Below are 72,089 nucleotides of genomic sequence, written 5' to 3' on the forward strand. Positions count from 1 at the left end.
AATAAGGGCCCTGTGGAAGCCTTTGTTCTGAGAGCGCCGGTCTTCTGGTGATCCCAAGAGCCAAGAAGTGTTCCGCTGGTTCGAGAGCGTTCTCCATCCGGGCACCGGTGCTGTGGAATGCTCTTCCCCCTAAGATCCGTTCTGCAACCTCAGTGGAAATGTTTAAATCTAAGCTTAAAACACACTTCTACTCCATAGCATATGAATAACCTATACTTTTCTTGGACAATATCTCTGTATTATTTGTGATTGCAACATCCTTTGCTGTCTGGTAATCCTGAAAGGGGGATGCCACATGTGCGGTCCCTTCTCAAGGTTTCTTCATTTTCCTCATGTTGAGTTTTTTTGAGTTTTTCTTGCCCTCATGTTAGTTCCAGATCAGGGGATGGTGTAATAATACTCTGAAAAAATAGTCTGTGTAATAAACCGTGAAGCCCTTTGAGACTCTTGTGATTAAGGGCTATACAAATAAAAATGACATGACTTGACTTGACTTAAAACATTCTTGTGTTTCTGAATCAAATTTCTTTAAAAAGTCCCGAATAAAGACATGTGTTGGTGGCAAGTTAAAGGACACTGGTATCAAATGATTGTTTGATACAAGCTTTAGCTTCCGCAAGTATGAGTCCATCCAGAACCGGGTCATCGCTTGACTTTTCGGGTTGTTGGGTGGGCCCATAGCGTTTTGGAAGTGGAGGGAGACATATTTGCTCCCCAGGAAGAGCTGGAGGTCAGGCACCCTTTTCCCCCCTTTTCCTTTTTCTTTTTCATTGTATCTCTTTTTATCCTTTCCCACTTTGAGCCCCAGATAAAGTGAAAGATGCTGTATTAAGAAAAGATATATACCAGAGGGATTTTTAATACCATTGCTAATGTACTATCCACCCATTATCTGCACCACTCATCCTCAGTAGGGTCACGGGGGTGCTGAGCGCCCAGAGGAAACCTACACAAGCACGGGGAGAACATGCAAACTGTGTATAGGAAGACTGGTAGCTGGATTTGATACCATGACTTTAGAACTGTGCGACTCACCTGCCGTGCTGCCCTTGTTGATGTACTAATGGTATTGTAATGTGATATCTGTACCAATAACTACTCCAGTTTTGGTTTCAGTATTCTAAATATAAATGTAGTCAATACAATTTTGGACATTCCAACGGTATCTGTACGTGTTAGATGATACCAATCAATTAAATAAATTGGCATTAGATAAATGCAATATTAAGAAGAAAAAAACAAGGATTTTCTAATACAATTTATGATGTAGAAATTGATACAAATACCACGTGAAAATGCATTAACTTCTCAATATTTGGGTTTCAGCATCATCCTGAAAATAAATGTAGTAAATACAATTTTTGATGTAATAATGGTTTTGGTTTGTGTTAGCCGATAACGGTCAATTAGATAGATTGCCAATAAATTGCTATTAAATAAATGCAATAGTAATAAAGAATATACAATGGGTGTTTTTCGAAGGCATTGTTTATGTACTAATGATAATGTTTTTTGGTGTATGTATCAATAACAACAATACTGTATGTTTAAGTTACATTCTGAAAATAAATGTAGTAAAAATAATTTTTGATGGACTAATGGTTAGGTATGTGGGAGTCTATACCAATCAATGAAATAAATTGCCTGTAAATCATTGCAATGTCAATGAAAAATATTATTTAGGGATTGTTTTAAATAGATTTTTGATTGTATTATTGGTATCGGATTGTGCGAGCCGATGCCAATCAATGAAAAAATTATCAGTAAGTCATTACAAAAGCAGTGAAAAATATTACTTAGGGATTGTTTTAAATGCATGGGCGATACGGCAGATGAGTTGTTAGCGCGTCTGCGGCATAGATCCAGCTACCATCCTTCCTGTGTGGAGTTTGCATGTTCTCCCCATGCTTGTGTGGGTTTTCTCTGGGCACTCCAGTTTCCTCTGACATTCCAACAACATGCATGTCAGGTTAATTGACCGGTCCAAATTGTCCCTAGGTGTGAATGAGCAAGTGCGGTGTCTGTCTCTGTTTGCCCTGCAACTGGCTGGCAACCAGTTCAGGGTGTCCCTTGCCCAATGCCTGAAAATATTTGGAATGGGCTCCAGCATCCCTGCAACCCTACTGAGGATAAGTGTTGCAGATAATGGATGGATGGATGCTTGAAATACATTTTTTGTGGTACTAGTGGTATCGGTATGTGGTGAACGATACCAGTCAATTAAATAGATTGTCTGTAATTTGCTATTAAATCAAGCAATATTGAGGAAAATATTCTGAAGATATTTTTTTTCTATAATATACATTTTAAATTTACTAATGGTATGGGCAGGTGGTACTGCTATCAATAACTTCATTTCCTTTTTCATGTTTTAAAATTTAAAAGGGGGATGAAATAAACTAAAATTAAATATATATATATACACACACACACATATATATATATATATATATATATATATATATATATATATATATATATATGTATATATGTAACCGCGGTGTACGTGTCCCACCAAAGATCCACATTCACGCTGGACTGGATGATGAGGTTTTTATTATTACAGTTTCTGCAAATGGATGAGTCACAACATTAGCTTTTTCTGCTGGGTTTGATCTCTTTGATCTCTTTGTAGTACTCTGGTAAAACTGACAACAAAGCATATCAAAGAGCTTTCTTTTCACTTTACAGAAAATACATTTTAGAATATCACAATACATTTTTACATCTTTACATTTTAACAAGATACTTTTAACAAGAGATCGTATAGTGGATTTTTAACGTTTACAATGAATTCAACATGTTTTTCTTTAGTCTGAATTTTAACCAACATCATCCTTTTTTAATGTATATGAAAAAATAGGAATAAAAACAATAATGAGTATAAAAATGGGTACAATTTACCTGCAAATGGATGAGTCACAACATTAGCTTTTTCTGCTGGGTTTGATCTCTTTGATCTCTACAAGGGGAATTAATATTTAGTAAAACAGAAACAAAACGAAAATAAACCTAAACAGCTTGACAATATCAATCACATTACTATGCATGGTGAGAGATTTGTCAGCTGGGGTTATAAAGTTTAAAATTAACTTATTTTGTGGAGCACCAAAAGATATGTCTTACCTTTGTAGTACTCTGGTAAAACTGACAAAACCCCGCCTCCTGGTCACATGTTAGAAGCCAAAACCAAACCCCACCCCATACCAGCAGATGGCACTGTTGGACTCAGCATTGCAGGACATTTACCAAAAACTATACACATATTTTAGCAGGAATTTCAATAAAATAAAAGTTATTATTACCCCCGTTACATATATATATATAAAATGTGTATATATTTGCAGTACTGCAAAAATCCATCTAGATGGAGAAATTTGTGTTTGTTTTACACCGTGGAATACCCACTTAGGTCGCTGCCATGTTTGTCCGGCATCCTGCAGCTACTCTGTGCTCTGTGGCACTAGCCCTCTGTCACCCAAACAACACAGTTTCATCTATTGGTCAAATGAAACACAGTGGGGCTTTAAAGATGTTTCCCATATATAATGTGCATTAAATTAAAACTACGAAATGAGCACGTTTTGCAATTTTCAAAAGGTTATAAAATATTTAAAAAAATTATTTCATCGAACAGAAATAGGATATGTGGTGCCACAACAAAATTAACTCAATAAACATTCATGGCTGGTTACTGTTTGAAAAGCATGAAGTTGTAATTATGCATATCCTAGTTTATTTAGCATATTTCCATTTAAAAGGCGCACCGGATTATAATTTGCATTTGTAAATTTCTGGCAAAATCGAAATTGAATTATTACTATTATATAGATATAATATATAAGATAAGTTATAATAGACTTTTACTCACGTAAAAAGTCTAAATATAAACAGTAATCTGGTATTACTCTTCTAATATAGATATAAGATATAATAGTGTGTTACGCCCAAAAAGGTAAAAATGTAAACATTAATCGGGTATTACTCTTATAATAAAGATATAATATGTAACATAAGATATCATAGGGTTTCATGACTGTAAAAAGTCAAAATATTAATATTAATCAGTATTACCCTTGACAGCACGGCCACTCAGTTAGCGCGTGTGCGGCACAGTTCTGAGGTCATGAAATCGAATCATCCTGTGCGGAGTTTGCATGTTCTCCCTGTGCTTGTGTGGGTTTCTTCCGGGCACACATTCCAAAAACATGCATTTCATCTGTCCCCTGCCCACTGCCCGAAAATAGCTGGGATGGGCTCCAGCACCCCTGCAACCCTACTGAGAATAAGCGGTACAGATAATGGATGGATGGTATCACTCTTATTATATAGATGTAAGATATAAGGCGAGGCAAGTTTATTTGTATAGCACAATTCATACACAAGGCAATTCAAAGTGCTTTACAGAAATGGCAAAGAGAAAAAAACACAATAATATAGAGTTTTACGCCCAAAAAGGTTGAAATATAAATAATAATCGGGTATTACTATTATAATAGTGATATATTATATAAAATAAGCTATAATAGAGTTTTACACCCGTAAAAAGTACACATATAAATAGCAATCAAGTTGGGTTGCCATGTCCGGTGTCGACCTGGCAACCTGGCGCGGGCACATAAACGGCCCGTTCCCTCCCCACTGACCGCTTACAGATGCTGCAGTAAGTTGGACGCGCATGCGCACTGTCGCTCCTCTTTTCCTTGCAAGGTAAGTGTAGCATGGCGCGTGTTTGTGCCTCGAGGGGGGAAAAAGAAGCCAAATAACGGTCCCCAGCGCCTCCAATCACGGACGGGCAACTGGGGACCCAAGCCGAAAGTTAACCGGGCTGATTTATCGGCTCTAAATGTATTTTCCGTCGGTGTTTCAACCGAGCCGGCGGCGGTCCTCGCGTTGCACGGGGCGTCGGGCTCTAACGAAAGCTCGGCGGCTACCAGGCCTCCTTCGGCTGGCCGCTACAAGTCGCTTGTCATCCTTCAGGCTAACGGACGTACCCGGGCCTCACCAACCCATAAAGTTGCTCTCTTCCTCTGCCGAAAAATATCCGCTAAGGTCCCCTTCGAACTGTTAATCCCTTCGGAGCACTTTCCAACGGGCGCTGCCATTTTGTCATTTTATCTTTAATTGAATGAACGGTTCATGTTAGCGTATTAGCATGGCGTCACTAGCTCAAATAACGGAACTCTAGCGTACCGCGTGTTTTTGCTGATTTTATTCTAAGGTTGTTTCTGACAGGTCTTTATGCTTCGCCGGCGATAGGATCCGAGTAATTAATCCCAAAGGCTCATTAGGACCAACCATAACTACCAAAACGTCTCGGGAATGAGATAATCAGAGCGATCTATGAACATTGCAGGCCAGCTAACAAATTAGCATTGCTAATCTGATTGTTTTGCATCCTGCAACTTATAACTTTTACATAAAATTTTGTTCATGTAATCCAATCATACCATTAATTCTATATGTTCCCACGAATATATAATTCAAAATCGTTAAGTTGACCGAGCAAGCAACCTCGTTTTGACGCGTTCGCCTCGTCAGATCGTCCACGTTTCACTTGACGCGTTAAGTCTTTTTTTTTTTTTTTTTCCCTATACATTTCTCATTGTACTTTACGTCTGACTATTTTTCGTGTAAATCAAAGCTTTCTCAGTATCATTACGTCATTTCGGAGTTGGAACTATTGTGGTGTTTTCTTCCCCAGCACTGGAAAAATGTTGAATGTATGACACATATGGTCAAAGTGGAAGAATGCCAACAATAAACTGTCAGAATAAACTTTCAGGTAAACGGTATCTAATAGTAAATCGTAAGTAATTGGAATCTGTGTAATATGTATAATTGTCCTGTGAAAAATTTAAAGCAGCTCCCTCAGGTCAGTCATCATCAAATTAGTTCTTCTTTTTTTTTTTTTACTAATTTTTGCAATATGCTGCCAGTAGATGTCATGGACTATTTTCAATGCGATATATTCTGATGCACTTACAAGTCAGACAAGTCTTCAAGTTTTATCGTGTAAATGTTGCAGATCCTTTTTTATCTAATTGTAGGTTTTTAATCACATGTTTGTTTATCCTGGAGTGCCACATCTTGTGTTGTAAACGAAGTTCACTACAAAAATGACGAAACAAATACATTTTGAATAAGGTAAGGGATATATATCTAAATACAGATAACCTTTGGAAATTGGTTTAAATTCCTTTCAGTTCTGTTCATTTTTTGTTTTGTGTACAGCTTATTTCCTAAAAGAGATATTATTTGTATTTGACAGTGAGACTAAACATTTCCACTAACTCTTCCATGACTGCAATATTGAATGAAATTGCCCAACAAAGCCAAATACTCTTTGTAAATATTGAAGTAAAAGCAGTCCCTTAATGTGTAAAACTCTTAAGTTGCTTAACATAATTTTAGAATTTGAATTGTCTTTAATGGCATTGATAACAACATGGTGATTAACATTGTTTTTACATTATTAGAGGTGGCACTCCAGGATAAACACGATCCTTATTTTGACAACCATAGGGCGCACAACGAAAAAAAAAGTCTGCGTAGCTTATTCTGTATCATATTTAACATTACACTAAGCACACCCACTGCGGATGCGTTACCTCGACTAGCATAAAAGTGTCTGTATTTTAAAAAAACAACTGAACCAAAAGTTTCATCGTAAGTTTTGATTACAAAGCAAAATGTACGGATACAACAAAATTAATTTTTTTTCAAGCGCTAGCGCAAGACTGGTACTGGCATTTTTTTACCTGTAATCTATATCAAGCAAACCTGTTAAAATCTTTGTCCTCCTGGTCAGAAATGAACAGCTTCGCTAAAGCTTCATTACAAGGTTCTCTTCACTTTTATCAGTCACTTTCCAAAAGTTGGAACAAGAGCCTTCACAGACTCATTAGCCCAAGTGGCGACAATCCAATCTTTTCATTATAATCCGGAAGATGTTTCTGCGGCACAAGTCCTGCGGGTGGAAAATCGAGTGTTTTGCTTGAAACTAAAGCACCAAGATTATAACAATAACTTTCAAACAGCTAGATATGCTACAGTGGTACTTCCCAAAGATTAGGCGCATTGCGTGTGTTGTCACGTGTCCTCTGCTTGTGAGAAATTTGTCGTGTTCACACGGGAGAAGGCATTGAAGTCACAAGAGATCGCAAACAGGTCTCATTTAGTTGGAAATCTAAGCAATCTCGCAAAAACATTAGCGTCAGCCAAGGCCCAAACCTGTGACCCCCAGATTCTGGGGCGGGTGCCCAACCCTAAGGCCACGGACCTGGTCTATGTCCGCTCCTCTGCATGAGAACACGGTGCTGTCGTGCTATAAGGATGACCTCACAATTTGAAGAAAATTTGAGGCTTGTTTGGCGTGAAAATGTGGTTGTGTAAAGGAAATGGATGAAAAACATTAGGATCAAAATTTACAAGGTGGTGGTTGTAGAGTGGCTAAGTTGTATCAGAAAATGTCGCAACGACAGCAACATTTTGTAAAGTATGTAGAAATAAAGATCAGGGTTCCCGTGCGGATCCTTAGTCTTGAAGGCATTTTTATTCTAAAAGTAATATTTTAATTATTACAATGTCTTAACCATTCTTTATGTTTTAAAAAAGTGAACAAATAACATTTTTTGATATTTGAACTAAAAGTTTATTGAAAGTCATTTTTTTTCTTACGTCATGATAAAAATGCTTCATGGAGGTTCCTTGGAATTAGTAGTTATCTGCCAGTTTTGTGGTGTTTTCAGTTTTTTTGTTTGGTTACCTGGGCTTGAATTTAATTTTAAAGGGCATTATTCAAAAAAGTCTTGAATTTAACTTGCCTTAAACTTTAGAAACCATGAAGAACATGGGAATATACCTTTTTAATACACAGGCAAGATATTAGTCTGTTTGGTGAAGGTAGTGTGACATGTTGTTTTGTTTCTCGAACTCCAGCACCCCAAAAGCATTGCATCATGTCAGATCCCGAGCTCGACTTCGGGACCGTCGAGTCCGGCGCTTCGGCCACATACCCCATGCAGTGCTCGGCCCTGCGCAAGAATGGCTTTGTGGTGCTCAAGGGTCGTCCTTGCAAGATAGTGGAGATGTCCACCTCTAAGACTGGCAAGCACGGTCATGCTAAGGTGATAACCGGCCCACGATATTCCAATGTTCCTTATATTTCTATATTTGCATTGATGAAAGTTGGAGACATGTGTATTAAATGTTGTTTACACAGGTTAACCTGACAGGCATCGACATCTTCACCCAAAAGAAGTATGAAGATATGTGCCCCTCCACTCACAACATGGATGTTCCCTCCATCAAGAGGCTAGACTATCAGGTATGTCATGGAAGAGTCGGTGCGCATAAAAATCCTGGTGTTATTTGTCCAATTATAAATCCTCCCTACCAGAATAACTTCTTGGTGTGAAGAAACCTTTTAATTGAAACTCGCTTAATACAAATGAGCTCAAGTGAAGCAAACAAAAAACCCAGTATGCATCTACAGAAAATTTGACAAGGAATAAATATTCTCGTGCTAATTATTTCAACAATAACTGACTTTTTAAGTGCATTTTTGGTGGCCAGAAAAAAATAGTTGTTGAAAAATGCATCTAGACCTGACTAATGCCATATTGAATAAATCACCTATTTGTTACCTTCAACTACGATCATACCTCTATACAGAATTTTGATTTGTGTTTTGGACCAAAAACCATGCAACACATACAACTGATAATCTACTGTAAAATTCTGACTATAAGGCGCACCATTTTATTCGCCGCACCCAGAACTTTTTTAAATGGAAAAAACATTTTTTACATACATGGGCCACACCTGACTATAAGCTGCATGTGCCCAAATTATACATTATATATTTACAAAGAAAAGACTGTAGAGTTTTAATAATATACTGTACCGTAACCCCTTAATATTCTGGCAGCCTACCAGCAGGCCGTCTGACAAATGTGTGTCTGTACGATGTCCCCAGTCAATGCGTGATGCCACATGTCATTGGAAAGATAACTCTTGGGATTCAAGATCTAATAACCATTTCAAAATATACTAATCAGAAAAACGTGCTTATTCCGAAACAAGATACCCGAGAACTGTCAAGCTGAGATAACACTCCTGGCCGTCTTCAACTTTAAATGTCTGCGAAAATGGCTTTGTTACATTAAATACAACCCATAGAATCAAACAATGTAAAATATTGACTCCAAAACATGCTTGCTGACGGATAAAGGGGAATTTGCCTAAAACATTTCAGCTCCGTTGCACCTTGCGCCTTGTAATTTGTTTTGCCACGTTATTTCTGTGTACAAATAAACACTCTTAAAAAAATTTCAATTGCAACCTTTTCCATGATTAGGGTTTGTTCATGCTAGTTTAATTCTTGCGCAAAGTTACATTAAACTTCCATATTCTTAGACACACATATTCCACCTGTTTCATTCTCACCTTTACTACCCGGGCACCCCTCGCGGCCATTAAAAAATGTATACAAATTAGAAGCATCATTGCATAAGCATGCCTGCCAAGTACTACGGTTCTGCCGTAATAAGTACGGTTTTCTTGAACCCACTACGGTTTACGGTTGCGTCACAAAAAATGCGGTTTTCAGATTTAAAAAAATCGTAAATAATCGACGGGCGAGAACATTTTTTTAAGATTAATTTTAAAAAATGAACCCGCGACACCCATAGATAGGAGTCAATCTATTCTAGTCAATTTTTATCGTGCTATCATTGAATCAGTTTTAACTACGTCAATCAGTCTGGTTTGGTCGCGTCAATCAGAAAGAATTGTCAAAGATGGAATCTGCAGTGAGGACGGCAGAGGAAATAATAGGTACTGGCCTCCCGTCCCTGCAATGTATCTACATTGATCGAACTAGAAAACTGACACTAAAATTATAGACGATCCCAGTCACCCTGCTCGCAGGTAATTTTAAAACTTGCTGTCAGGTCGCTGTCTTGGCTCCATTGTGAGCAAGACTACACGTCTTAAAGAGTTTTTACCCTTCCGCTATTCGTATGTTCAACGGGAATTGATTTAGGTTATTATGTATAGTATTATTATGCCAACGGCGTTCCTCTGACCTATTCTACTCTAATCTTGTTTTTTACTCTTTACTCTTGTTTTTTTATATATTCTTTTTTTTTAAACTTGTTATTGTATAAAATATTGAAAAGAAAACTAAGAGGGTTTTCTATGACTGTTATATTAAATACATTATTAAACTTTTAAATAACTTTTGTCGTTGCTTATAGTCCAAATTTTACGGGAAATCACAAGCATTCCCAGATGCTACCACAAGAGACAGCTCACTGATAGCTCTACAGCTTTTTTTTATTTTGCCCTGTATATATCTTTAACAGTTTAAAACTGAAGCAGAAATCTATCTCCTTGGATAATTCTTTAAAGGGACAGTGTGTAATGTTTAATCCATCTTAATGGTACAAAAACTTCATTCTGTTAAAATAAAACCCATTGATTTAGCATATTGGGGAAAATACATGAGCTATCATACCAATGTTAATTTCTATTTGCATTAAAAAAACATCATAGGTCAAAAAATGTTAATTCTATTGCATAGTGGTATCCCTACCTAAGGTTGCCACCATGTTTTTCTGGCGTCTTGCATACAAAAACTAGTGCTAGAGAACACAGGATTACTCTAGGGCTTTTAAAGAAGTTTGAGAAGTGGTAATATTGAAAGTACAGCTAAAAGGCCAATGGAAAGTGATGAATAGAAATTAAGTTACAGTGTACAGTAAGTTCTTGCATATCACTAACGTGCGCTTATTCCTTCCGCACTTCTTACAGGAACTGTCATAATGAACTTAAACTTTATTTTGTTAATATATTAATGTATTAAATGTATTTACCGTTTGTGTTTTGAGTGATGAGGGAGATGTTTTTTAGGTATTTAGGATTAACTTTAATGCTTTGCTAAGGTTAATAGACTATCTTCCCCCACCCCCCACCCACCCCCCCAACCAATTGGAAAAACTTGCTCATTACACAAGCAATTTAAGCTACGAACACTATCCTGGAACAAATTATTTTATGAAGAGGTGCCACTGTATTGGACTTCAATGTGTTTCAATAACCTGAATTTACATGTGTTCTCATCCCCAGTTGGTTAACATCACCGACAACTTCATGTGCTTGATGGCTGACAACGGAGACATCAGGGAGGACCTGCGCGTCCCCGACAATGAAGTTGGCAAGGAAATAGAGTCCAAGTTTGAGGCAGGCGACGAGTTTCTGGTAAGGCCCTGAAACTATTAATCCTGTGTCCACTTTGCTACTGCTAATTCTGGCGTTTATAGGTCACAGTGATGTCTGCCATGGGGGAGGAGTGCGCCGTGGCCACCAAGGTCCTGGCCAACAAATAGGGAGAGACTGTGCAGCCCCGGCAACAGGCACCGCCCACAACCAGTCTCTTGCATTCTCATTGGTTCTGTCACCAAAGCGTCGGTCTCCGCAATCATTCTTTAGCCATGTCTTGATTTTTTTTTTTCTCCTCCACCTCACGTAACTGTCAGGAATATTTAGGGGCATGGTTTTCCCATTGCTCAAATTTTGTTGCTAACTTGTCGTCTTTTTATCAAGCGACTTGAATGAAAAAAATCAATGGCAGCAGCTTATTGCATCTGCTTAGTGTCCTGTTCATTTTTCTCACATTCCTGAATGTTTAACGCCAGGATTTTCTTCCCTACCACCTCACTCGTTCTGATTACCATCAGGAATATTAAGGGCGCGGATGGCCCCATTGCTCACCTTTTGATGCTAATGTGTCGTCTTTTTATCAAGCGACTTAGAAAGGAAAAATCTGTTGGAGCAGCTCATTGCATCAGCTTGTTAAGCTCACATTCCTGAATATTGAAATAATGGTATTCAGCTTTTTATTTACGTTTGAATTATTTTAAAGCGAGACAAGGGGCCTCTACAGATATAAATCCTGCTCCAGAATCTTGTTTCTCTCTGGCTGCGTGAGCTCCAACCCGACGGAACAAATTCCAAAACAAGGAAGCGACCCCGCCTGCCAATTTTACTTAGATAACGTTAGCGGTCTTTCTCTCCACTGCTGTGAGGCTTGCGTGCGCTCTTTCCACGACACCCTTGCCCAGCCAATCTCATGGTAAACAAATGTATCACTTAGTTTTTTTTTTTCCTTTTTAATTAAAAATCAACAGGCACAATTTAAACACGGTGTGAGCTTCAGACATGTCGGAGGCGCTTTGCAGTGAGCTTTCTGTTTGAGGAACTCAATGGAGTTGGGGAGGGTGGCGGCCGCTCAACTTATTGTTCACTCGTGGCCTTTGTCACCTGACTGGAGATGGCTGAAATAAAACATTAAAAACAAATGGTTCAACTTTGAGCGTGTCAGCCTTTGTATTTGTTTACATTGCACCTGGTGAATCACCTGTAAATGGTTTACTTCTTAAAACATTTACATTATAACGTTAATAGATGGGTACTACGATGATTAGTGTATAAAATGTGACTATTATAATTATTGATATCTGACCTATGTATATCCGTGAGATTTTGTTATATTAGGCACAAGGGGAGCTATTTGTAAAATGTAATGGGGAAGGGGTAGGGAAACTAAGCGTCTGCTTCTTATTACCCCTTTTCGAGCATGTTAGGTTAACATAATTTTTTGTTGAGTCATTGGTTTTGTTTTATATTGCTCGAAATACAATTTTTCAGTAATGGATTCTTTCCACAAGGCCAAACTACTACTACTACAATGTAGTTAAAAGCCAAAATGGGTAGGCAGCATTTTGACAGATAACCCTTTTAAGCTTTTATGTCCAAACTTGAAAACTGAACTCACTGCTAGGTGATAAAAGAATGCCAATACTGAACTATTTGAACATTTAAAGGTACAGTGTGTAATACTTGACTACTCAATATGTTGTGCAATTCGAGTGCTGAAAAGCGTAAGTATACAAGCCATACCACGATTGAAACATTTTCCCCCACTTGCCTAGGCTCTTTTGAAGAAAGACAGGAAAGAAAAATGGAGTGAGTGGGAAAACATGGGGATTTTTTTTCAAATGAAAAAGTGGGAAAATAAATGATACTCAAAATAATACTTTTTACAGAACATTTTTGTTTTAATTTTAGTGACAATACAATTGTGTGTCAAAACTATGAGGCTTTGGCAGCAAGATGTGGGCAATCAACTTCAGCTCCCATTTATTGAGAATCGTAGTTTACCAAATGCTAATTTCATGATTCAAAAATGCATGATTACTTTCTAAATTATATATTTTTGCCTATTTGAATCTCAACATCAGAGGCCGCGATATAAGCACTACCTTTAATACTACAAAAGCTGGAATGTGATCAAAAAATTACTCCTTTGTGCCATAATTTGACCAACTGTATTTTTCTGACTACATGTACGATTAACAAGTTGTACCAAAGGGAAACGTGTCACTGGTACTGTGTTTAAATAAAGCAACATTTTATGTTGTGCTTGGCAGTTATTTTAATACTCGTTTACTCTTGGTTTTTATTATTTATTGTGTAAATCGGGGATGTCAAACTCAATTGCACAAGGGGCCAAAATTCAAAACACACTTAAGGTTGCAGGCCAACCAGGATAAACATTTATTGAACACACTTAAATATTTTTGGAACATAAATATGAATTAAAAACAGACAAGAATATTAAATTTAAACCTTAAATCACTTATACAGTATTTATTATTTTGTAGTAAATAAAGATATCTTGTTAAATTATACAACTTAGAACTTAAACCACATTAAAATAACATTCAAATTCCATTTCTCCTATGTCAATGTATATATTTAAAAAAACTTAAATATCCCAAAAGGTTTTGCTCTCAATATATCTCATGTCAAAAGTAGAAATATGAAAATGCTACACAAATTATTTTGTAAAAACGTCACAACATTCTGAGAACAGGGAACCATGACGTGCTTACCTTTGCTGCAGACGGAGTAGGGCGAGATGGGAGGGAGTGCTTGCACTTTTTGCATAGCTCCACCCATCCCTCCCACTCACCCAATCAAATAACTAAGTTATCTTTTGGCGTATTTACAATTTTTCCGTGGATTCATCAAAAAGTATCTGAGCACTGATTATATAGTGAGCTTTTATAAAAAGGATTCTTTAGCGTTGTACAGCCAAAACGAGTTCTTTTTTTGTGTGACACCTTGACAAAATTGTTGTGAAAACGTGCCCAATACATTCTGAAAACTACTGCATAAAAGATCGTTATTGACCCTGCGTATTTTTGAAGATTCGCGTGCTTGTCAGCAGGGGAGGTCACTGACGCAAAGTTCGCGCTTAACCGGGTGAGTCGATCGAGGAGGTCACGGATCGACTTTGCCAGGGACTGGCTCACTCTGGCCGCCATCAAGGACGCCATCTAAACCTCCAGAAAGCTGCTGGTATGGAGGTGCAGGCAGATCCCCCCCGTGGCTGTGCTCCAAATGGCTGCAGATACCATACAATCTGCGAGCGGCGGGCCTAGGACGCCCATAAAGAAGAATCGTCTGCGCCCACCCGGAGGGGAGAACCGGAGCTACACTGTGGGGGTCCCGGTGTTGTGCCCCGGCAGCAACGGCCTGGTTGTGGAAAGTAGAAGTAAGAAGGGAGAGGACCCACACAGAGGACTGGAGGATGCTGCTTGGGAGGGTGGGATGGCAGAGCTATGCCCTTGCACAATAGTATTGCCCTTTACACGTTGGTTAACTACTGTTAAAAGATAATAACTCTGAAATTGTTTAATTGATGTTGAAAATGTCAGGAAAAAATTTTAAAACGTCATATTGTCACATATAACAAAATTGTGAATATGCTTGTTTGCTGTTGAAATTGTCGTGTTTGTTTTGCTGCTGTTGGTGTCGGGGGATTTGTTCAGACCAAAAAACAATCGACTTTGGCCTGGACGGATCTATTGACACTAACAAAGATGTTATATAACGAAATTGTGAATATGCTTGATTGCTGTTAAGATTGTCGAGAAGGGTTGTTCAAACCTCACATTGTTTGTTTGCTGCTATTAGTGTAAATACATTTGTTCAAACCAAAAAATCAAAAGTGTTCTAGTCGGAGGGTGAGTTTGTCGCGTGATTCCCTCTGTTAGGATTGAGAACTTTGGCTTGTGGCTCTGGTATCAATCTGTTTTAAGAGGTATATTGACCACTATCATATTGCCTCCTTTCTGTCTGCGATATATTGCGTTCCTATTAGCAAAGTAAAGCAGCCGAATCCTGCCATGGCCGGGCATTATGCCGGCGGGCTGTGACATAACTGCGTGCGATTCCTGTTCAAAGAGGTGGGAGCTGATTCGGAAAAAATGTCAAGGCTGGATTTTTCGAACAGGTTTGTTCAAAAGTGTCTGAAGTTTAAACCGGAGGAGATATATTATAAACTTGCCTTTTGCCAAGGGCTTTGATGTAAGTTTTGTAACGGCGGCTCTTTTGCAAGAGTTTTTGGATCGCTTTGAGGGGGTGAGGCCCCAGTTTTCTGGATTAATGGTGGAGAAGCTGACTGATAATGCTAGCAAGATAGTCATTGTCAGAATGTTTAATGAAGTGGTGAATGCAGATGACATCTGTTTTTGGTTGAGTGGATACTGCTCGATAAAAGGCCAGGCTATGAAGGTGAAGGATGAGAACGGCATTTGGAATTGTACCTGGGGGATACCCATCCAACAATGGCAAGACCCTCAGGGCTTTCAGGGACTGAAACACCCCCCGTCGATGATAGTCCTGGGGGAAAACCGTGGCTTTATCCACTATCAAGGACAACCAAAACTCTGCCGCAAATGTGGTGAGCATGGGCATCTGGCTGAGGTATGTGATTGAATTATTTGTGGAAAGTGCAGGACAATTGAACATTCTTTTGAGGAGTGTACCAATAGCAGAAAATGCAACCTCTGTGGAGAAACAAACCACCTCCATAGGAACTGCCCGAAATCGTTTGCTAACAAGTTGAAAGCTAGGAAGGCAGTTAACAAAGACAATAAAGTCGATGAAATGATTAAATGTAACAAAGACAATGAAATGAATAAAGATAACAAAGACAATGAAATGAATAAAGTTGTGGAAATACCCAATGAAAATGAACAAGAAATGCACAAAGAAAATGGACAAGACAAACCAATTGAAAATACAGATGTCCCTCCCAAAACCCCTCGGCCAAAGAATCAAATTTGAGTCAGGAAGGACCTGGAGGAGAGGCCAAAAATTCAAATTTGAATTTTCATACAATACCTGAATTTAGACAAGACTAACAAATAGAAAAGGCAAATGACTCTCCCAAAACCCATACGGCCACTGGAAAAAGGGGTAAAAATAGGACAAAATTGGGGGTGGAGAAAACACCGGAAACAAAGATAAGAGATTTAGAAGAAAGACAATTGCCGATAAAAACGCCCACAAGGGAACTGTATGAAGTTGAGCCGGAGCAAGTCGGGGAAGAAAAAAATCAGATCCTTTGTGGGCAGGAAAGTAAGAAACCATCCGATAGGTCCTCTGGCCCACCCCCTAACCCAGAAAAAAGGGGAAGACCTGGAACCACAGACAGAGAGTCAGATGATTCCAGAGTTTTCCCCAGTGGGTCTCCAAATGAGGTACGGTTCTTAAGTGGTGCTTTGTGCCCCAATCAGGAATCCAACACAGGTGACACTCTCAATGACCACCAGAGAATGGACTCGGATCCCCCGGTAGTTTGTATACTTTAACAACACTTATGAACATTACCTTCTCTACTATCAATGTGAGAAGTGTGAGATCAAAGGTTACAGCGTTTTATCGTTTTTAAAAACCATAAGAACGGATGTGTTTTTACTTCAAGAATGCTGCATCCCCTTTTTAAAAAATTATAAACAGTGGGAAGAGATCTGGCCATTCATAATGGAGTGGCTCAAATGAAAACTGTAACAATGGGGTGGCCATTTTAATAAACAACCCTCAACTCATCATAAAGGGGAGTACTGTGATCAGAGACGGACGCGCAATTTTAGCAAGACTTTCCTATATAGGGAACAATTTTAACCTCATTAACATATACAGCCATCCTGACAAACAACTCAGGTACGAACTCTTAGAAGACATCCAGTCACATATGCTAGGCCATCAACCACTAATCGTGGGAGTAGATTTTAATTGCATCCTAAGTAGAAAGGATAGAAAGGGGACCGATGAGGAGTTTAAAGTAGATAAAACATAAATTTGATCACAGGACATGTGCCGGACATTTAAACTGGAAGACTGTTTCAAATCCATACATCCAGGAGAGGAGGGCTTCACCTGGTTCAGTAGTGACAATGCCAGAGCCTCTCGAATAAACTACATATTTACAAGGAGTTTAACACTGAGTGATGCCAGATTAATTCCTGTCTTTTTTTCAGATCACTTGTTACTGTCCTGCTCTCTCTCACTTCCTGACTGTTGGGAGGGGTCTGTGGAAGTTGAACTGCTCCCTGCTAGAGGATGAGGCCTTAGCCGCACAATACAGGGAGCGGTACAAGGACTGGCAGACCCTTCAAGACTTGTATGATTCACGAGCACAATGGTGGGAGATGACAAAGAAACGAACGCAGATTTAAAAAAAAAAATGCAGGGAAAAACAAGAAACTTGATAGAGATGAAACGCACCTCGGGATGGACTTTAATAATGAAATCAGAGGGATCAAACAAGAACCAAACGATTTGGCGAAAATAAAGAGCAAAGGCATCATAATAAGAAGCAAAGAAAGAGAAATAGAAGGGGGAAAATGTACGCGCTATTTAAAAAAAAAAATTATGAGCAAAAGTGAGGGGCTTTTTAAACTCCAAAACAAAAACGGGCTACTAACAAAGGAAAGTAGTGAAATAACCAAATTCATCGAAGACTACTACAAAAAATATATGAAAGGAAAGAAACACATGAGAACGAAATGGGGCATGTATTAGATCATATCTCGAGATCAGTGCGTCAACACCCCTTTTTAGCATCGGACTTTACCCAAGACCAACTGAATGATTGTATAAAGTCTTTTAAAAAAGGCAAATCACCCGGGGAGGACGGGCTCAGCCTCGAATTTTATCGGACTTTTTGGGATATTTTAGCACCGGATCTGATTACCGTTTTTAACAAATTTTCCAGTCGAGACAACATGCCAGACAGTTTCAGAATAGGGATAGTTACTCTATTGCACAAAAAAGGAGACAAAACTGACTTAAAAAACTGGCGACCCATAACGCTTTTAAACGTGGACTGTAAAATCTTCAGCAAGCTTTTAGCAACACGAATGTCTGTAGTCTTAGGAGACTTGGTTGATCCGGACCAAACCTGTGCCATCGTGGGAAGGAAGATCAGCGACAGTTTCATGCTGTTCCGTGACACCATCTGTTATGCGAGAGACAGAAACATGCGACTAGTGGTCCTAAACCTAGACTTTGAGAAAGCCTTTGATCGAGTCTCGCACCAATACCTCTTCAGGGTACTGCAAAAATGTGGTTTTCCCCAAACTGCAAAAATGTGTTTTTTCCAAAAATACATCAAGTGGGTGGGACTGCTATATCAAGACATCTACAGCAAATTCATGATTAACGGGAATTTATCGGAAGCAGTAGAGATCAACTGCGGTGTACGTCAGGGTTGCCCTTTATCCCCCCTTCTCTATGTTCTGTGCATAAAACCTTTGGAACAAATTTTAAGAAAAGATAGATTTGTCGAAGGGATTAATATCCCAGGAAGTGGGGGACAAATTAAGTCAAGTCAAGTCAAGTCATTTTTATTTGTATAGCCCTAAATCACGAAGAGTCTCAAAGGGCTTCACAGATTGTTACACTATATTACACAAACTATTTTCAACCGACAAGAGGAGTAGGTTATTCGTATGCAATGGAGTAGAAGTGAGTTTTAAGTTTAGATTTAAACATTTCCACTGAGGTTGCAGATCAAATCTCAGGGGGAAGAGCATTCCACAGCACCGGTGCCCGGATGGAGAACGCTCTCGAACCAGCAGAAGACTTCTTTGCTCTCGGGATCATCAGAAGACCAGCACTCTCAGATCGTAGGCTTCGGACCGGGACATAGTGGCAGATCAGATCTAAAAGATAAGAGGGAGCAAGTCCATGTATGATTTTGTACAATACTAAGAGAACTTTGAAGTCACATCTTTGGCTAACTGGGAGCCAATGCAGGTTAGCCATAATCGGTGTTATGTGATCGTACTTTTTTGTCCTAGTTAAAAGCCTCGCTGCGGCATTTTGTACTAGCTGAAGAGACTTGATTCTGGACTTCGGGAGACCGGAGAGTAGTGCATTGCAGTAATCGAGACGGGAGGTAACAAATGCATGAATTATTGTTTCCGCATCAGACTGAGACAGTATTGAACGGATTTTAGCAATGTTGCGAAGATGGAAGAAGGCAGTTCTAGTAATTTGCTTTACATGCATCTCAAAGGATAGATCAGGGTCAAATATGACACCTAAATTTTTAACTGAGTCACTCTGTGTGATGTGACATTTGTCAATGTTCACAGCAGTTTTTGCGAATAAGTCCCGGCATTTAGAAGGACCAATGACTAACATTTCGGTCTTTTCAGAGTTAAGACGCAAGAAATTGAGTGACATCCACTCTTTTATCTCAGTGAGACAGGCCTCCAAATTTCCACAGTTTAGAGTGGAAGATTATTCCAACGGAAGATATAGTTGAGTGTCGTCTGCGTAGCAGTGGAAGCTGATATTGTACTTGCTAATAATATCACCTAATGGAAGCATGTAAATGTTGAAAAGTAGGGGGCCGAGCACTGAACCCTGCGGAACACCGCAGGTAACATTAAAGGGCTCAGATGTCGTTTCACCATATTTAACACAGTGCGTCCTATCTGAGAGGTAAGATTTGAACCACGAGAGGACGGCTCCTGAGAGACCAATCCATTTTTCCAACCGTTCTAGTAGGATATTGTGGCGCACTGTGTCAAAAGCAGCACTAAGATCCAGCAGCAGCAAAAGTGATGAAGCGCCAGAATCCATTGACATTAGGAGATCATTTGTTACCTTGATCAGAGCTGTCTCAGTAGAGTGGTTAGCCCTGAATCCTGATTGCATGGATTCAAAAAGGTTATTCTCCGATATGAAAGCATTCAGCTGCTGTGCCACTACTCTTTCGAGTACTTTAGAGAGGAAAGGTAGGTTTGACACAGGTCTGTAATTACTTAATATTTCTGGATCAAGGTTGGGTCGTTTCAGTGTGGGTTTAATAACGGCGGACTTAAAAGCTGCTGGAACTACACCTGAGGAGAGTGATGTATTTATAATATTTAGAACTGAAGGCCCAAGGACGCTAAAAAGACTTTTAATAAGTGAACCTGGGAGAGGGTCGAACTGGCAAGTTGTCGGTTTGGCCGCATTCACCACTTGTTTGAGATCATCAAGTGACAGTTCACTAAAACCGGCCATTTTCCCAGGGCAGCCACCCTGTCGTGCATCTGTAAATTTCAGTCCTTTAATACGTGTGGTACTAACAATATCTTTTGCAATTTCTTCCTGTATGCATTGAATCTTCTTAGTGAAGAAGACCATTAAGTCCTGAGCAGAGTGTGTCGAACTGTCTGCGATAGCCTGTTGCCTTGTAAGCGATGCTACAGTGTCAAAAAGGGCTTTGGGGTTGTTCTTTTGAGACGCAATCACCTTCGAAAGGTAGGCCGATTTTGCAGAGGCACACTAGTCAGGGTGGTATTGAACTCATTCATGAGTGAGTCAATCGAGCCATTGTATTTAGGAAAGGACGCAACTGCTCCAGGAAGGAGTTCAAAGAGCTCAGAAACTGTGCCAGTGCTTATATTGCGTCCGCTAAATCCCTCAGCTTTATTAAGTCTACATTTAGTTAGCACCTCAAATGTCACTAAATAATGATCAGAGATAACAGTAGTACACGGTAGAACCATAATGTTTGAGGTTAAAACTCCTCGAGTCAGAATCAAGTCTAGCGTGTTCCCATTTTTATGGGTTGGCAAGTCAACCAGTTGAGTAAAACCAAATGCATCAATTAGAGAACTAAACGCAATAGTAAGTGAACTGTGTGGGGAGTTCATATGAATGTTAAAGTCTCCCATAATTATAATTTTGTCTGCATAGGTTACTAGTTCAGACAAAAGTTCAGCAAATTCGTCTAAGAAAGTTGTGTATGGCCCAGGTGCACGATAGATAGTTATTACATCAATTGACAATTGAGGGGACCGCATCACAAGAGCCTCAAACGTTTTGTAATTATTAGAGGTACGTGTATTAAATTTGAGCGATTTTTCAGAGATTAGCGCAACACCACCACCTCTTTTCAGCGTGCGTGCTATATGACTACTCTCGTAGTCTGGGGGAGAGGCATAATTTAGCGCTAAGTGCTCATCCGGGCGTAACCACGTTTCACAAAGACCCATACAGTTAAGTTTATAATCACGAATAATGTTATCAACAAGTAAAGCTTTTGGAGCAAGCGATCTAATATTTAACAGACCAAATTTCAGCTTTGCTGAATCATTTGACTTAGCTGAACTCTTTGTAGTCTTTGTCGAGATCTTCAAAAGCTCCCGGCGTTGTGGCCGCTCGTGAGCGCTGAGTTTAAAGCGTCGGTTGTCCGGCGAGGAATGAATGGTGGAATTAGTTACATCCTCGCGTCCATCCTCGCGTCCATCTTGCTGCTTGGACTTCACACGCTTCACACATCTACCTGCACGGCAACCACGCTTCTGTGTCCTTTCTTTACGGCGCCGTCGGCGTCGTTTATTAAGAGGAATAGCTGTCCACAAGGATGCCGGGTCTCTTTGAAGTTCGCTCGGTATATCATGGGCGGTATAAAAAGTGCCCGAAAAATCGAAATTTAGACGCCCACCCAACCGAATAAGTTCGTCCCTACTGTAAGTGTTTTTGATATCTTATATACTGACCTCTTATCCGCTAGAAGAGCCCTTGACTTGACTGACCTGTTTGGGAGGGCGTCTGGGTCAAGGCTCAATAGAGAAAAGTCATAAGCGAAGTTTTATGGACCGTGGACAGAGACAGAAAAGGCAGGACTCCCACTGACAATGTTAAAGACAGATCAGAAAATTCTAGGGATAAAATTCAATGCGAATGGAGGAGGTGAGACCAAGCAAAGACTTGGTTTTTGGACACTAAGAAAACTGACAATAGAGGGGAAGGTCCTAATCATCAAAGCGATCATCCTCCCACTGCTTTTATCAATCAGTTTAGTTTTTATGCCGAAAAGAAACGTGCTTTTACAACTGGACCAAACCATCTTTCACTTTATCTGGGGCTCACTTGAGAAGACAGAGCTATGCCCTTGGGTTATTGTTCTATCTTCATTATTCATTATCCATTATCCGTTATCGGTCAGTTCATAATACGCTACAAAGCCTAGGAGCCGGGACACTTACTCTCAGCCAAAAGGCCAAGCTAAGGTCCTAGCCCTAAAGCCTTGCTGCGATCATTGCGAATGCACCGTTCCCGGAGGTACTGCAATACCGGGCCGATGCGTGGAGTGGACAGAGCAAGCTCTTATTCCATCTCCGGATTGCAAAAATCAAAGATCATGGCAAAGGCCAAAAGGCCAAGTTAAGGTCCTGACCTGACCTTCAGATGCTGACATATCTGGATTCTCATAATAGGCCTACGTCACATATAAACAACTCGAGTCTCAACCTGTGGTGTGGGAATTGGAGAGTCCGTGCAACTTTAAAAATGCTCGCTACAGCTGTGTTATTACCGGTTGCCTGGAAGCTCATCACCTTTTCTGTGTCTCCAATCAACGGAGGAGAAATGCACGATATTGAAGACGGCTTCAGCGCTATGTAGCACTGATCCATCTTTACAAGGTACGTCCACTCATTAAAAAAAAAAGGACCCGTTCGGTCAAATACAGTAAGTAAAACTGCAAAACACAAACTGGAACTTCATTGAGTTCTTAATAAAATAAAATATTTAAAAAAGAAACTAAATATGAATAAAATTATGACTCACAACACGTGGTAAGCCTTCTCTCCTGACTTTGATCTCTTTGATCTCCGGCAAAACTAACATAAAATGCGGCAGAAACAAAATGAAAATAAATCCAAACAGCTTGCTAACATAATTTTTGCCGTTCCATGTATTCCGTTACTCCCCAAGCCTGCACAAAATTTAGTAATTTTATTCATATTTAGTTTATTTTGTCTTTTATTAGCATAGTTGGTATTGGACTAATCAAAAAGTAATTGAAAGTAATCAGGTTAAAGTAACCCTACCCAACCCTGTTAATAACAATAATGTAAAATGGTCTTGCCGGCCGGATATGATTACACGGCAGGCAGGACGTGGCCCGCGGGCCGGGAGTTTGACAAATGTGGTGTAAATGGTTCATTAAATTTTACTACCCTAAAATGGACAACGTGATACTTACTGCCTCTTAGTGATACAAAAATACTTTCATTCAGTAAAAAAAAACATTGTGTCTTTTTGCCTAGTATACAGATAAATCATCTCATCTCATTAGCTGCACCGCTTATACTCAGAAGGGTCGCGGGGGTGCTGGAGCCCATCCCAGCAATCATCGGGCAGTGGGCAGGGGACACCCTGAACTGGTTGCCAGCCAATCAGATAAACCATACCAATGGTTATTTTTGTAAAAGATCATAGGTCGACAAATTTGTATTTCTTTTAAATAGTGGAATCCATACCTAAGGTCGCCACCATATTCTTTTGGCTCGCTGTGGCACTGGTTTTCGTTTGCGTTAGACAACAGTACCATCTAAGTGCTCAAACATTACACACTTTAATTATTTTATTTTCTCCCAAAATTTTGTTTTTCCTTGCATAGTTAGTATGTGCCTTGACATTTCATTTTAACAATTTTGTGTGTGTATGTTTGGTTGTTTGGTGGGGAAAAGGGGGACTTTTAAAAAAAATCTACATGAAATGTTTTATACAGCACTTTCTAAAACCTGCTGTGAAAACACATTTGGATTTGATAATTGATTTGTATATTCATTTGGTCAAGGCGGCACAGTGATTGAGTGGTTAGCGCGCAGCCCCACAGTGCAGAGGTCCAGGGTTGGATTCCAACTACTGCCTCCCCGTGCGGAATTTGCATGTTCTCCCCATGCCTGTGTGGGTTTCCTTTGGGCACTCCAGTTTCCTCCAACATTCCAAAAAACATGCATGTCAGGTCAATTGGCCGGTCCAAATTGTCCCTAGGGTGTGAATGAGCGCGTGAGATTTCTGTACCTGTGTGCCCTGCGACTGTCTGGCAACCAGCTCAGGGTGTCCCCTGCCCACTGAGATTGCTGGGATGGGCTCCATCCACAACCTCCCACCCCATGTGAGCGATGTGGGGATAAGCGGTACAGAAAATGGAAAGGATGCGTTTGTCAACGATTTAAAGAGCACACAGGGCACAAACGGGATTTTTTTTGTTTGAACAATTGTATTTACACTTTTAACAGCAATTAAACACATTCACAATTTCACTATATCATATTCCAACAATATGAGATTTAAAAAAAAATCATTATTTTTGGTTGGTTTGTTTTTAACTAGTAAAACAAAGAAACAAAAATCTCCGGTGATTTTTATGACGTCTCGTGTCCTCACTTCCTGATCTTCCTTTCCGGTTCTTATTTTCCAACATGGCGCCTGTAAGTCAAGTCTTCTGTCTAAATTAACTTGTTTTGCAAAATAACCACACGTAATGTCATGGATTGTGTGTATTTATGATTAAACCGTAGTCTGTGTTGTTTTGTTTAAACTTCTCATTTTTAACAATCGATATATGGTTAGCTTATGGGCGCTGTCCGGCACATGCGCGCACACACGTGGAAACTTGAAAACGTGTTGATACAGTTCACATTGTATAGTTTCAAATAATACTCAACGTTGACCACCTTACATTGACTTTTCTATCGCACGGTTTAACATTGGATTACGCAAGTGTATTGTTAAATGACACATTGTGTTCTCAAGCATAACCTGGAAGAGGGAATTGGCGAAACCAGGCTGCACAAACGACCCGCGTGGATAAGGGATCTAACCAACCAAGTTAATAAAGTTCCTCTATCTAACACAACGCCAAGACTTTAAAGCTCTAGTGTGTCATATTTGACCACTAGATGGCACTGCACTGTCCGACGTGACGGAAAACTAGTGCCACAGAGCACAGCGAAGCAGCAAGACTACAGATTAACATGGCACCGGTGCCACAGCATTCAAGAAGAAGACAAATATGGCAGCTCACTAAGTAGGGATTTCTCTTTGAAAAAAAGACAAAAATTTCCCGGAAGTGTTTTCTTTAATGAATATAAAACCTTAACATTGGTGTAATAGCTTGTTTATTTTTGCTTAGTACCCAAATCAATGCATTTTAAGTGAATGATTTTTTGGGACGAGTAGGAGACACCAAATGTTTCAGACAGTATCACACAGTAGCTTAAAATGTGGACAAAATGATGCTCCACTTTTTTGGTGCTGAAAAGTTGATTGTATGGATCCTACTTTTTTTTTTTTGCTTCGAGCTATCAGTTTTGTATTCATTCTTTGTACAACACCATATCACATATTTACCATGTGGATAGGATGTAATCATTAGAATGATGAAATATATAGATCTTTGAGATTTGTGGTGATTATGGGATGTATGTAAAATGTAAATGTGCTTCATTTACACAGCCCTTTAACACAATCCTTTCAGTGGACCACAGTGCTTTACAATAAACCCAAAATAAATAAGTAAGAACCAAACAAAAAAATAAAATGTATAAAAACAATTGAGGACAATATAATCGTATCCAGGGTTGGGTAGGGTTACTTTACCTGGCTTACTTTCAATTACTTTTGGATTACTCCAATACCAAATATGCTAATACAAGACAAAATAAACTAAATATGAATAAAATGACTAAATTTTGTGCAGGCTTGTGGAGTAACGGAATACATGGAACGGCAAAAATGATTTTGGCAAGCTGTTTGAATTTATTTTCATTTTGTTTCTGTCGCATTTTACGTTAGTTTTGCCAGAGATCAAAGAGATCAAAGTCAGGAGAGAGAACTTACCACGTGTTGTGAGTCATAATTTTATTCATATTTAGATAGATACTTTGTTCATCCCCGAAGGGAAATTCACATTTCCAGCAGCATCCCTGAGCTGAGAACAATCGAAAATAACACGGGAGCTGCTGGAGTGGCTGCCATTCGTGACGGCGCCGGAAGAAAAGATTCAATTTGAATCATGTACAAACAAACAAACAATTGAATCATGTACAAACAAACAAACAAAATATTCATGTTTCAATAAGTGGAGTGTTAATAAAATTGGGGGAAAATAATTTCTGATACTGATATAACCAGATAAAACTAATTTTAAGTTACCTGTCCAAATGAATGTTGTGCCATCTCACCTTTCCCACTCTCTCTCCTGCAGTTGACTTGCTGCTGCTCGCTCCTGAAACTAATACTTACCTCTTTGTGTATTGCCTGCATATGGCGGAAGAGGTGTCTTCAATTTGAAGTAAACTCTGTCATATTAGTCACTGAAAGCTTCAATATAGCACACCATGGCAAGGAAATCTCCGGGGACCTTTTTCCGAGTACTAAACTACATTAATCTGGCGAAGAAAATTGAGAAGCTATAGAATATTTCTTGGTTATAGATGTTAATTTGCATTGTAATTTTTTACAACTACAGAAGCTGCCGTGCGCCATAGTAGTCACCCAGCGCTCTGGTATTTGGTTTAGATACTGAAAAATGTGTCTTTTGTGACGCACATTGGATAGATATCCTAAGTTCATAACTAGTGATCGCAAGAGCAAAGAAGAGATCCGCAGGTTCGAGAGCGTTCTCTATTCGGGCCCCGGTGCTGTGGAATGCTCTTCCCCCTGAGATTCGATCTGCAACCTCAGTGGAACTGTTTAAATCTAGGCTTAAAAGACACTTCTATTTTATAGCATATGAATAACCTATATTTTATGTTGACAGATATGCATTAAAGCAAGTGAGCCGTTTGAGAGCCGGCTCTCTTTAATGAGTTGAGCCGAAAAAGCCAGTTCTCTAAAGAGAGACGGACTTCCTTTTACTACATCAAACCGCTCGCTTCTTTTGCGACGAAAAAAAACGATACCGAGATAGAGGCTACCGCGGCGAACTCGTTTGACTTGATTGATTTGCCGTTTCGTGATAGTCGGTGTATTCCGGATGGTACCCATCATTGACAAATTTGCGTTTTTCCGTACGGATTTTCTCGTACGTCGTACACGTCTTAAAATGCATAATAAACGTATTTTGTACGGCAAAACCGTACAGGTTGACAGGTATGATGCATATTAGTTTCTTTTATTAGCATATTTGGTATTGGAGTAATCCAAAAGTAATTGAAAGTAATCAAGTTAAAGTAACCCTACCAACCCTGATCGTATCTGATAAAATTTAAAAAAAGTGTTCTCGAACTATTGAGTATTTGAAGCCATCCTGAAAAGGTGCGTATACAAATAAAAATGACTTTAATTTTGTGCCTGCGGTCATTTTGTTGTTCAACCAAGATCTAAATCATACAATGACAAAGCTGCTTTCTTGATTTTGTTCATATAACTTGATAATTATGGTGACAATCCAGATCCTTCAGAAGAAGCAATGTGTTGGCAAGAAGGTCAAAAATTCTCCTGGATGGAAATTCAACCTGGACCTGACCCACCCCGTTGAGGATGGCATCCTGGACTCGTCCAACTTGGTAAATTTTAATTTTAAAATCAACAAATATTTAAATACAGTAGGCTTCCAGGATATGACAGTTGTTGATTTTGAGGTGGGGATTGCTAAGTGCGCCAAAAATAATATTGTTTAATCTTTGGTGATAGAAGCGGGTTTAGTGCCACAGTGCTACTTACGGCAACTCCTTTTCTTAAATAAATGATTGTGTTTCAAATATAATACAAGGCTAAACGGATGAAGGTTCGTTAAGAAGTGTTCTGCATAAATATTTAGTGTTTATTTGAGCTTTATGTAAAAGAAGCAAAATAATAAGATCCGGGTTTTTTTGCGTCGCTCTTGACTATTTTTAATAATAAGTAAACCGTGTAAGGGTATTCTGTACAGCCCTTTGAGTCTTCCTTTGATTTAGGGGAATTTAAACCTATAGTCTGTTCGTTGATTGGGTACGTACTGTATCAAAAAAAAGCTTGAACCGCTGTGTCATTCATGTTTATTTGTGACACCCTGAATCACAAGTCTTAAAGCGCTTTACAGACTATTAAAGACTACAGATATATTTCTAGCTTTTACCATCGTGTACCATGAATTGAACAATGTCAAATTTCTTGAAAAACTCCAAGAAAGTCTGAGAAACGGCTTTTTTTAAAGTATGCATTGCATGCTCAACTTTCCTATTTGTGCATTTCGTTTTTTGTTCTTTTCCTGTTTTTAGTTGTTCTCATTTGTGTTACCTCCGATATCTAAACAATGCTTTCCATTAACACAAAGGCACTTTGCTTGAAAAATAACATTTTAATGTAAAACCCTTAAGTTATGCAGGAACGATGCATGAACTTTGCGTGATTTTTTTGCACCACTGGTCTGAAATTTTCTATCTACCTATCTACCTTGGTCATATCCCTCAAGAGGGGTGACCGACAGCAAGACACACACATACAAAAAAAAAAAACACAATTTTTTTTTTGGGACCATGGCCAACCCAATTGCCCAAACAAGTTAGGCACCCAAGTTGGTCATGCTTTCGTCCCTCCAGATGAAACGGGACACCAGAAAGCGGCCACGTCACTCGGGTCAGGGTGACAAAACACACTCTTGTTCAACAGCAGGGCCCGACAGCTTTCACTGGTTTACCCCTGCCGCATCATACGGGTACCCAGCCCATCCTTAAGAACGCGTCCACAATCCCACTATCCTTTCACAACACCTCTCCACTCCTTTCTATCACCAACAAGAGCTCCAGCTTCCATTATATTTAGACCTCTTTCCTGCAGTGCACTCATAACACCATCCATCCACGTCAATCGCGGCCTTCCTCATGGTCTCCTTCCATTGACTTGTGCTCTGTAGATCCTCTTCAACATTCGCTCCTCATCCATCCTCTCCATGTGTCCAAACCAACCGAATACTCTCTTATCAACACGCTTGCTCAGTTTCAAGACTACTCCCGTTCTGTCTCTCACAATTTCATTTCTCAGTCTATCCAATCTTGTCACTCCTAACATAGTCCTCAAACACTTCATCTCAAAAACATTCAACTTCCTTTTTAAATCTGCGTTCAGGCTCCAAGTCTCTGCACCATACAACACAGTCGGCACAATCACACTCTCATACAGTCCCCTCTTAGCATCCATACTCATACTCTTGTTGTTCATCACTCTCCTCAGAACACCCAAAACCTTGCTTCCTTGATTCACTCTGTGCAATACCTCACTCCATTCCACCAACTGCAGCCACATCACAACCCAAGTACTGAAAGCTTTCAACTTCTTCCAGCACCTGTCCATGCAACCTGATTTCTAACGTCATGCCCACTCCATCACGTGAACACTTCATCACCTTACTCTTCCCAACATTGATACATAACTTACGCCTATCACATACTCTTCCAAACTCCGTTCCCAACCTTCTCAATTTTTCTTCAGAATCAGCCACAAGCGCTGTGTCATCTGCAAACAACAACTGATTTACCTGCCACACCGTTCCACTGTTGTCCATCATGCCTACACCTCTCCCAAAAACTCTTTAATTCACCTCTCTCACCACACCATCCATGTACACATTAAACAGCCATGGTGACATCACACACCCCTGTCTCACACCAGTCAACACAGGGAACCACTCACTTGTCTCACTCCCTACTCTTACACATGCTCTGCTGTTCATATAAAAACTCTTCAATGCTTCCAACTACTTTCCACCCACTCCATACATCACCATCACTTGCCACAACGCCTCTCTATCAACTCTGTCATACGCCTTTTCCAAGTCCATGAAAGCCAAATAAACATCCTTACCTTTTGCAAAATATTTCTCACACACCTGTTGTACTGCAAACACCTGATCCACACATCCTCTTCCTTTCCTGAAACCACTCTGCTCCTCCATCTCCACCTCATTCGTTCTTTCTCTCACTCTCTTAATCAATACGGTTCCATACAGCTTACTGTCAACAAAGTGATACCTCTCGAATTTCTACATTCACACTTATCACCTTTACCCTTATACACTGGCACTACACCAATCAACAGGAACCACACCACTTTAAAAGCATACATTCAACAAGCGTACTAACCAGTCAATCATAGCTGTGCCACCTTTTTTCAGGCATTCAGCAGTACAACCATCCAACCCAGGTGCCTTCCCCCCTTTCATTTATTTCACTGCCTCTTGTTTCCACAGGCTTTACATTTAAATCACCCAACACGGGCATTCTCTCCATACCATCGATCGCCTCGACTCTCACTTCTCTCCCATCCTCCACATTTAGCAACTCCTCAAAATACTCTGCCCATCTCGTCCTGACTGCACTACTGCTAACCAGCAATCTATCATCCTTATCTTTCACTTTCTCTTCCTTTCCAGACTCACTGTTTCTTACTCTTTTCACTTCTTTCCAGAAAACTTTTCTCCTTTCCTCAAAGTTCACTCCTATCTTTCGACACCATTCATCATTTGCTTTCCTTTTTGCTGCTTCCACTGCCGCTTTTACCAACCTTTTCTTCACTTTATATCTTTCATACGCATCGCCACTCTTGTCTTGCAGCCACTCCTCAAAGGCACGTCTCTTTTCTGTCACAGCCTCTGATACCTCATCATTCCACCATTCACTTCCTTTCCTAATACCTCGACCAACTTTTCTCATTCCACACACTTCTTTTGCACTCCTCAACACTGCCTCTTTAAACCACTTGTATTCAATTTCTACACTCTCCATTTCTCTTCCACTAGCCCGTTCATACTCTTCCCTTATCCTCTCTTTAAACTCTCTTTCCTTTTCTGCCTTATTCAACTCTGACATTTTCACTTCTTCCCTCACACTCTTCTTATAACTAGCCCTCCACGATCCATCTATTCTATTTTCCTTACACATAAAAATTATCAGACATACCACTCATTTCACCTCTGTAAACATGTACATCCAACAATCTACTTAACATCCCTTTCTTAAGCACTACATAATCCATCAGTGCTCTGTCCACCATCTTGCCACTCCACTCTGACAAAGGTATACTTATTCAGGTCCCTCTTTTTAAACAATGTATTTCCAATCACCAACTCATTTTCCACACATAACTCAATCAATTTCTTCCCACTCTCATTTCTTCCTGGTACTCTATCTACCAATCACATTTTCAACCATTTCATCACCCACTCTAGCATTCAGGTCACCTAGTATTACCACTTTCCACCCTTCTTTCGCACTTGCCACACATTCGGACAAGTCCTTCCTGAACTCCTCTCTCTCCTCAGCGCTTCTGTCTGAAATTTGGATTTATTTTTTTTATCTCCCCCACTCCAAATCGTGCAACCCCACCGTACAGTGTGAAAAAGTTTGTAAGGTGGGGTTGCTGTATCCTGAGGTCGACTAATCGCTGCTTGTTTTCAGACAATGCAAGGCAGCGCTTCACTCTATCGTTAGCGAAGTTGCTAACTATACTTGTGGACTAGGGCGCCCTTCCCTAGATCCCGTTGTGCTAGGGTTACCTTCCCTAGCGTGTTCCTCTGCTTTTTCCCATAGGAAAATTTTCTGAGAGAGAAAATCAAGGTCAATGGCAAGACCGGAAATCTCGGGAATGTTGTGTCAGTCGGACGCATGAAGAACATAATTCACGTCACGTCTGAGAAGCAGTTCTCCAAAAGGTGGAATCTTCTGATATGGTTATTTCTTTTGCATTGGAATTACATAAGAATTATAATTTTCTGTCTCTTCAACGTAGTACATTGTGTACAAGAAGACCAGACCGGGAATTCCAGAAAAAAAAAACATACTTTTTTATGCATTAGAGTTAAGTAAGAATTAAAATTTTCTGTATTGTCCTTGATTACAACGTAGTGTACATTTCTACAAAGAAATGACCTGACATTCCAGAATAAGCATGTACTCAAGACTAGAGGTCGACCAATTATAGCGCGGGCCAATTATCGGCGCTGATATCTGGAAATTTGGCATTTGTATTTATTCAACCAACCGATTAAATACATTTTGAACTGGGTTATTAAGGCTCAAATGCATTCAAGCTTTTTTCTTCAGCCTTCTGTCTCGGACAATATCCACTCCGCACTTTGGATAAGCGATTGAGGGCGGAGCCACTGAAGCAGGAAGAAAAACGTTAGAGCTGAATAAACAACGGCAGCTCTGTTAACTCCTGAGGCCTGACATGCCTGCCAATCAATACCGCTGATCATATTGAGATTTTTTTCAAGTCTATTGTAGAAATTATGGTGTCAAAAGTGTAGTTAACTTGATTTAGGGAAGCATGTTCAGGTGGAGACAGATATATTAGCTCTTATCATAACATTAGTTGGTCAATCAAGCATGTGTGTTTGTGATTGAGAGAGCATAAAAAGTGCGCCGAAGTGGAAGTGAATAGCTGTTACCATAACATTAGTTCGTAAATCTCTCTAAAACTGGAGTGCCTACACTTTTCATTGTTATTTTTTTGGTCGAAGTTAGATTAGTTATGTTGTGTTGAAATAGGGTTTATTCATTTTCTGTAAAACATTTCAGAGAGCTGTTAAAGTTTTATTTAAATTTATAACAAGTATTCTGAAATGAATATCGGCTCCAAATATCAGATATCGGCGTCCTCTTAATACTAATGATCAGCATCGGCCCTGAAAAACCCGTATTGGTCGATCCTTACTCAAGATTTGCTAAAGCAGCCCACGATTTTCTAGGTTGTGTTGGTGACTTAGTAATTTTCTTCTTTCTGCTGTTTTATGTTTTGGTACGAAAAGGTTTATCTTCTCCCACAGGTATTTAAAGTACCTGACCAAGAAATACCTGAAAAAGAACAACCTTCGTGATTGGTTAAGAGTGGTGGCCTCCGACAAGGAATCGTACGAGTTGCGTTACTTCCATATCAGCCAAGACGACGAGTCCGAAGCAGAAGACTAGGCAACTCTTTAGATAGATAGATAGATAGATAGATAGATACTTTGTTCATCCCCGAAGGGAAATTCACATTTCCAGCAGCATCCCTGAGCTGAGAACAATCGAGAACTGCAGGAGAGAGAGTGGGAAGGAGAGAGAGTGGGAAAGGTGAGATGGCACAACATTCATTTGGACAGGTAACTTAAAATTAGTTTTACCTGGTTATATCAGTATCAGAAATTATTTTCGTTTGTACATGATTCAATTGTTTGTTTGTTTGTACATGATTCAAATTGAATCTTTTCTTCCGGCGCCGTCACGAATGGCAGCCACTCCAGCAGCTCCCGTGTTATTTTCGATTGTTCTCGATTGTTCTCAGCTCAGGGATGCTTTAGTCATGATACAATAAATTTTGTGGATAGAACTTTGCTCTTCTGTGTTTTTGTGTATACGACTGCTGTTTTATTGTGAATAACATGCTTGCTCTTGTGTCAAATGACATTTTGTTGATTTTTGTTCCAAGCGAGGGGGTCACAGACGTGGTCATTGTGATTTTCTTGGACCAGCCCAAAGAAGTACTGGGTAGTCTTATCATCACTCATTGTTATTTTGTTTAGGTAATTAGAAAATAGAAACTATGGAAACGTCCTGGTAAGTTTTTCATAATGGTAGTATCTGATTTCTAACTGGTAAAAAGAAATGTTAACGTGATCATTTTGTGACTGTGTCTTTGTGTTAGTAGAGGGTTTTGACCAGTTATGTATGGGTGCTTAAAATCCTTGAAAATGCATGAATTTCAATGTTTTCTAGGATTTAAAATTGCTTGAATTTGGGGTGACGATTTTGTAAATCATAAAAATTTGTGGCCACTTTTCACGGGTTTGCTTAAAAATTATGACTATACTGCTCTCTGCTAGTAATTTGCCAATGTACTTCTTCCTTCGAAAAATCCCTACCCAACAACCCACAACACCAAATGCATATACGTGTTCTATGGTTACAGTAAGACTTCGGTTATCGCGGTTAATGGGGAGCAAAGCCACCCGCAAAAAGTGAAAATCTGCAAAGTAGCGGTGCACCTTAAAAAAAAAAATCTCATCTCATTATCTGCACCGCTTATCCTTATTATTCGTGAGCAAGCCCCTAACTCGCGACGCGGGTACTTTCGGGCGCGTTACGCACGACACCGCGACGGCCTCTCTAAGCGCAGCAGAATGCGTGTTCACGCGAGGGGGGGATTTTGTACAGGAGTCGGATTTGGGGACAACACCGGCGCGCGGTTTTGGTGCGGCTTCTGCTTCACCGCCGTAATGCATAATAGTCTTTTTGAGATCCCGTCAGCAAACACGAGCTTTAACGTGCGTGGCGCACCATGCTAAGCCGGGAAGGCTCTCGACTTACTCTGGCCGTACTGAGTGTACTGGTAGCCCACGGCTGCCACTGCTGGGTCCACGCGGCTTCCGCTTCACCGCCCCCTAACCCCCACAGGTCCCCCCTATCCCTTTCCCCCCCATCGAGGGCCGTGTAGCGCCATGTAGAGCCATCGCGGCCCGAGCGGGAGACGTGACGAAACGTATTTTGTAGAATACGATTGCGCTTTATTGTTTAAATAAATGCATTATATAGCCTACGATCACCCAATTATTTTATTAGCTCGCTTTATGGTTTCAATGAGCGTATTATATAGAATACGATCGCTTTTGTCGGAAGCGCAGCAGAATGCGCGTTCACGCGAGCGGGGTAGGATTCTGTACGGGAGTCGGATTTGGGCACAACACCGGGAAACGAGAACGGCGCGCTGTGCTAGGGTCGTCGGCCGTGGGGGATTCCCGCAAAAAGTAGCGACGCCCCTTAATTTTTTTTTTTTTAACCATTACAGACCGCGAAGCTCTGAATCTGCGAACGTCGAACCGCGATGTAGCAAGGTCTCACTGTATATGAAAATAGCGTCGACACAAGAAACCTCGGCGACTACGTATAGTCGTGGAACTGAGCAATTGATCAATGGCTTTAGGGCTAGGACCTTAGCTTGGCCTTTTGGCTGAGAGTAAGTGTCCCGGCTCCTAGGCTTTGTAGCGTATTATGAACTGACCGATAACGGATAATGGATAATGAATAACGAAGATAGAACAATAACCCTTAAAAACCCCTAAAAGAAACGTGCTGTTACAACTGGACCGAGCCATCTTTCGCTTTGTCTGGGGCTCAAAGTGGGAAAGGATAAAAAGAGATACAATGAAAAAGAAAAAGGAAAAAGGGGGGAAAAGAGTGCCTGACCTCCAGCTTTTCCTGGGAAGCAAATATGTCTCTCTCCACTTCCAAAAAGCTGTGGGCCCACCCAACAACCCGAAAAGTCAAGCAATGACCCGTTTTTGGATGGGCTCATATTTGCGGAAGCTAAAGCTTGTACCAGACAATCGTTTGATTCCAGTTTCGTTTAACTTGCCACCAACACATCTCTTTATTCGGGATTTTTTGAAGAAGTTTGATTTGGAAACACAAGAATGTCACACTTTACAAAACCACAGGGCCCTTATTGCTATTGTGCAAGAGCGAGCTACATTAAGCCCTGTGCGGGGGCTTGCGTTTGGCGAATCCACAACGGTTTGGAGCAACGTCAATCATCCTGCCCTCCCAAACAGACTAAGAGACTTGTCATGGATGGTGGCTCATGAAGTTCTCCCAGTCAGAGCTGTAATGCACCACCGAGGAATGTCAGCGACTTCGACGTGCCCTCGACCTGGCTGTGGCGCCCAGGAGTCGGTGAGGCACCTTTTTTGTGAGTGCAGCGCTGCCAAGGTCTTGTGGACAATGGCCGAACAACTAGGAAAGTTCCCGGACTTGCCAGCAGGAGAGGTCCCTGATGCACAGTACGTGCTTTACAGGGTGAGTCGGTCGAGGAGGCATCGGAACGACTTTGCCAGGGACTGGCTCACTCTCGCCGCCATCAAGGACGCCATCTGGACCTCCAGAAACCTGCTGGTATGGAGGTGCAGGCAGATCCCCCCCGTGGCTGTGCTCCAAATGGCTGCAGATACCATACAATCTGCGAGCGGCGGGCCTAGGACGCAGCCATAAAGAAGACTCGTCTGCACCCACCCGGAAGGGGGAGCCGGAGCTACACTGTGGGAGTCCCGGCAGCAACGGCCTGGGTTGTGGAACCCAGAAGGGAGAGGACCCACGCAGAAGGGAAAGGACCCACACAGAGGACTGGAAGAATGCTGCTTGGGAGGGTGGGATGGCAGAGCTATGCCCTTGCACAATAGTATTGCCTTTTACACGCTGGTTAACTACTGTTAAAAGAAAATAACTCTGAAATTGTTTAATTGATGTTGAAAATGTCAGGAAAAAATGTTAAAACGTCATATCGTCACGTCATATTGTCAAATATAAAAAAATTGTGAATATGCTTGATGGCTGTGTTTTGCTGCTGTTGGTGTCGGTGGATTTGTTCAGACCGAGGACAATCGACTTTGGCCTGGACGGATCTATTGACACTAACAAAGATGTTATATAATGAAATTGTGAATATGTTTGATTTTCGAGAAGGTTTGTTCAAACCTCACTTTGTGTTTGCTGTTAAAAACGTAATATTGGAATATAATATTGTGAATGTGCTTAATTGCTGTTGAGATTGTCATGATTGTTTTCTGTTTTTAGTGTCAATAAATTTGTTCAAACCAAAACCAGCTCTAGCTGAACAAAACAAAAGACAGAAATTGCCACATGTGGGCAGAATTACACAATGATAGCTCAATAACTAGCTTTAGCTGAATAAAACGTGCAACTGAAGACAATATGAACATTGCCACATGTGGGCAGAATTGCATAATAGATCATTAACTGGCTTTAAACTAAAAAAAATCAATAAAGTGGAACATTCTCACGGTGGATGCGTGGATAGTGCACAGCCTGACGGTGTGGAGGTTCAGGGTTTAAGTCCAGCGACCGCAGTCTTCCCGTGCGGAGTTTGCATGTTCTCCCTGGTTTTCGTTTGTAGTAGACCAGGGGTTGGTGGGCAAATATAAATGGTCTAAATGTAATTACCAGACATGGGGACTTGAGACTTAGTGACTTGGACTCGAGTCGACTCGAGTCGCTGTTTTTATGACTTGTGACTTGACTTGGACTTGGCAATCTAAGACTCGGGACTTGACTTGTGACTTGACTTGCCCAAGAAAAAAATACTTGGGACTTACTTGGGACTTGAAGGTGAAGACTTGAGACTTACTTGAGACTTGCACATGTGTGACTTGGTCCCATGTCTGGTAATTACTATATATATATATATATATATATATATATATATACATACAAACACAACTAAATTGAGTACTACGAATAAAAAAAATACTTCAGAAATACAAAACTAAATATTAAATTTTGTGTTGTAAAACAGGCAGAATATATAATTTTGCTTTCATACTGAAATGAAAAAAATCATATAGAAGTACTACAAAATACAACTGCAGAAATAATATACAAAAAAAATGCTACAGAAATATAACAAACAAAAACCACATTAATAATACAGAAATACTAAAGATATAAAACAAAACCTCCACTATTAGAATACTACAATAATACTACTACAGTAGTACTACTACAGAAATACTAAAATAAACTAAAGCAATATTACAAAAATACTACAGAAATATAAAAAAACTACACATACACAACAGAAATTCTACTATGGAAATACTACAAAAACACTCCTGCAGAAATATTAAAACAATTCTTTAAGTAATACTACAGAAATACTACAAAAATCTGACTTGGATATGCTACAAATCATACAAAAATACTGCCACACAAATACTACAAAATAGATAAAATAAACATACTACAGATAAACTATTAGAATAAAACACATAGGGAAATACTACAAAAATGCAACTATGGAAATACTACAAACTATACTACACAATAAAACTACAGCAGTACTACAAGAATACTACAGAAATACTTCAAACGTCAGATTGCAGAAATACGACAAAGATTTAAAAAAAAAGAAAAAAAAACGACTACAGTATTACAATCTAATGTATCCATCCATTACCCATACCGCTTATCCTTTGTAGGGTCGCAGGGGTGCTGTAGCCCATCCCAGCTATCTTCAGGCAGTGGGCATGGAATACCCGGAACTGGCTGCCAGCCAGTCGCAGGACACACAGGGACTGACAATTCGCTCGCTCATTCACACCTAGGGACAATTTGGACCTGGCAAATTAACCTGACATGCATGTTATTGGAATGTGGGAGGAAACCGGAGTGCCCAGGGGAAACCCACGCAAGCACGGGGAGAACATGCAAACTCCACACAGGAGGTTTGATCTCATGAACTCAGTACTGTACCGCACACGCGCTAACCACTATGCCGCCGTGCTGCCAATCTAATGTATGATTTTGCTTTAATTGCTAGTGTTTTAAAACCAAAATGATGCAACTAAACCAATGCAGCCCCCAACTATTCATTCCCAGTTGCCCATCCCTGCATCATACAATACAGTGAATTTTAGATGTGAAATATTACACACTGTCCCTTTAATTATTAAAAATAAATAGTTCTTGCTGATAGTTCTTACTGTTGCATCAAAGGTGTCTTGTGACCCTCAAGGCCATTTCAAGGGTGTTAGATGACTAATCTTCGAGCGTTCCTAACTACTAATTACAATCACTATTAACTAGTGATGCCTTCTCTATTACTAGTTCTGTATCGAAATCAATAATCAATGGTTGTGCTCATATGACACGAATAAGGTGACAAATTTGACTAAACGGTCATGAAAAATTGGAAAAAGTATTTTGTTCCCCTTGCTTTGTGAGAAGAAATTTGATCGTCTTCATCAATGTTTCAGAGAGGAAACTCGCTCGCTTTTCTTTACCTCCTCTCAATCGCTCAATCATTCGTTCATCCTACCATTCTTTTGCTGCTGCGTATTGTCAGGTAAAAAAACACCTTTATTTGTGACTTAATTTGTTTAGTTTTTCATGTGTGTTGCTGTTTTGATTGATCAAATCTAATTCACAATTTGGTCAAGAGTATGTGGAGACTGCTTTACCCATAGAGCTAAAGCTGCATTAATTCCTGTCTTAATGTGGAATTTGGGTAGATTCTTTTTTAGATTCAGGCATGGCGTAACCTTTAAATTCGACCCAAGCACCCCCCAAAATTATAGCAATTTAAAAACTCTTTTCCTTTAATAATAAAGGATAGTGCTGCCTTACACACAACCCTCCTTCAAGTGACTCCCTTTGTTCTCTGAGGTACTCAAGAAAAGAAAATGCAACAATCTGCCTTTGCTGTTTTTCGGCAAATATTTCATTAGGACACGCTAAGAAATAATTCCTGATCATTTAGAGTGAGTTGATTATTTAAAAGTCGGAATTTCCTTCCCCTTGTTCACACCACGACTGCTTGTGCCTACACCATTCTTTATTCTTTTGTTTTATGTAAATGAAACGTACCGGTAGTTTTTTTTTAAGTAAAACCATGCGCATGATTTGTTTGTTTTAAATTTGTATTTATTTACTTCCCCTTTGGACAGATCAATTCTTATTCATATCAATAAACTGCAAAATCGATAATTTAAGATGAAAATACAAAATGTTTAGATAATTGCTTTCTTTATTATAATTTAAGGCTATTTTAAATTAAATCGTGTGAGGAACTGTGAGCACCACCTGCTGGCCGAATTGGTAACCTCTACATTAGATTCTGAACCAAATAGAACTTAAAGCACTTTTCTCTACAACAGAATAGGTTTCAATATGATTTAAAACAAAAACAAAAAAACTAGCTATTACGGTGTAGGCCAAGGGTAGGCAACTATTTAGGGTCGAAGGCCACATTAGGTTACAAAATTTGGCCAAGGTGCCGACCCTGGAGACCTCCAATTTTTCAATTTTTGAAAAAATATAAAAGCACATTATATTTATTTTCAAATGAATTAGTTTCATCAATTTGGTTTTGAAACAGTCACAATTAAAGAAAAATAACATAGTCGGTCACTGTTTTTAGGAACAATTGGGTTTTTTGTATTACTGTATATTGTATTGTCTTATTATCTTTTTTAGGATTTTGCGGTCAAATTCTTGTAGTATTTCTGTAGATTTTTTTTGTATTGCTGTAAGTTTATGTTTCCATTATTGTCTTTTAATTCATGCAGTAGTATTATGCTATTTTTATTGCGGTATTTTTTGCAGTATTTGCACACTAGAATTTTTTTTAGTATTGTAGTGGGTTTTACATAATTCACCCACGGAACCATTGTTTAGTTAGCGAGTTCCTAGGGGGACTCTTAATTCGGCCGGCTCGAGCCACTCTCGTGTTTGTTTTGTTATTGCAAGTTTAAATGTCATTAAAGCAGCTTTCGTTGGCACCTTTGTTTGACACTCCGCCTACGACTTCCGTCTCTGCTCGCTACAGTATATCGGTTACATTTTTGTAGTTAACTGTAGCTCTATTTTGTAATTTATATGTCGCTTTTGTAGTCTGTCATGATTTTTATGTGGAAATAATTTTGTATTATAGTATTACTGTTGTGGTATTTTTGTTTGAATTCCTATAGATGTCGTGTCCAGCATGGTCGCCATGGCGACCGGCTGGCCCCGCCCCCTGGGCACCGGCTGTAGTAAATCAGCTAATTTGCATGTGTGCTACTTAATAATAATAATAATAATTTCCTTTGTATTGTCATTCTTTGTAACAATGTACACTGAACGAAATGTTGATACACCTGACCCGTTGTAGCGAGCCGATGCAGCCGCAGCCAACAGAGGGCGCCGCCATTTTTACCAATGTTATAAGTCTTAGGTATGACTCGGCCGAGGCGCGAACCAGCGACCTCCCAGTCAAGGTTGGGTTGTGGGTATTGCGAGTGTTGGCTCATTACACATTTTCCGTTCTGTTATGCCCTGTCCTGTTTAGTTTGAGTCGGAGGTAGAGGCCGTCTCCACCTTTCCTCAGCCATTCTGAGTGTAAGAATGTTTTTGTTCTGTTTTGTCCCGGAGTTTTGGACGACTTTTATTTTGGTAAATTAAAGTTTTGATCGTCAACGCAATTGAGTTCTCCCTTCCTGCCTCCTGCCTCCGTTCTGGTCCGGTCCACCCCGTGACAATAGAAGTATTTTTGATGTTTTTCCATAATAATAGTGTTGCAAATCTGTAGTTTTTTGTAGTATTTCCAGAGCAGTATTTGTTTAGTATTTTTGTAATATTACTGTAGTTGTATTTTTGAAATATTTGTTTTAGTATGTTTTGTTCTAGTTTTACTGTAATAGCAATTTTCTAGAATTTCTACAAAATGTTTTCATTTTCGGAATAAAAGCAAAGTGATACATTAGGTCCCTGTTTTGAAGGACTAAATTTGATATAAAGTTTTGTAGTATTTTTGTTGTACAGTATTTCTGTGTTAGTATTTTCGTTGTAGACACGCAAAAGACAATGGGGACAAAGTTGGGACAAAAAAAATGTTTTTAATGAGTAGTATATTATTTATACTATATATATTATCATTGTAGTTTTACCATTTTTGTTTGGTGGGCCAGATGAAAAATCCGTCTCGCCAAACTAAAATGGTCGAAATATAATGACAATATACCGTGAATTATAGTAAATAAAGTACTACTTATAAGGAATTGTTTTTGGGTCCCAACTTGGTCTCCATTGTCCCTTTGTGTGTATACAACAAAACAACTACTGCAATAATACTAGGGCGGCATTGGCTGAGGAGGTAGAGAGCTCGCCTTGGGACCAAGAGGTCGCAGATTCGATTACCGGCTCCTCCGTGTTATATGTTGCAAGCACATTGTGAAGCGATTTGAGAGGTCATTGACTTGAAAAGCATTATACAAAATGTAGACCATTTACAAAAATACTACAAAATTTCCACATAACTAAATATCAATTTTAGTGCTTAAAAACAGCGACTTTACATTTTTTTGCTTTAATTCTAAAAAGGAATACCAAAAAACAAAATACTCCTACAATAACACTATAATACCAAGAGTCAAGTCACATTATTTGTAGAGCCCTTGATCACAAGATGTCTCAAAGGACTGCACAGGTTACAATTACACGATCCCCTGATCTTAAACCAACATGCGGGAAAGATAATACTATAGAAAAATTACAACAAACACTATGTATAACTATACAACTACGGTAATATTACAAAAAATATTACTTTGGAAATACTTCAAAAATTTTACAAAATATTACTATGGAAATATTATCAATTACGTCTGGAAAAATACTACATAAATACCACTACACTAATATTATAATATAAAAATAATCATACAAAAATGTTGTGACAGAAATACTACTAGAGAAACATTATGCCAGAAAAAAAAAAAATACAATTACAGTAACGTTACAACAATACTACAGATATACAACAAAATATCTAATATGGAAGTACTGCAAAATACTACAGAAGTACTACAAAGTCAGAGTGCAGAAATACTACAAAAAGACAAAAAAGAAATAAAACTACAGTAATATTACCCCAGTAAAATTACAATATAGAATTTAGTGCTTAAAACAGGGACTTTATAATATTAAAATAATTTGACTCAACTTAAATATGTGCGTCTCAAAAGCAGTTTGATGGAACTAATCTATTTAAAAAAATGTTTTAATGAAATGTAACATGTACATGTCTGCATGTATATTCATGTAACAGGTTTAATAATAACTTTTGTTTTATTGAAATTCCTGCTGAAATATGTGTATAGTTTTTGGTAAATGTCCTGCAATGATGAGTCCAACAGTGCCATCTGCTGGTATGGGGTGGGGTTTGGTTTTGGCTTCTAACATGTGACCAGGAGGTGGGGTTTGTTGTTAGTCTTACCAGAGAGAACTACAAAGGTAAGACATATCTTTTGGTGCTCCACAAAAGAAGTTAATTTTAAACATTATAACCCCAGCTGACAAATCTCTCACCATGCATAGTAATGTGATTGATATTGTCAACCTGTTTAGGTTTATTTTCGTTTTGTTTCTGTTTTACTAAATTATGAATTCCCCTTGTAGAGATCAAAGAGATCAAAGCCAGCAGAAAAAGCTAATGTTGTGACTCATCCATTTGCAGGTAAATTGTACCCATTTTTATACTCATTATTGTTTTTATTCCTATTTTCTCATATACATTAAAAAAGGATGATGTTGGTTAAAATTCAGACTAAAGAAAAACATGTTGAATTCATTGTAAACGTTAAAAATCCACTATACGATCTCTTGTTAAAAGTATCTTGTTAAAATGTAAAGATGTAAAAATGTATTGTGATATTCTAAAATGTATTTTCTGTAAAGTGAAAAGAAAGCTCTTTGATATGCTTTGTTGTTAGTCTTACCAGAGAGAACTACAAAGAGATCAAAGAGATCAAAGCCAGCAGAAAAAGCTAATGTTGTGACTCATCCATTTGCAGAAACTGTAATAATAAAAACCTCATCATCCAGTCCAGCGTGAATGTGGATCTTTGGTGGGACACGTACACCGCGGTAACATTGGTGCCGTGACCCGTGACTTCTATCAAGCTCTCCGAACCGAGGACTGTCCTACCTGCCACATCATTTCATGAAGCCATCAGCTCACAGTATTTAAAACTGCTATACAGTGACGTGTTACGCAGGCGATTTTGACTTATTTACATCTTTGAAACATGTTTAATCAGAACACAAGTGACGTTTCTGAGGGTCTAGCTGATCAGATGACAAATATTATTCAGGAGATAGGACATAAATTGGCTGATAGCATTTTCTCACGTATACAGTCACACAATATAGTAGCTCCTAGCGCTGCTGCCACACAAGATGTAGCAAAAACGTTGAGTAAGCCTGGTCATGTGTCAGATGAATCACAGGTTCAGGTAATTACACAGAAAAAGCTCAAAGAACCACCATCATTTACTGGGGAAGGCTCAGACTTAATAAAAGTACATGAGTGGGAAGATCTAATGAAGACATTTATTAAGAAGAGTAATGTGAGGCTTGAAGAGCAGGCCGAGGAAATCATTATGCATTTGAGAGGAAAAGCTAAGGATGTAGTTAGGTTTGGCATTAGAAACAGTAATATAGACGTCTATACCCGCCCTGACATGATTTATAGTCTTCTCAGGAAACACTTTAGCTGTACCAAGTACTCTGCTGTCCCTTTAGCTGACTTTTATTCAACTTTGCCCAAAGACCAGGAAGACCCCTATGACTACTCGCTGAGACTAAACAGAGCAGCTGACCTTGCCTCTGACTGCTTGAGTGAGCAGGGCAAAACATTTGACAACCCTGAAATAGAGGTTACTCGCATGTTTATTAGGAACTGCCCTTGCAAAGAACTGGCACTCACTTACAGATCTAAAACCATCGATAAGTGGTCAGCATGTGAAGTACTAGAGGTGCTGAATGAATACCACGCTGAGAAGAGCTACAAAGCAGCTTTACTACAACAACCTGCGAATAGAGCGGAAATTGCCGTACACAAAGCTGAGGTGAACCATGGTCCAACCCTTATGCACGAGCCACCTCAGACTTCGAGCACACAGTATGTCCCTCTAACGGACGTTATTAATATGTTGGAGAAAGTTCTGATACGTGTTACCTCAAACCAGTTTCAAGAGAGAAGGCGAGCTCCAACCAGGCGACCTGGAGACAGAATGAATGGTTTCACTGCCAAGCCATGTATCATTTGCAAAGAAGTCGAACACAGTGCTCTCTCTCATTGCCGAGACAAAAACCTTTGCTTTCACTGCCATGCCCCAGGGCATTCTCGACGTGATTGTCCAGTGACAAAAGTTGTCCCACTGCCTCAGGGAAACTAACTGATCTGCGCTTAGGGGAGAACAGTGCAGATCAACTGAGTATACCTCCCACCACTAATGTGATGCCTGACATGCAAGATAATAAATCAATTTATGAGTTGTATAGCAACACGATACCTCCGTCGAAGAAGCTGATCTTTCAGAGAATAGCGGAGACTGACAAACTGTTTTACACACCTGTACTTGTGCAAGAAGGCCCCACTTTCAGAGCGCTGTTAGACAGCGGGTCGATGGCTTGTACAGTAAGTGAGGACACTGCTAAGTCCCTCCTGCAGCAATTCCCTGATATGATGAGTTACACGGCCGATAATTATGTCATTGTAAGGCTGCGGTGGACACCAAGTTTCTCCCAGAGACATGTACGACATTCACGTCACAGTTTACGGGTGCCAAATGATAATACCAGTAATGGTTGTGCCAGGCCAGACAGAACAGATGATCCTTGGCAGCAATGCCATCAAATATATTTTGACTCAATTGAAAAGTACTGATGGCTATTGGAGATTAGTTTCCACTCCTGACAACGGTCTGTCCGATAACCACAGTCAATTCCTGTCAATGCTTTCTAACACAGAGAGATGGAGAGGTGACTGCATTCCAGAGAAGGTAGGGACAGTAAAAATCAAGAGTTGCGTGACACTGAATCCACGGACCGAGTACGTTATTTGGGGCAAGTTACCTGAGTTGGCATGGACGTCAGCGGGCAGCACAGTGGTCGTTGAGCCAACCCAATCTAAGGCTGGGCCCAGACAAGTCCTTGTCGGACGAGTTGTTACTCCACTCTGGGGGGATGGGTGGGTGCCTGTTAAAGTCTTTAATCCCACGGACAGAGTTGTGGTGCTGAGAAGAAACAGGAAAATTGCAGATGTGTCTCCTTGTATCGCAGCGGAAGACCTGCCCAGTGCAGAGGAGGTCAAGTGCAACGTGCAGAGTGTACAGAGCAAAGAGGTCCGACCCAGGTCAGAAGAGGACATGCTGCGTACATTGGAAGCTCTGGGACTGCAAGACATTGACCTGAAGTCATGCGAGGTTTCGCTGCAGTGTAAAGACAAGCTCCTTCATATCATCGAACAATTCGAGTCAATCTTTTCTCGCCATAAGATGGACTGTGGAGAGGCCAAAGAGTTTGTACATCGTATCCACCTTGTTGATGATAAGCCGTTCCGTCTACCCTACAGACGTATACCACCAAGTCAGTATGAAAAACTGAGGACGACTCTGAACGAGATGGAAGAGAAAGGAATTATTCAGAAGTCGACTAGCGACTATGTATCTGCGCTTGTTCTCATATGGAAGCGGAATGGAGAACTAAGGGTATGTACTGATTTCAGAAGGCTTAATGCGAGAACCATAAAGGATGCCTACCCACTACCGCATCAAGCTGATGCTTTGGCCGCACTTGGGGGAAATGCCTTTTTCTCCACGATGGACTTGACGTCAGGCTACTACAATGTCCCCTTGCACCCTGATGACAAAAAGTACACGGCATTCTCATCACCCTTCGGGCTTCACGAGTACAACCGGCTCCCTCAGGGACTTTGCAACAGCCCAGCAACATTTATGAGGATGATGATGTCAATATTCGGTGATCAGAATTTCATGAGCCTATTATGTTACCTCAACGATCTGATGGTGTTTGCCCCCACAGAGGAAGTTGCACTCCAACGCCTGCAGATGGTGTTTACTCGCCTCAAGGAACACAACCTCAAGCTCGCACCCAAAAAGTGTTTTTTCCTCAGACGGACTGTGAAATTTCTTGGGCATGTCATCAGTGAGGATGGAATTCGGACTGACCCCGAGAAGGTGAGAGCGATAAATGACGTACAAGTCGCTGACCTAATGGAGTCTGATGGCAAGACGCCATGCCCTAGTAAAATCAGATCTTTTCTAGGCATGGTGATGTATTACCAAAGCTTCATTGAAGCATGTTCTGCGAAGGCAAAACCTCTGTTCAGGCTCACATCTGAATCTGGTGCCCAGCATAAGTGCAAGAAAGGCCGCAAACTAGTGAGGAAAGGTCAAGTGAAGCTGACGCCTGCTGATTGGTCCGATGCATGCCAGAACGCATTTGAAACACTGAAGCACAACCTCGTGACAGGTGTCACTCTGGCCCACCCAGATTTTGATGCGCCATTTATTCTGGCTGTCGACGCATCCTTCGATGGCATTGGAGCAGTCCTGTCACAGCTGCCACCTGATAGAAAAGTGGCCAGACCAGTCGCCTTTGCAAGTAAAACGCTCTCTCGCTCCCAGCTCAACTATCCTGCACACCGGCTCGAATTTCTTGCCTTGAAATGGGCGGTATGTGATAAATTCAGCCATTGGTTGAAAGGAAGACACTTCACCACGTGGACCGACAATAATCCGTTAACATACATTTTGACCAAACCAAGACTTGATGCGTGTGAACAGCGGTGGGTAGCGAAGCTAGCTGCATACAATTTTGACCTGAAGTATATTCCTGGCCCAAAGAACATCGTAGCTGACGCTCTAAGCCGTGAGCCATTTGTACGGTCATGTGTGGGTCATCGCCTTGTTAACGAGCCCTATACCTCGCTCTTGGACCAAGTCAACGGGGTGAACAACAGTACTGTGCAAGAGGTGTTCAGAGTATCCAACAATTGTCACGCTGTTGTAGACGAGAGTGCTGGGACATCAGATGAGTCAGTAAAAAGGGCAATTCCATCAGGCTCCAATGGTTCTGTGACATCAGAAGAAGTTGCTGCTGTCTTCAGTGCTCAGTCCACTGGTGGCGTGGGTCAAGTGATGGGAACGGATGCCAACTTCAATCTTCTGCAGAAGGGAGATCAGTCAACGGCACTCCCACAGAGTCAGCTTGTTGGTTTACAAGAACAGGACAACACAATTAGCAGAACCATGTACTTTGTGCATAGACACAAGAGACCTACCAGGCGTGAGAGAGCTGTCGAGTCGCCCAGTGTGATGAAACTACTGAAGCATTGGAGCAGACTCACCATACAGAATGGCGGCTCTACAAAATAAGGAAAGATCCTCACATGGCCAAGAAAATCTTCCAGTTTGTGGTGCCTGATTCATTGAAACAGAAAGTCCTTCACGGTTTACATGACTCAGCAGGTCACCAAGGCCAGAACCGTACTTTGTCTCTGGTGAGGCAACGATTCTTCTGGAATGGCATGGAACGTGATGTTGTGAATTATGTCAAATCCTGTCAGCGTTGTGTAGTAGGGAAAACACCGGAACCACACAACCGTGCACCACTCAAGAACATAGTCACCTCTGAGCCTATGGAGTTGGTCTGTATAGACTTTTGGACTGCTGAGCAAGAGAACAAGTAGATGTCCTGGTCGTAACTGATCATTTCTCCAAGATGGCGCACGCCTTCCCTTGCAGGAATCAAACCGCCAAACAAGTTGCTCGCCGTCTGTGGCAGGATTTCTTCCTTGTCTATGGTTTCCCTCGGCGTATCCACTCTGATCAGGGAGCCAATTTTGAGAGCAAACTGATCAAAGAGCTTCTAGAGATGGCAGGGGTGCAGAAATCCCATACGACTCCGTACCACCCCATGGGAAATGGTATCGCAGAACGATTTAACCGAACATTGGGAGATATGATCAGAACCCTTCCCCCTCAGCCCAAAGCAAAGTGGCCACAAATGCTGCAGCAGCTCACATTCTGCTATAACTGGACAGAGCATGAGACAACAGGGTTTGCACCGTTTTACCTAGTGTTTGGTAGGATCCCTCGTCTCCCTGTCGATGTCATGTTTCAACATGCTAATACCAATGATGCTGTTGTCAGCTACTCTGACTACGTAAGCCATCTGAAGAAAGATCTACATGAAGCTGCTCAGATTGTACAGAGGAATACTCTCAGAGAACAGACTCGCCATGCCAAGCTGTACAACCGTAGGGCCAAAGGATCACCCCTCGTCGTGGGAGACCGGGTGTTGATCGCCAACAGAGGTGTCCCGGGGAAACGCAAAGTTGCAGATAAGTGTGAGTCGACCCCGTATGAAGTCATATCAGTCAAGCCTGATCTCAATGTCTATAGAGTCAAGGATTGCCTGACGGGCAAAGAGAAGGTAGTTCACAGGAATTTGCTGCTCTCTGTTAGCTTCTTGCCCTGTGAGGATGATCTGGCCAGCGAATCTGAACACTCAGGGTGTGACGCTGCTATGCATGGAAGTGATGTATGCCCTGATTTACCTGACGCGGTTGAAGACAGTGATGTCCGTACAGTAAACTGGGTGATATAGGCAGGTGAAGAGCAAGTTCATCCAGGGGTGGAGGATAACTCACTAGACAGCAGATCTGATGCCCAGTCTGACTCTCTCACAGTCGATACATCCAGTCGAGGAAGTCAGCACATCCCTGAACAGGATGTTGACCATACTTCAAGTGACAATACGGAAAGCCCATCACAGTGCTCTGAAAACATGATCCCTTTGGGTATGGGCCCACCACACACTGTCCTCCCAGACGAGACCCCATTGAACACTGACCATCCGGACACAGACTCCCCTGATACTGACTGTTTAGACTAGACTGTCCCAGACCCTCAAGCTCAGGTTATTTGTGCTCAACCTAACCGTTATGGTCTTAGGGTCCGCCAGTCCATCAGGCCTCCTAGTCGTCTTATTTGTCAGATGAATGACCAGTTGGTAGATGACAATTCTCTGTCCGCAATATCTGCTAGTCCCTAGTTTAAGTTTATTAGAGATGCACTTTCAGTTTGTGTAACAAAGCTTGAGTAAGAAACAAGAATTGTGCCTATGTGAGCACTTACAACTACAGGAACAATGTTTGATATTTCAGAGATGTAACAGGCATCTTTGAGTCTGTGCTTAGTTAGGAGCTTGATCGCCTCCTTTTTTTTCACACTCCTTTTTGGGAGAGTTTTAGAACTGACATGCACTTCAGTTTGTTCCTTGTAATACTGTACCAGTTTTCGTGTCCTCTTTTTCATCAGTATTTGCCTTTTTGGCATGTGATTTTTTTTCTGTTTAGTGTAGCACTCCCATATTTAGCAGAATTTCAGGGGGGTGTATGTAACGGGTTTAATAATAACTTTTGTTTTATTGAAATTCCTGCTGAAATATGTGTATAGTTTTTGGTAAATGTCCTGCAATGATGAGTCCAACAGTGCCATCTGCTGGTATGGGGTGGGGTTTGGTTTTGGCTTCTAACATGTGACCAGGAGGTGGGGTTTGTTGTTAGTCTTACCAGAGAGAACTACAAAGGTAAGACATATCTTTTGGTGCTCCACAAAATAAGTTAATTTTAAACATTATAACCCCAGCTGACAAATCTCTCACCATGCATAGTAATGTGATTGATATTGTCAAGCTGTTTAGGTTTATTTTCGTTTTGTTTCTGTTTTACTAAATTATGAATTCCCCTTGTAGAGATCAAAGAGATCAAAGCCAGCAGAAAAAGCTAATGTTGTGACTCATCCATTTGCAGGTAAATTGTACCCATTTTTATACTCATTATTGTTTTTATTCCTATTTTCTCATATACATTAAAAAAGGATGATGTTGGTTAAAATTCAGACTAAAGAAAAACATGTTGAATTCATTGTAAACGTTAAAAATCCACTATACGATCTCTTGTTAAAAGTATCTTGTTAAAATGTAAAGATGTAAAAATGTATTGTGATATTCTAAAATGTATTTTCTGTAAAGTGAAAAGAAAGCTCTTTGGTATGCTTTGTTGTTAGTCTTACCAGAGAGAACTACAAAGAGATCAAAGAGATCAAAGCCAGCAGAAAAAGCTAATGTTGTGACTCATCCATTTGCAGAAACTGTAATAATAAAAACCTCATCATCCAGTCCAGCGTGAATGTGGATCTTTGGTGGGGCACGTACACCGCGGTAACATTCATAATTGAAAAAATGGGATCGGAGGCCATTCTTTTAAGCAAGTGTGGCCCCTGACTCCTAATAGTTGCCCATCCCAGCTTTATAGCTTTATCTCCAAAACAAACAATTTAAAGCAGGTGTTAAGTCTATTTTAAATCTCTAACCATACACTGAGAACATAATTAAAGCTTTAACTCAGAGTTGACTGAGAATTATAGATTTTGAGATCTTTTTTAGCTAAAGTTAAGGACGGTTAAAGCTGCTCCCAAGCGCTAACTATGAGTTAACTAGCTTACTACAGTTGAAATGGCTTTAAAGCTTTAACCCTCAAGTTGAAGCATGTCTAATTCCAGACTTAAATGTTATTTGATTTGGAGTTGAAGCTTTTAACTGTGGAGTTGGTGCGTCAAAGCTCCTTAAGCACAAGAGTTAAAGTGGAGCTATAGCAAATTTAAAGCTTTAACTGCAAAGTTAAAGCAGGTTTGACTCAAGACCGAAAGCACTTTTAAAGGTTTAATTGTTAATAAAATCTTTAACTTTGGAGTTCATCTTTTCTGTCTTCATTAGGGACAGAGATAATGCGGAGCTCAAGCCGTTTTAAAGCTTTAACTCCTGAGTTTAAGCAGGCTCAATTCTAGAATGAAAGCAGCTTTAAATCTTCAACTCGAATCTAAAGCATCAAATCTGATTTGTGGATTTTCCTGTCTTTCTTTTTACCTAGAGGATGGCGTTGTCAAGGAAGTGACAACTGTCCTGGGAACATGTCGTCGTGGCTGTACCGGGTGTCCTGGGCGGACGCCTGGTACCAGTTGTCCTCACGGGTCCTTCGGACTAAACCGGTGGGGGCCATGGGCACCGGGGCCGGCGAACATGACCTGACGGACCTCGGGGGCCACTCCGGTGGCGGCCTAGCAAAAGTGCTGACAACCCTGGATCTGGTGTCCCTCGGGGTGGGCAGCTGTGTGGGCACCGGCATGTACGTAGTCGCCGGACTGGTCGCCAAATCTGTTGCCGGGCCAGGCGTCATCCTGTCATTCGTCATCGCCGCTGTGGCCTCCATTATGTCGGGTGAGTCCGACATTTTGCAAGGTGGATTCAAAATGTGGCTTTTCAATACTGTTGTGCTGTTGTCAAAGCTAAAGCTTGAACTCTAAATGAATTGTTTAGAGGAGCTGTGCAGAATTTGGAACTTTGTTACTTGATACTGCCATCTCCTGGCTTGTTTCATCATTTCAGCCTCAACTCATTTATGATTTCAGATTATCAAAGTACTTTTAGTATTACATAGAGACAACCCAAGGAAATACAAAATGAACTTTTCAAATGTTGATTCCATTTAGTAAGGCACAAAAAAGTCTAAACCTATATGGCCCTATGAGAAAAAGTCAATGTTCCCTGAACCTAACAGCGAATTGGGCCACCTTTGGGAGCACTAAGAGGAATCAAACATTTTTTGTAATTGGTAATAAGTCTTTCACAACGCTGTGGAGGAATTTGGACTACTCTTTGCAAAATGGTTTCAAATCTGCCATATTGTAGGATTTTCTAGCATGAACTGCCTGTTCAAGTTCACACCACAGCATCTTAATTGGATTTAAATGCGGACTTTGACGTGGCCACTCCAGAACCTTCATTTTGTTTTTTTGAGCCATTCGGGTATGACTTGCCGGTGTGTATTTGATCGTTGTCCTGCTGCATGATCCACGAGCGTTTGAGATCGATGGCACCACCTATTGGCTGGACGTTTTCCTTCAGGATCTTCTGGTAAACACCAGAACTCTTTATTCTGTCAACCACAGCAGGTTGTCCTGGTCCTGAAGCAGCAAATCAGCCCTGGTTAAAGTCAGTGTTCATTGTTCCACTGTAAGAAAGGTACCGGACAAAAATGACACCCATGGGAGAATTCCCAGGCAAAAACCACTGTTGTCATAGAATAACACAAAGAGTTGTCTCACATTTGACAAAAAACATTTTGATTATACTTGGGACTTTTGGAGAAAACATTTTGTGGGCTAAGTAAAAAAATGAAACTTTTTGGAAGGTGTGAAGCTCGTTACATCTGGCGTAAAAATGGCAAACAATTTCACAAAACAAACATGAACCCAACAGTGAAGCATGGTAGCGACAGAGTGATGGTCTGGGCACTGTGTGTGCATTACTTCCACTGTGGATGTACCGTTGGTTTAACTCCACAGGTAAACTGGAGGTAATAACCTAACTTTGCTTTAATGTAAATTAATAAATTAAAGCTGTAATTCTGGAATTAAAGTTTATTTAACTTCACAGTTAAAGTGGTGTTAAAACTTAACTTAACTTTAACTCAAATATTCAAGCAGTTTTGAAGCTTTAACTCTGATTTACCTTTAGAGTTGAATCGTAACTGTGTTAAAGCTAACTCTATTTGTACTCTAGAGTTAAAGCATGTTTTACTTCAATTAAAGCAGTTTTAAAGCCAATAAATTGCATACATTTTTAAGTTAAAATAATTTTAAAGGTTTAATTCAAAAGTTAAATGTGTACATTTCTCCTAAGCTCAAAGTTATATTCTGGAGTTTAAGCTTCAATTGTGGATTTAAAGTTGCTTTCATTCCAGAGGTAAAATGGGGTTTAGTCAAACTTCAATTTGACTCAGTTGTAAGAGTAGCTTTAAGCCTTACTGTTAGTCGAACTGTAACTGTGTTAAAGCTTAATTTCACTTTAACTCCAGGGTTAAAGTACATTTAATTTCAGATGAAGCAGTTTTGATGTTTTGAATTGGGGTTATAATTATTCAATAGTTAAAAGTGTACATTTCATTAATTTGACAGCACTAACCAGAAATGTAAAAAAAAAAAATCAGTTACAACTACAAATAATTTATTTTGCCACATCCAAGACGGCCACATTATTACAAATATGCCCAATATCTGATTGGCGGACATGTCCGTAGGCGTGTGCTACGCGGAGTTTGGTGTCCGAGTGCCCAAGACAACGGGTTCGGCATATACGTACAGTTACGTGACGGTGGGCGAGTTTGTGGCCTTCCTGATCGGCTGGAACCTGATATTGGAGTACCTGATCGGCACCGCGGCGGGGGCCTCGGCCCTCAGTAGCATGTTTGACTCCTTGGCCAATCACAGCATCAGCCACTACATGATTGCACACTTTGGAACGCTAAGGGGACTCGGTCAGTGCCCAAAATTTATCTGGAGAATATAGACTTTGTGTTTTACTGTGACTTCTTTGACATCTTATATTAGGCAAAGGTGAGGACACCTTCCCGGACCTGTTGGCCATGTTCATCGTCCTGCTGGTGACAGTGATCGTGGCCCTCGGCGTCCGCAACTCGGTGGGCCTCAACAACGTCTTGAACCTGGTCAACATGGTGGTGTGGATCTTCATTGTCCTGGCTGGGCTTTTTTTCCTGTCGGCCCAGAACTGGGAGGGGGGCATGTTTCTGCCCTATGGCTGGTCAGGGGTATGTTACCTTCATCATTAGTGTCAGGTCTATCACCTAACTTTTAAAATAAAACACGACGAAAGACAAGAGACATAATTTTCAATTCATGAGAACATATAATCATCTTTAAACCCCAACTGGTCCAGCTTTTCTCTTTATTGTAATGAATTCAGACTCAACACTTCCCTCTTTTTTGCAAAAAATAATTAAAGACTCCTGGGAGAGTAACTAACATTTCAAGGGAAGACAATGGTAAGGACAAGAATGAATGAATGAATACTTTATTTCGAACATTAAAATAAAAACAGGATAAAAACAATGGGTCAACAACAAAATAATGTTACATAACATGTTCGAAAAGGGGTAGTCAGAAGCAGATGCTTATTTTCCCTACCCCTTCATCTTCCCTATTAAATACATTTTACAAATCCTCTTCTCCTCTTGTGTCTAATATAACAAATTCTCATGGATATACGTATTACATAGGTCAGATATCAATAATTATTACAATAATCACATATTTTATACACTAATCTTTGTAATACCCATCCCTCAACGTCATAATGCCACTAGTTACCAAATATCACTGCGGCACCAATGATAATAACAACAATAAAAAAAAAATAAACATAATATTTATAATAACAGTTATGATAAAATGATAAACAAGTTAACCATAGTTTTAAAAGCAGTATTTCCAATATCACTCATATCCCATTTTCTTCATCCCTGTACTTCGCCAGTAATGATTTCTTGTATTTAAATTTGAACACATGAATAGTTGGACATTGTTTGATCTCATCTTGTAAATTATTCCAAAGTTTGACTCCACACACAGACACACACATATTTTTCCTAGTTGTTCTCACCTTTGGAATTTGCTACAGTTCTAAATTTCCCTCTTTCCGAATAAATAATTTTTAGATGTTCTCTGGCACCATGTTTTTGTTGAGCTTAAATAACAGCTGTGAAGTGAAACATTTTATTAAATCATCCAATTTTCTTAATTTGGACTGCATGAATAAAATATTAGTATGATCCCGATATCCTACCCTGTGGATGGTTCTTATTGCACGTTTTTAAAGGATAAAAAGGGGCTGAAGTGAACTTTTGTAATTATTGCCCTAGACTTCTGCACAATATGTTAAGTATGGCAGAACTAGAGAACAATATAATAAATACAATGCATTATAGTTTAAAAGGAATTTGGCTTTATTAATTATTGAAATGCTTTTAGATACCTTCGTTTGTATGTGTCTGATGTGTGTTTTGCAACTTAATTTATTGTCTATTATGACCCCTTAAAACTTTATTTCTGATACAATGTCTATTGCAGCACCATCCATTTTTACTCCTAAATCTTGATTTGCCTTGCGATTACCAAAGAATATTACTTTGGTTTTATTTAAATTTAAAGGTATATTATATTATCTATATCCATCCATACTTTTAGGTTAATTAATTCACGATTCATGCAGGTTACCAAATCAATATAGTTATCCTTTGAATAGAAAATGTTAGTTTTGTCTGCAAATATTACTAATTTTAGTAGTTTTGAAACATTAAAAATATCATTAATATATAAATTAAATAACTTTGGACCCAGAATAGAACCCTGTGGTACTCCACAACAGATGTCCAAGTATTCAGATGACAACTCTCCCATTTTCACATATTGCTTCCTTCCCGTCAAATAACTTCAGATTCAGATTCAGATTCAGATTCATATCTACTTTATTGTCATTCTAGTACACGTGTATACAGAACGAAATGTCGATGCATCTGACCCCCACAGTTTCCTTGAATGTACAGATATAAATAAAGTTGTATTGTAATTGGCTACGTATAGTATTTTACCATAGTGCCGATAGTGCAAGAAGAGTAGCTAACCAGATGTGCAAAATGGGCAGTCAGGTTAACAAGTCAGGTACACAGTAACATTAACACTGTAACAATAACGCTGTAATTACCATAGTGCAGAGAGCAATGTGCAATGAGTGGCAAGCTATAAAAAACTGCCAGTAGTGCAAAAAGTCAGATTTAGCAGCCGTTTAGATTTGAGTTAACTATATGTTAGATTGACCATTTAACAGTCTAATGGCCAGGGGGACTAGACTATTGCGGAGCCTGGTGGTCCTGCACCTTTGAATCCATTGCAAAGCCACGCCCCTGATACCATATCTTTCCAGTTTTTTTAATAGTATATTATGATTAATGGTATCAAATGTGTCCTGCGACTGGCTGGCAACCGGTTCAGGGTGTCCCCTGCCCACTGCCCGAAGATGGCTGGTATGGGCTCCAGCAGACCCGCGACCCTACTGAGGATAAGCGGTGCAGCTGATGAGATGAGATGAGATGGTATCAAATGTTTTTTTAAGTCAATAAATACCCCAACTGCGTATCTCTTTTTTTCTATGCCATGGGTGATTTCCTTTACTGCATCAATAATAGCCATTGTTGCTTATCTGTTTGCTCTAAAACCATATTGACTTTCATTAATCAATTTATGATTATCTACAAATTGTTCTAGTCTATTATTGTAAAGGTTCTCTAATATTTTAGAGAGCTGAAGAAGCAGAGATACCGGTCTGTTTTGTAAAAATGTGTTTGTTTCCATTTTTGTAAATTGGTATAATTTTTGCTATTTTCATTTGATTTGGAAATTTGCCTGTTAGAAATGATAGATTACATATGTAGGTCAATGGTTTCACAATGCTATTTATAATTTGCTTAACTAGTACCATATCGATGTCAAACCAATCCATAGACCTTTTGTTTTTACAGCTGTTAACCACGTCTAAGATCTCTGATTCAGTAACCCCAGATAAAAACATGGTCTTGGAGTTCATTTTTATTTGTGACTCAAATTGCTTATTACTGCACTCTGGGATATTTGCAGCTAGCTCTGGTCCAACATTTACAAAATAACTTTTGAAATTCTCCACAACTTGATTTAAATTATAATTTTCACTGTTGCTCCCGCTTCCGTAAGCAAGTAGCCCTTCTAGAGGGACGTGTCCGTGAGCTAGAGCAGTTTAAAAGGAAAATGTTAGGTGCCGCAGACACCACTGCTATTCTGGGTTGTAAGCAAACCTGCTAGTCCGGTTAGCACTAGCCCTAAACGGCATGCTGATCGCGGTGAGCCAATTCAGACACATAATAAATTTAGCCTCCTAGCTAGTCCCACTCCACCCCAGTCTCACTTAAAGCTTAGCACCCCAGCCACGGTTATGTGTATTTCTGGGGCCAGAGCACCCGACATTGAGGCTAATTTGAGGGAGCTGACATGCAAATCTCGACACCAGGACAGGGCTAGCTACACTGATAAAGTCATTCACGTCGGCTCTAATGATACTAAAATGAGGCAATCTGAGATTACAAAGAAAAATATTGCTAGGACCTGTAATCTCGCCAGCAAGATGAGTCGGCATCGAGTAATTGTCTCTGGCCCCTTGCCTGCGTGAGGCAATGAGTGGTTTAGCAGACTAGTCTCGCTAAACCGGTGGCTGGCAAGTTTCTGTAGTCAGCAGGGATTTAGGTATGTGGATAACTGGCCTGCTTTCTGGGGCCGACCTGACCTGCTGAGGAGAGACGGCCTTCACCCTAACTGGGAAGGTGCTCTCACTCTTTCTAAAAATATAGATTACTGTTTAAGCTGTCCATGACAGGGTACACTAGTGCTAACCAGGTCACAGGTGATCAGTGAACCTGTAACCGCGGGTGTGGAGTCTGTAATGCTAGCGCTAACTAGCTCTATGCTAGATTCATGCAAATCACATAGTTTTTGTAGTTTAGAGTGTTCCATTGCCTGCACCACACACCCTAAACTGTACTCTTCTATAGCATCTTCTTCTGTGCTTCTTACCTCTGATTCTCCCTTGTTAGGTGAGGAGGGAGAAGAAAAAGAAGAAATAAAGTTATTTTCTACCACTAGTCATCCTGCTACTCCACCTGTCAACAATATTCCTGTGGTATGGAATTTGGGTCACATCTGCCGTCGTGCAAGGCACAAGACCCGGGACTGGCAGTATAATCCTGTGGAGGTTACCACTAAGGTTGCCATTAAGGTTCAAAACTCGGGAAAGGGTTCAGCTCAGTCCACAGTGCTGAAGCTTGGCCTTCTGAATATTAGATCACTAGCCTCCAAAGCTTAACTTGTCAATTACCTTATTAATGAACACAATCTTAACCTTATTGGCCTTTGTGAGACCTGGTTAAAACCAAATGAGTTTGTAGTGTTAAATGAGGCTTCTCCCCCTAAGTTTGTGAGTTCGCACTTGGAACGACCATGCAAAAAAGGTGGAGGCGTTGCTCTTATATCGGAAGATAAGTTGAAATTTACTCCTGGTACCTCTACTGTTTTTAAAACATTTGAAGCACTTGTTATGAGGTCCTTAATGTCAACACCAATTTATGTAGTTGTTGTGTATCGCCCACCTGGACCATACTCAAATTTTTTGGATAATTTTTCGGAACTGTTAACAGCCTTAGTAACTTATGCAGCCAATGTTGTAATTATTTGTGATTTTAATGTTCACGTAAACTCCCCATCAAATTCACTTGCAATTGCTTTTAAGTCACTGATTGATACATTTGGTTTCAATCAAATAGTTGATGTGCCCACACATAAAGATGGGAACACTCTAGATCTTGTTCTGACCCGTGGCGTAGTAGCCTCAAATGTTACAGTGTTACCGTATCCTAATGCCATCTCTGATCACTATCTTGTTAAGTGTGAGGTGCTGTTTAATGTTTACTGTGATAAGGAAAATTTAGGCTTTAGCAGTCGCAATATCCGCCCTACAACGGCATTAGCTTTAAAAGAACTATTACCTATGGTAACTGCAGCCTTCCCTTCGTACACTGGGTCTGTTGACTAACTTACAAACAACTTTAATACTGCTTTGGTTAATGTTCTTGATTCTGTGGTGCCCCTAAGGCATAAATTTCGACCTAAGAAGCATACACCTTGGTTTACTGAAGAAACCAGGTAACTCAAACAAGGTTGCAGAAAACTTGAACGAAAATGGCGCACTACAAAGGAGGTCTTCCCACTGGCCTGGTGTGACAGCTTGCTGAAATATAAAGTAGCTCTTGCCTCAGCGAAAGCATCGTTTTTCTCTGAGATTATTGTTAAACATAAGAATAATCCGAAATTTTTGTTTGACACAATGGCGAAATTTACCAGACAACAACTTAACCCAAATAGTTCTACTTATTCTGCTGATCACATTATGGAATTTTTTAATAAAAAGATTCAACTAATCAGGAATGACATTTTAAAAGAACGCTCTGTAACCTCCTCCTATCTCAAAGATGTGGAGGTGTTAGGTAAGGACCGTGTCGGCGGTTGTTCAGAAACATTCTCCAGTCTCAATGATTTCTCCCTCGATAGTCTAACACAGATGGTCAGTAGGGCCAAACAAACTACTGGCCTGTTTGATCCGTTTCCAGCTTCACTGGTGAAGGATCTGTTTGGGATCTTAGGACCATGAGTTTTAAATATTATTAATATATCGCTATCCTCTGGTATTGTTCCTGTAGCTTTCAAGTCTGCCGTCATTCAACCCACGCTTAAGCGACCTAACCTTGACCCAGAAAGCCTACGTAATTATAGGCAAGTGTCAAATCTGCCATTTTTTTTTAAATTACCTGAAAAGGTTGCTACACAGCAGTTAAATGACTTCATGTCAGAAAATAACCACTTTGATACTGTCCAGTCAGCATTTAGGGCAAATCACTCTACTGAGACAGCCCTGGCTAAAGTAACCAATGATCTCCTTTTAGCAATAGATTCTGGTGCCTCAACAATGTTACTGCTGCAGGATCTCAGTGCTACTTTTGATACTGTCGACCACAACATATTACTTGTTCGTCTGGAATGAATTTGTATCTCAGGAACTGTACTCTCATGGTTTAGGTTCTACCTGTCAGACAGGATGCAATGTGTTAACTATGGCAATCTGACCTCTAAATAATCTAATGTCCCTTGTGGTGTTCCACAGGGCTCTGTACTTGCCCCCCTTCTTTTTAGTATTCATATGATCCCACTTGGTGACATTATCCGCAAGTATAATATTAGTTACCATTGCTATGCAGATGACACTCAACTGTATGTGCCATTGGATACAACTGGACAGTTAAATTGTAGAAATCTGGAGGCTTGCCTTACTGAGATTCAAAGATAGATGTCACTTAATTTTTTGCGCCTTAACCCAGAAAAAACTGAAATGTTGATTATTGGTCCAGCTCACGGTCGTGAGTCTTTTTCAAACACTACCCTGAACCTAGACAAATGTAATATCACCCATAGTGACTCGGTCAAAAATCTAGGTGTTATATTTGATCCTAATCTGTCGTTTCAGTCACACGTGAAAAATACTACTGGAATAGCTTTCTACCACCTACGTAATATTGCGAAGATTCGCTCGATGCTGTCCCAATCAGATGCAGAGATTTTAATTCATGCGTTTATTACTTCTCGGCTTGATTACTGTAATGTACTGCTTTCTGGTCTCCCGATGTCTAGCATCAAAAGTTTCTATTTTTTCTGGTCTCCCGATGTCTAGCATCAAAAGTTTCTATTTTTTCTCACGCTGAGGTTTTGAGTTGTTCCTTGCCCGCATGTTGGTTTAAGATCAGGTAATTGTGTAAAAAATGTAATCCTGTGCAGTCCTTTGAGACATTTTGGTGATTAGGGGCTATATACTGTAAATAAATTTGACATGACTTGATTTTTTTTCTTTTATTATACACTTTTTTATATATACTATTTAATATATCCCAAATACCTGCAATATTACTTTTCGTTATTATGTAATAAATTGGTATGGTATAATTTTTTGCTCGCTTTTATTATTCCTGTCAATTTATTTTTATACGTTTTATATCACATATACTACTACACTCTCTCACACATACAACCAGACTGGGAGCAACTCCAGAAACAAATGTTAATAGAAAAAAGCAGCTTATCTCCTCAAGCAAAGTTTGGCGAGCTTGAGTGGAGCTATGACTAGGATTGGAGTTAGGGCCCGTGTTTTAGGTCGGGTTTAGGGTTGGAGTTTGGTATATTGTTATGGTTGGAGCTAAGGCTCGGGTTGGAGATTAGGTTATGATTAGGGTTGGAGCTAGGGTTAGACGTATGGCCAGGTTACGGTTAGGGTTGGAGCAAGGGTCAGGGCGGACCTAGGTTATGGGGTTGGAGTTGGTTTTGGATTGGAGTTAGGGTTAGTGTTGAAGCTCGGGTTTAAGTTTGATCTAGTGTTGGGTTTAGGGTGAAAGCTTCGGTTATGGTTGTGGTTGGAAGGTTAAACCAAGGGTTGGGATTAAAGCTCGGGTCATTATTAGGGTTGGACCTAGGGTAAGGGTTGGTGCTAGGTTTTGAATTGGAGTTAGGGCCAGTGTTGGAGCAAGGGTTAAAGTTGGATCCAGCGTTGGGTTTAGGGTTGGAGCTAGGGTTTTGCCTTGGGTTAGGGTTGGACAAAATTTTAGGGTTAGAGCGAGGGTTTGGATTGAAGTTACTACCAGTATTTGAGCGAGGGTCTAAGTTGGATCTTTCATTGGGTTAGAACTTTGGTTATGGTTGAAGTTTTGGGTGGTTGGCTTCAGAGTTAAGTTTAAGGATGAACCAAGGGGTTAGGGTTGGAGCTTTCGTTATGGATAGGGTAGGAGCTAGGGTTAGAATTCAAGCCTGGGTTATGGTTAGTTTTGGAATCAGTGATAGGGTTGACAGAGATGTCCCAATGACCTCTTTTTGAAATGTCTCGGACTCAGGTGATGGAAGGAGCGGCGACCTGCTTCTACGCCTTTATTGGCTTTGACATCATTGCCACCACTGGGGAGGAGGCGCAGGACCCCAACACTTCCATCCCTTACGCCATTACCGCCTCCCTGGTCACGTGTCTCAGCGCATACGTGTCGGTCAGTACCCACCAATACTAAGAATCCAACTGGAGATGCTATCAAGGTTTGCAATCTTAAAATAGGTGAGTGTAATCCTGACCCTGATGATCCCCTACAACCTAATTGACGGCTCAGCACCTCTCATGGAAATGTTTGCGGCGCACGGCCTCCTCTGGGGGAAGTACATGGTGGCGGTGGGCTCAATCGCCGGGCTTAGCGTGTCCCTGCTGGGATCACTGTTCCCAATGCCAAGAGTCATCTATGCCATGGCCACGGACGGACTGCTTTTCAGGTTTGTGCGAGAGTCTACATGCAAAAATACTGAGAGAGTAAGTCAGAAACCTAAATTAGAAACAATGTGACCAGATTCTACTTGTATTACAACTGAAACTCTCTTTTCCACTTAACTGAAAGGTTATAATACGTTGCACTCATATGCGACTAAAAATCAAGTTTGAAGCACTCCCACACCGTGACTTAACTTTCATCACAAACTGTGAGAGGAAGTCGGGAACCTAAATCAGAAAAAAAACATAAATTGGAAAAACAAGACCAGGTTGTGCCTGTATTGTGACTGAAACACTTTCATCCATCTAACTGAAATATTTTAGCATATGCAATAAAATGATTTACGTTGAAGCTCTTACATATGCGACTTAAAATGACGTTTGAAGCACTCTCACACTGCAAATTTTTTCAAAAACTCAGACAAACTGTGCCCTTATTGCAATTGAAACGCTCTCCCCGCTTAACTGAAAGGTTCAGAAACTTTCAAAAATATAGTTGTTACTGATTTTCTTTGCTCCTCACCCCTATATGACTAAGAATATAGTTTGAAGTGCTGTGACCTATCTTTTCTCACTGTCTGTGAGAAAATATCAGGAAAATGCAACCAGGTTGGGCTCATATCGCTCTCAACCAGCTCACTAAAGGGTCTGCCATTAAGCGCTCTCACACACATGCGACTAAAAAAGTTTGACGTGCGACTTAACCTTTTTCGCATTTGCACCTAAAAATGTAACGGTTGCGTACATGGCAGATGTGCTCACAGATCTCACACACACCACGGAAAAATGATTCGGCTGCACAAGCAAAAAATGTGTATTTCACACATGCAACTAAACTTCCCTTACATTTAGGTCCCTGTCCCATGTCTCTGGGTTCACACACACGCCGGCGGCGGCCTGCGTGCTCTCAGGGACCCTGGCTTCCTTTCTGGCCCTGCTGGTGAGTCTGCGGGACCTGATTGAGATGATGTCTATCGGAACGCTGCTAGCTTACACGCTAGTTAGCGTTTGTGTGCTGCTGCTGCGCTACCAGCCAGACCCTGAAGAAGGAGACCATGTGCCACCTGGAAAAGACCAACTGGATTTCGACCGTGGGTTTCTTTGATTGGATCATGTAAGACTGATCCTGCCTAATGTAAAATACATGTATAAATAGATAATTACCCACAAATATATGCCCTATGGTCAAATGAACGCATAAATAAGTCATGTAATACCTAAATACATGACATTATTGCAATTTATTCATATAATTATGCATTCTTTTCATTTATTTATTTTAGTACTTATTTTGTTGTGTATTTTGTCAAAACAAAATGTTATTCAAATAAGGGGCGGTGTAAACTGGCTGAATGGTTGATTAGTGAAGAAAGGCATTGCAGTTGATGGGTGCACTTGTCGATCAACCATTAGGTGAAAAGCTCAGCCAGTTTGAGCCGCCCCCTCATTTGATTAACATTTTGTTATAAGAAAATACGTGACAAAATTAATGACAAAATACATGAAAAAATACTCTAAAAAAATAAATTACTTCAACTTCAAATATGCAAACATGCATTAGATAAGGCAAAATACAAATACCCAATAGCAGCAAGAACAAACAGTAAAATAAATGATAAAATACATTACAAAATAACTGACAAATGACATGTCAAAGTAAATGACATGACAAACTAGATTAAAAAAATACAGAGAAACTTACACAACATGACAAAATATCATTCGATCTACCTTGGTCTTAACCCTCAAGAGGGCTGACCGACAGCAAGACAAACACATACGATAACAAAAAAATAGTAAAAAACACACACAATTTCTGGACCATGGCCAACCCAAATGCCCAAACATTCATACAAGTGAGGCACCTCGGCACCTAAGTTGGTCATGCTTTCGTCCCTCCAGATGAAACGGGACACCAGAAAGCGTCCATGTCACTCGGGTCAGGGTGACACGACACACTCTTCTGTTCAAGAACAGGGCCCGACAGCTTTCACTGGTTTACCCCTGCCGCATCATACAGGTGCCCTGCCCATCCCTTAGAACGTGTCCAAACATCACACTATCCTTTTACAACACCTCTCCACTCATTCCTATCATTCCTATCATGCGATAGGAATGACAAAATAAATGATTACAAAACACATGACAATTTGAGCAAGAACAAGATAAAACATGACAAAACACATTACAAAAACATATGACAAAGTACATGACAAAATAAATGACAAAGTAAAAAACAAAATAAATTACAAAAAGAATACCGGTAAACTGGGCAGCATGGCAGTGCAGTGGTTAGCGCGTGTGCGGCACAGTTCTAAGGTCTTGGGAACCTCCTGTGTGGGTTCAAATCCAGCTACCGGACTCACTGTGCGGAGTTTGTATGTTCTCCCCTTGCTTGCGTGGGTTTCCTCCGGGCACTCCGGTTTCCTCCCACATTCCAAAAACATGCATTTCAGGTGAATTGGCCGGTCCAAATTGCCCCTAGGTGTGAATGAGCGAGTGAGTTGTCTGTCTCCGTGTGCCCTGCGATTGGCTGGCAACCAGTTCAGGGTGTCCCCTGCCCACTGCCCGATGATTGCTGGGATGGGCTCCGGCACCCCCGCGACCCTACTGAGGATAAGCGGCGCAGCTAATGAGATGAGATACCGCTAAACTACACTATAAATCACACAGCAAAACACACGCCTAAATAAATGAGAAAATAAACGCCAAAATACATGCCGAAATACACCACTAAATAAATGACAAATACATAAAAAATTGCCTGACAAAATAAATATTACAATAAATACCTAAATAAATACATGACAAGATACACGGTAAGATACCTGACAAAATACATAATAAAATACGTGACAAAATCTACGCCAAATTGCACGGCAAAATACACAACAAAGCACACAACAAAATATATGACAGAATAAATGACAAAATACATGACAAATTGCATGACAGAATAATGACAAAATACACAACTTAATACAGTGGGACCTCGGTTATCGTGGTTAATGGGGACCAAAACCACCCGCGATAAGTGAAAATCCGCTAAGTAGCGGCGCACCTTAAAAAAAAAATTATTATTTTTTTTTAAATATTATTATTATTTTTTAGACCAGATTAAGCTCTGAACACGCGAACTTGGAACCACGAAGTAGCGACGCCCCTTCAAAAATGCTTAAAAAAAATATATATATATACGGTACATATATATATATATATATATATACTGGACTGTCTCAGAAAATTAGAATATTGTGATAAAGTTCTTTATTTTCTGTAATGCAACTAAAAAAACAAAAATGTCATACATTCTGGATTCATTACACATCAACTGAACTATTTCAAGCCTTTTATTATTTTAATATTGCTGAATTTGGCTTACAGCTTAAGAAAACTCAAAAATCCTATCTCAAAATATTAGAATATCATGAAAAAGTATACAAGTAGGCTATTCAACTAATCACCTGAATCATCTAATTAACTCGAAACACCTTGCGAGGGTTTCCTGAGCCTTAAAAACACTCAGCTTGGTTCAGTAAACTAAATCACTGCTGATCTGACTGCTGTCCAGAGGACCATCATTGATACTCTCCATCAGGAGGGTAAGACACAAAAAATTTTTTCTCAAAGAGCAGGCTGTTCACAGAGTGCAGTTTCAAAGCATATCCACAAAAAGTCTGTTGGAAGGGAAAAATGTGGCCAGAAACGCTGCACAACTAAGAGAGATGACCGCAGCCTGAACAAAATTGTGAAGAAGAGCCGCTTCCACAATTTGAGGGAGCTTCAAAGACAGTGGGCTGAAGCTGGAGTCCAGGTATCAAAAGCCACAGTTCACAGACGTGTCCGGGAAATGGACTACAATAGCCGTATTCCCATGGTCAAGCCACTTCTGAACTCAAGACAACGGAAGAAGCGTCTGACTTGGGCTATGGAGAAGAAGCACTGGACAGTTGCAGAGTGGTCCAAAGTCCTCTTTTCAGACGAAAGCAAGTTTTGCATTTCATTTGGAAGTCAAGGCGCCAGAGTCTGGAGAAAGGCTGGAGAAGAGCAAAATCCAAGTTGCTTGAAATCCAGTGTGAAGTTCCCACAGTCAGCAATGGTTTGGGGAGCCATGTCAGCTGCTGGTGTTGGTCCACTGTGTTTCATCAAGTCCAGAGTAAATGCAACTGTGTACCAAGAGATTTTAGAGCACTACATGCTTCCATCTGCTGAAAAGCTCTATGGAGATGAGTATTTCATTTTCCAGCATGATTTGGCACCTGCCCACAGTGCCAAAACCACCAGTAACTGGTGCACTGACCATGGCATCACTGTCCTTGATTGGCCTGCTAATTCCCCTGACCTGAACCCCATCGAGAATTTGTGGGGTATAGTTAAGAAGAAGATGAAAGACACCAGACCTACAAATGCAAATGAGCTGAAGGCCGCTATCGAAGCATCCTGGGCATCAATAACACCTCAGCAATGCCACAGGCTGATTGCCTCCATGCCACGCCGGATTGATGCAGTAATCCGTGCAAAAGGATTCCCAACCAAGTACTGAGTGCATCAATGGACATTTTCAAATGTTTGATTTAGTTTTGCTGTTATAAATTTTTTTTTTAACTTGGTCTGAGGAAGTATTTTAATATTTTGAGATAGGATTTTTGAGTTTTTTTTCAGCTGTAAGCCAAAATCAGCAATATTCAAATAATAAAAGGCTTGAAATAGTTCAGTTGATGTGTAATGAATCCAGAATGTATGACATTTTTGTTTTTTAATTGCATTACAGAAAATAAAGAACTTTATCACAATATTCTAATTTTCTGAGACAGTCCAGTATATATTTATATATACATCCTTGCTTGCGTTGGTTTCCTCCGGGCACTCCGGTTTCCTCCCACATTCCAAAAACATGCATTTCAGGTGAATTGGCCGGTCCAAATTGTCCCTAGGTGTGAATGAGCGAGTGAGTTGTCTGTCCCCGTGTGCCCTGCGATTGGCTGGCAACCAGTTCAGGGTGTCCCCTGCCCACTGCCCGATGATTGCTGGGATGGGCTCCAGCACCCCTTGCGACCCTACTGAAGATAAGCGGTGTAGCTAATGAGATGATATATATATATATATATATATATATATATATATATATATATATATATATATATTGTTTTTGTTTTTTAAATTATTTTATTTTATTATTATTATTTTTCAGACCTGCTAAGTTCTGAACCCGCGAACGTGGAACCACGAAGTAGCGATGCCCGTTCAAAAATGCTTAAAAAAAATAATATATATATATATATGTATATATATATATATATATATATATATATATATATATATATATATATATATATATATATATATATAATTTTATTTTATCATTATTACTTTTTAGGCCCGCGAAGCTCTGAATCCGCAAATATCAAAGCGCGAAGTAGCGAGGTCCCACTGTACATTACAAAAAACCCATTACAAAATAAATGACAAAATAGATTGCAAAATACATGACTAACTACAAAACAAAATACACGACCAATTACAGACAAACTACTAGACAAAATAAATACTGAGATAAAGGACTGTATGAATCAATAGCATTTATATTCTATATTTAGGTAGGCCTAAAACGTGATTTATCTATGTGTTTATTTTTAATATGGCGTATATTTGTAGCTATTTATTCATTGATACATTTAGTTTTATGGCAGGATGCGTCCTCCCTAATAAGCTCATGTTGAGAAAAAACAAAATGTGTTATGGCATCTCGAGGTTCTACCATCGAGGACATTGAGGATGAGCCTGCTGACTTCCACACGGGCCCGGCGTCGGTGCTGCAAAGGCTCATGGGATCTCATTTCCCAAACCTACGGGAGAAACTCGGCGTTCCTTCCCGTTCGGTGCAACCCACGGCCTGGACCGGTCGCACGGTGACTCGCTGCACCCTGGCCTTCTTCTTGCTGTCCTTCTTTTTGTGGAGCACGGTGATCTTCGGTGTGGAGCGCAGTGCGGGACCTGGCACCGGCGTCGTTTTTTGCCTGACGGCGGCGCTGTTGGCAGGCGCTCTTGTTGTGCTTCTTCTCACAATTCTGAGACAACCCCAGAACCCGCGCCGTTTGGCCTACATGGCGCCGTGCGTGCCTTTCATCCCTGCAGTGGCCATCTTGGTCAACAGCTACCTGATGCTGAAGTTGTCGCTGCTCACCTGGGCCCGATTCGCCATCTGGTGCACCGCTGGTGAGTCTTCTTAAAGCGGTGGAGAATCGAGACCAGAGTTTTTTAACCACTGTGCCGAGGCACACTGGTCATTGATTGTGCAGTGGGAAATTATCCAGTTTGTGTTCCTGTGCGGTCCCGCAAAAGCTATCTTTCATTTTCATTTACTTTTACTTGAAGTGCAATGGCACTGACTGGTAGTGTTCCGCAGAATTTTTTCAATAAAGAAATGTGCCTTGGCTCAAATAAGGTTGAAAAACACTGATCTAGACCAGTGTTGCAAAAATGAGCGGCCAATAAATTACTTTAACGAAACCTTATTTATATATTGGAGCGGCCAATAAATTTAAGAGCTGAGTTAATTATTTTTAAACTCGTCTTGCCTTCTTGGATGGAGCACCACATTTGTTTTTCAGATAGTTGTATCAGGGGAAACACCTTTTCAGTCTCATTATTTGAAAAATGGACTACATAGCAATTTTAATTGAATTCTTTTTACTGTTTTTTATAGTTCAATATACGTGAATCAGTACACACACACACTCTCGGATTTATGTAGTTTTCTTTTACTAATCCTACAGAAGGAACACGAACAGCCTGCTTGGCTGACTCTTTCAAAACTGAACTACGAGGGGTGAGGTGTCCCAGGTCCCGGTCTCGCCACCCCCTCTGGGGGGGAAGTTTTCCATCGACCTTTGATGTGCACATTCAGATAACAAATAACTCAGTCACTGTGAATAATTGCATAGTATTAGGTTAACATGATCCAACTTTTTCTCATCATTTACTTTGACATTGCAAAAAGGGATCTTGAATGCGTACACAAATAATTCCTCAAACATTTAATGTTTGACAGTGTTCCTGCCGGCTGGCCCAATATTTATATTATTGGTTATAACAAGAACCATAATAATAATACACTTAAATCCACTGAGTAATTTCTGGACAAGGTGTTCACAAACGTTTTCAACCTGAGAGCTACTATTTTTATTAATTAGCACAAAGGGCACCTGTGTTTGATGTGCATTTCTAAAACAACAGCTTATCATGTTATTACTGTGTTGTTACTATGTTTTTCCCAGGTGAATTATTAGAAGTAGGGTTGAATAAACTCAGCCAACCATAAAAAAAAAACAAAAAAAAAACAAAACAAAAAACAAAAAATCAAACCCCATTAAGGGGCATTCATTCAGGGAACAAAAAGGACTTTACTAATGATGGAGGGGAGTGAAACTGGGACTGCTGAGGAGGAAACTCTTAAGAGAGGATCTTGGGGTGACCAGAATCTACAGAAGGAGACAACAGAATACCTAGAATAACAGAATAAGAAGTTGGTTGAAGTGGATGGAAACTTGAGAGAGGAACTTAGGGTGTCAGGAATTTTGAAAAGGTGACTTGAGAATACCTTTAAGAAGGTGGTTAGATGGGCACGTCTTGGGATGAGAAGGGAAGACTTGAGACGAAAACTTGAGAGGGGATTTGGGGGTGACCAGAGTCTTGAAAAGGAGTCAGCAGAATACATAGAATAACAGAACAAGAAGTTGGTTGGGCTGTCAGATCTTGGGACAAGGAAACTTGAGTAGGGAGCTTGGGGTGGCAAGCATCTTGAAAAGGAGACTGAGATATTGGGGTTGCAAGAATCTTGAAAAGGAGACTTAGAAATACATTTAAGAAGGTGGTTGAAGTGGCAGGTTTTGGGATGAGGGGTGAGACTTTAGAAGGAAATTTGAGAGGGGATCATGGTTGTGGTGAGAATCTTGAAAAGGATACTGCGATATTGGGGTTGCAAGACTCTTGAAAAGGAGTCTTCGAAATACCTTTAAGAATGGGGTTAGTGTGGCAGGTTTTGGGATGAGGAGGGAGACTTGAGAAGGAAACTTAAGAAGGGAGGTTGGGGTGGCAAGAATCTTGAAAAAGAGTCTTGGGAGCACCTTTAAGAAGAGGTTTCGAGTGGCAGGTCTTGGAGTTGATGAACTTTGAACAAGGAGGGAACTGAAGAAGAATGGTGGGGGAGGGGAAGGGTTAGGTCTATTACCTTGCATCTCTGAATAAAACACACAAAAAGAGACAAGAGACATTCATATTTCTCATGAGGAGATGTGTTCAGTTCTCAGACAGATTCTTATCTGACCAGAACCTTAGTAGCGCCTCTATTTTATTTTAAACAATTCAGTCACAGAGTTCTTTAGGGGGGAAAGTTTAACATTTCAAGGGGACACCCTCGTAAAACAAGGAACAACAAACAGACCAGAGTAAAATTAACATGGCAATGCAGCAGTTCTCCTCAGGCAAATAGTTGAGTGGTTGACAAGGTGATTGAAAAGAGGGAATACCAAACTGTAAGGGTCTTTGTAATGCCCAAGATTCGTACATAAGATTATTGTAAGATAAATTTACAATAATTGTATCAAGAAGCCTGACGTCTCGGCAAAAGTGGAATCAAAATTACTGAGCAACATGAGGTGGGAGCCCGTAATATTTATGGTAGAGGTCGCTAATTTTCTGATTGGGAGCATCTGGGCAGAGGAATTGTGAGGGGGACTGGAAAATGGGGTTATGCTGCCATCTCTTGGAGAAGAAGAGGGACTGCTGGTGATAAACCATGACGCAATGCCCCGAAAACATAAGTTGACACCTGCAATTTCAGACTCTAGGAAAGACTGGTAAAGTTTGCTTGCAATGAAATCTACTGACCCACTGAAAACAGACCCACTTTTGGTTGTGAGACACTGTTCTAGACAAAAGTCCAAGCATGTATTGTGTTGTTTTTTTTTGCGCTCAGGCCTGCTGATTTACGCTTTATACGGCGTGTGGCACAGCTCTTTGGAGGTGAGCGCCCGCCAAGAAGAAGCGCAAGCAAGCTCCTACCAGCGCTTCGACGAGGACCTGGACCACACTTTGCTTGAAACCGAGGACGACGAACCCTACCAAGGTTGGGGCGCATCCTGCGACCAGGAATCCGGGTACCACAATCATGCTAGTGACCAGGACGGCGGCGGCCATTTTGGATACCAGAGAGAGGGGCAAGTAGAATGAAGAACATTTTGGATGTTAGGCAGCACTGACAACAAAGTGGTAGGCAAAAACAAACATGCGGTGAAAAGTGATCTTTCCTTTTTCTCATTTTTTCTTTTGCCCTTTCTTCTCTTGCCTTTCTATCTTTTTCCCTTTCCGTCTTTCTCCTTTTGTTTTGTTTTTTTCTTTTTTGTCTTTTTTTCTCTTTATACTCTTTGTTTCTTTCTTTTCTTTCTCTTTTTACTTTTCTTTTACTTTTTTCTCCTTTTGCTCCATTTGATTTATTTTTCTTTTTATGTTTATTTTTCTTGCTTCCTCATTTTCTATCTTGTTTTGCTTTCTTTCTCTTTCTCTGTATACTTTTAATTTATTTCTCTTTGCCTCTTGAATTATTTTTTTTGCTTTGTCTCTTTCTTTCTTTTTTACCTTTCTGTCTCTCTCTATTTTTTCTCAGTTTCTATTGTACACATTCCTTATGAAGCGGTGACCCCTTCATATTTTTTA

At 40.2% G+C, this 72,089-nt stretch overlaps 3 protein-coding genes and 1 pseudogene across 5 annotated transcripts; 3 read left to right on the plus strand and 1 right to left on the minus strand.

Annotated features, from left to right (window-relative positions):
* The first annotated feature begins 4,590 nt into the window (after positions 1-4,590).
* LOC148348040 (eukaryotic translation initiation factor 5A-1-like) lies at positions 4,591-12,379 on the plus strand. Of its 2 annotated transcripts, none has more exons than XM_088322102.1 (5): positions 4,591-4,710; positions 7,942-8,129; positions 8,225-8,329; positions 11,134-11,265; positions 11,328-12,379. In XM_088322102.1, the coding sequence occupies exons 2-5, from the start codon at positions 7,962-7,964 to the stop codon at positions 11,391-11,393; spliced, it is 471 nt and encodes a 156-aa protein (XP_088178228.1). In that variant the 5' UTR covers positions 4,591-4,710; positions 7,942-7,961; the 3' UTR covers positions 11,394-12,379. The 2 variants fall into 2 exon arrangements, with proteins under 2 accessions (XP_088178228.1, XP_088178227.1); XM_088322101.1 differs by lacking the exon at positions 4,591-4,710 and adding an exon at positions 5,627-5,785.
* Positions 12,380-22,466: 10,087 nt separating this feature from the next.
* On the minus strand, positions 22,467-22,594 carry LOC148348041 (U2 spliceosomal RNA; annotated as a pseudogene).
* A 2,008-nt stretch (positions 22,595-24,602) lies between these two features.
* rpl22l1 (ribosomal protein L22-like 1) lies at positions 24,603-33,507 on the plus strand. Of its 2 annotated transcripts, XM_088322571.1 has the most exons (5): positions 24,603-24,647; positions 27,615-27,728; positions 31,728-31,849; positions 32,966-33,113; positions 33,473-33,507. In XM_088322571.1, the coding sequence occupies exons 1-4, from the start codon at positions 24,639-24,641 to the stop codon at positions 33,105-33,107; spliced, it is 387 nt and encodes a 128-aa protein (XP_088178697.1). In that variant the 5' UTR covers positions 24,603-24,638; the 3' UTR covers positions 33,108-33,113; positions 33,473-33,507. The 2 variants fall into 2 exon arrangements, 1 of the variants encoding a protein (XP_088178697.1); XR_015847677.1 differs by lacking the exon at positions 33,473-33,507 and having other exon boundaries at positions 24,612-24,647; positions 31,658-31,849; positions 32,966-33,001.
* A 13,029-nt stretch (positions 33,508-46,536) lies between these two features.
* On the plus strand, positions 46,537-71,606 carry LOC148348043 (putative cationic amino acid transporter). The gene is made up of 9 exons (XM_088322851.1): positions 46,537-46,705; positions 51,466-51,812; positions 53,674-53,910; positions 53,984-54,201; positions 61,960-62,106; positions 62,172-62,380; positions 63,228-63,466; positions 68,127-68,591; positions 71,353-71,606. Exons 1-9 carry the CDS (start codon positions 46,680-46,682, stop codon positions 71,604-71,606), a joined length of 2,142 nt encoding a protein of 713 aa, XP_088178977.1. The 5' UTR covers positions 46,537-46,679.
* The last annotated feature ends 483 nt before the right edge of the window (positions 71,607-72,089 follow it).

Source organism: Urocampus carinirostris, chromosome 18 (assembly GCF_059441175.1).
Source record: "Urocampus carinirostris isolate Australia breed hairy pipefish chromosome 18, RoL_Ucar_1.0, whole genome shotgun sequence".
Taxonomy (NCBI): domain Eukaryota; kingdom Metazoa; phylum Chordata; class Actinopteri; order Syngnathiformes; family Syngnathidae; genus Urocampus; species Urocampus carinirostris.

What these genes read in the sequence shown, in the direction of transcription:
- LOC148348040 (XM_088322101.1), top strand. Translation starts at nt 5,722, where the DNA reads ATGTATGACACATATGGTCAAAGTGGAAGAATGCCAACAATAAACTGT. An exon ending in GCAAGCACGGTCATGCTAAG is followed by an intron (nt 8,130 to 8,224) that starts GTGATAACCGGC and finishes TTGTTTACACAG; the next exon opens with GTTAACCTGACAGGCATCGA. An exon ending in AGGCAGGCGACGAGTTTCTG is followed by an intron (nt 11,266 to 11,327) that starts GTAAGGCCCTGA and finishes TGGCGTTTATAG; the next exon opens with GTCACAGTGATGTCTGCCAT.
- rpl22l1 (XM_088322571.1), top strand. An exon ending in TCCTGGACTCGTCCAACTTG is followed by an intron (nt 27,729 to 31,727) that starts GTAAATTTTAAT and finishes TTTTTCCCATAG; the next exon opens with GAAAATTTTCTGAGAGAGAA. An exon ending in GAGAAGCAGTTCTCCAAAAG is followed by an intron (nt 31,850 to 32,965) that starts GTGGAATCTTCT and finishes CTTCTCCCACAG; the next exon opens with GTATTTAAAGTACCTGACCA.
- LOC148348043 (XM_088322851.1), top strand. Translation starts at nt 46,680, where the DNA reads ATGGAATTCGGACTGACCCCGAGAAG. An exon ending in TGCCCTATGGCTGGTCAGGG is followed by an intron (nt 54,202 to 61,959) that starts GTATGTTACCTT and finishes TCTCGGACTCAG; the next exon opens with GTGATGGAAGGAGCGGCGAC. An exon ending in CGCCATCTGGTGCACCGCTG is followed by an intron (nt 68,592 to 71,352) that starts GTGAGTCTTCTT and finishes TTTTGCGCTCAG; the next exon opens with GCCTGCTGATTTACGCTTTA.